The 72089-nt window shown below is 44.4% G+C and overlaps 4 protein-coding genes across 4 annotated transcripts in view; 3 read left to right on the forward strand and 1 right to left on the reverse strand.

Annotated features, from left to right (window-relative positions):
• The first annotated feature begins 8313 nt into the window (after positions 1-8313).
• On the forward strand, positions 8314-21868 carry csf1rb (colony stimulating factor 1 receptor, b). Its single transcript, XM_053332063.1, has 22 exons — positions 8314-8482; positions 8709-8975; positions 9326-9613; positions 9773-9906; positions 13210-13369; positions 13444-13596; positions 13729-13927; positions 14255-14370; positions 14617-14725; positions 14798-14979; positions 15652-15761; positions 15894-16020; positions 16973-17077; positions 17169-17279; positions 17359-17518; positions 17845-17918; positions 18652-18740; positions 18846-18968; positions 19481-19592; positions 19693-19792; positions 19971-20097; positions 21523-21868. The coding sequence occupies exons 1-22, from the start codon at positions 8314-8316 to the stop codon at positions 21613-21615; spliced, it is 3108 nt and encodes a 1035-aa protein (XP_053188038.1). The 3' UTR covers positions 21616-21868.
• A 3995-nt stretch (positions 21869-25863) lies between these two features.
• Positions 25864-38404, forward strand: tmprss15 (transmembrane serine protease 15). The gene is given in 27 exon segments (XM_053332064.1): positions 25864-25972; positions 26052-26176; positions 26747-26814; positions 26912-27048; positions 27154-27207; positions 27280-27399; positions 27603-27711; positions 28624-28733; positions 28855-28995; positions 30268-30417; positions 30653-30758; positions 31817-31970; positions 32047-32200; positions 32506-32595; positions 32752-32877; positions 32965-33108; positions 33195-33305; positions 33561-33681; positions 34625-34720; positions 34805-34854; positions 35002-35120; positions 35163-35302; positions 35575-35756; positions 36033-36128; positions 37061-37200; positions 38129-38183; positions 38274-38404. Coding segments are annotated over 27 exon segments (3138 nt in total).
• A 5980-nt stretch (positions 38405-44384) lies between these two features.
• Positions 44385-49700, reverse strand: LOC128371688 (GTPase IMAP family member 4-like). Its single transcript, XM_053332065.1, has 3 exons — positions 49679-49700; positions 46856-46960; positions 44385-45157 (listed from the first exon to the last, which is right to left on the reverse strand). The coding sequence occupies exons 1-3, from the start codon at positions 49698-49700 to the stop codon at positions 44385-44387; spliced, it is 900 nt and encodes a 299-aa protein (XP_053188040.1).
• Positions 49701-60878: 11178 nt separating this feature from the next.
• LOC128371832 (A disintegrin and metalloproteinase with thrombospondin motifs 2-like) overlaps positions 60879-72089 on the forward strand; it is a 30733-nt gene continuing 19522 nt past the window's right edge. Inside the window, 3 exon segments of the mRNA XM_053332213.1 lie at positions 60879-61045; positions 67713-68122; positions 71083-71254. Coding sequence (XP_053188188.1) covers positions 60961-61045; positions 67713-68122; positions 71083-71254 — 667 coding nt within the window. The 5' untranslated portion in view covers positions 60879-60960.

Below are 72089 nucleotides of genomic sequence, written 5' to 3' on the forward strand. Positions count from 1 at the left end.
CTCAAAGCTTCAACTTTAGGTCGAATTTATAATAATAATTATTTTTATTTATAACGTATAACTTTTACAAGATTTACAAAGCTCAAAGACGCTTACATTTATTATCGGCTTCATGCTCCCACTTCACCGACTCATCAAATCACCAAATCATCCGACAAACACCCGACCCGGTTTGACTTAAGAGGCTCCAGTCCTGTAAATAAAGAAGCTCTCCCAGTCTGAGCTGGACTGGGTTAACCCTGACCCAGTCTGAGTCTGAGCTGGACTGGGTTAACCCTGATCCAGTCTGAGAGTCTTCTCTCTCCACGACGAGTTCGGCCCGGTCCCGTCTTCTCTCTCTACGACGAGTTCGGCCCGGTCCCATCCTCTCTCTCTACAGCGAGTTCGGCCCGGTCCCATCTTCTCTCTCTACAGCGAGTTCGGCCCGGTCCCGTCTTCTCTCTCTACGGCAAGTTCGGCCCGGTCGCGTCTCCTCTACGAGGAGTTCGGCCCGGTCCCGTCTTCTCTACCACGAGTTCGGCCCGGTCCCGACTTCTCTCTCTACGACGAGTTCGGCCCGGTCCCGTCTTCTCTCTTTACGACGAGTTCGACCCGGTCCCGTCTTCTCTACGACGAGTTCGGCCCGGTCCCGTCTTCTGTACCACGAGTTCGGCCCGGTCTCGTCTTCTCTCTCTACGAGGAGTTCGGCCCGGTCCCGTCTTCTCTCTCTACAACGAGTTAGGCCCAGTTCTGTCTTCTCTCGCCATGATGAGTTCGGCCCGGTTCTGGTTTCTCTCTTTACGAGTTCGGCCCGGTTCTGGTTCCTCTCCACCATAGAAGAAGACAGATCTGTGTGATTTAGAGCTGATTCTAAGGTTTTACTGATGGCTTGTAAAGCTGGTTTGGGTCCATATCAGCCGGGTCTGAACCAGAATCACAAACTTCTTTTAAATCATTTCAGCTTCTATGTGATTTAGTTTGTTGTCTTTTTATTCTTTTTATTTTACTTTCATTAGATTTAATTTATATTTCATTGTCTTCTACTTTCTTTCATCGTGTCAGCGTCGGCATCGTTGCTGCTCTCTGTGTTGTGTGTCTTTGCTGTAATCGAACTGTCAGTATTACTATTAAACATCAGTTATAATACTACCACACATAGTACTACTACAAATACTACGACTAGAGTAGTAAACACGTTGCCGTGGTAACCGGTTCCTCTCTACCACTCCCACTCTGCAACAAAGAAGAAGTAAGACGAGGAAGTGGGAGAGACCCTCTGTGTGTGTGTGTGTGTGTGTGTGTGTGTGTGTGTGTGTGAGTATGTGTGTGTGTGTGTGAGTGTGTGTGTGTGTGTGTGTGTGTGAGTATGTGTGTGTGTGTGTGTGTGTGTGTGGTCTCTGGTAGAAAATGTGTTTCCTGACTCGCTGAGGTTTCATCACATCGACCCCCTGAAACCTCCTAACTGCAGGACTTTCTCCTAAAAACACCTCGTATCTGCATGTTTTCACATCAGTTTCAAAATGAAACAGTTTGAGACTGAAGTTAAAAAAAAACACAATGAAACCACAAAATAGATGAAAAAATATAATAAAATACTTTAAAAGGGTTAAACAGATTAAAATATAATAATCTTTATTTATAAAGCGATATATCACATCAGAAGTCGTCTGAAGACTCTTTCCACGCGGATCAGGTCAGACTGAACTCTGCAGTTTAATTTAAACCCAACATTCACACATGAGCAGCAGGAGAACCTTTAACAGGAAGAACCCGCAAAGAGAACCGAGCTCTGAGAGGGAGAACATCAGCTGACCGGCAGAGAGAGAGAGAAGGGGAGAAAAGGGGAGAGAGAAGGAGAAAGGATCAGTAAAGAGCAGAGAGAGAGAGAGAGAAGGGGAAAGGGGAGAGAGAGGGAGAGAAGGAGAGAAGGGGAGAAGGGGAAAGGGAGAGTAAAGAGCAGAGAGAGAAGGAGAGAAGGAGAAAGGGAGATTAAAGAGCAGAGAGAGAGGGAGGAGAGAGAGAGAGAAGGAGAGAGAGAGAGAGAGAGAGAGAGAGAGAGAAGGGGAAAGGGGAAAGGATGAGTAAAGAGCAGAGAGAGAGAAGGAGAGAAGGAGAGAAGGGGAAAGGGAGAGTAAAGAGCAGAAGGAGAGAGAGAAGGAGAGAGAGAAGGAGAGAAGGGGAAAGGGAGAGTAAAGAGCAGAAGGAGAGAAGGAGAGAGGAGAGAAGGGGGAAGGATGAGTAAAGAGCAGAGAGAGAAGGAGAGAAGGAGAGAAGGAGAAAGGAGAAGTAAAGAGCAGAAAGAAACACTGACAGGAATCAGTTGGCTGAGAGAGACTCAGAGTGTAAGTTAGTGAGCGAGGAGAGAAGGAGAAAAGGAGAGAAGGGGGAAGGAGAAGTAAAGAGCAGAAGGAGGCACAGTGACAAACACTGACAGGACTCAGTTGGCTGAGAGAGACTCAGAGTGTTAGAGAGGGAGGAGGAGGAGGAGTCTAAGCCTATAGCAGCATGAAGGAGCTGGAACATTTATTCCTGAGGGTTCAGTTATGTCCTTCACTCCTGAATGCTGCTGTTCCTACTGTATAACATGTTAAAGTATCTATAACATATATCTCTATAACATGTCTTCTCTCTCAGTGAGCTGAAACTCTCTCTGAAGCTCCGTAAAGCCGACGAAGAGCTCTACAGAGCTTCACAGAGCTTCAGAGAGAGTTTCAGCTCAAAAACTCTTTAAAGAGTGGATGTGAATCTGTGGATGTGAATCTGTGGATGTGAATCTGTGAATCTGTAGATGTGAATCTGTGGATGTGAATCTGTGAATCTGTAGATGTGAATCTGTGGATGTGAATCTGTGGATGTGAATCCGTGAATCTGTGGATGTGAATCTGTGGATGTGAATCTGTGAATCTGTAGATGTGAATCTGTGGATGTGAATCTGTGGATGTGAATCCGTGAATCTGTGAATGTGAATCTGTGGATGTGAATCTGTGGATGTGAATCTGTGAATGTGAATCTGTGGATGTGAATCTGTAGATGTGAATCTGTGGATGTGAATCTGTGGATGTGAATCTGTGAATGTGAATCTGTAGATGTGAATCTGTGGATGTGAATCTGTGGATGTGAATCTGTGGATGTGAATCTGTAGATGTGAATCTGTGGATGTGAATCTGTAGATGTGAATCTGTAGATGTGAATCTGTGGATGTGAATCTGTAGATGTGAATCTGTGGATGTGAATCTGTAGATGTGAATCTGTAGATGTGAATCTGTGGATGTGAATCTGTGGATGTGAATCTGTAGATGTGAATCTGTAGATGTGAATCTGTGGATGTGAATCTGTAGATGTGAATCTGTGGATGTGAATCTGTGGATGTGAATCTGTGAATCTGTGGATGTGAATCTGTGGATGTGAATCTGTGAATGTGAATCTGTGAATCTGTAGATGTAAATCTGTGGATGTGAATCTGTGGATGTGAATCTGTGGATGTGAATCTGTGGATGTGAATCTGTGGATCTGTAGATGTGAATCTGTAGATGTGAATCTGTAGATGTGAATCTGTGGATGTGAATCTGTGGATGTGAATCTGTGGATGTGGATCTGTGGATGTGAATCTGTGGATCTGTAGATGTGAATCTGTGGATGTGAATCTGTGAATCTGTAGATGTGAATCTGTGGATGTGAATCTGTGGATGTGAATCTGTGAATCTGTAGATGTGAATCTGTGGATGTGAATCTGTGGATGTGAATCCGTGAATCTGTGAATGTGAATCTGTGGATGTGAATCTGTGGATGTGAATCTGTGAATGTGAATCTGTAGATGTGAATCTGTGGATGTGAATCTGTGGATGTGAATCTGTGGATGTGAATCTGTGAATCTGTGAATGTGAATCTGTGAATGTGAATCTGTAGATGTGAATCTGTAGATGTGAATCTGTAGATGTGAATCTGTAGATGTGAATCTGTGGATGTGAATCTGTGGATGTGAATCTGTGAATCTGTAGATGTGAATCTGTGGATGTGAATCTGTAGATGTGAATCTGTAGATGTGAATCTGTGGATGTGAATCTGTAGATGTGAATCTGTAGATGTGAATCTGTGGATGTGAATCTGTAGATGTGAATCTGTGGATGTGAATCTGTGGATGTGAATCTGTGAATCTGTGGATGTGAATCTGTGGATGTGAATCTATGAATCTGTAGATGTAAATCTGTGGATGTGAATCTGTGGATGTGAATCTGTGGATGTGAATCTGTGGATCTGTAGATGTGAATCTGTAGATGTGAATCTGTAGATGTGAATCTGTAGATGTGAATCTGTGGATGTGAATCTGTGGATGTGAATCTGTGGATGTGGATCTGTGGATGTGAATCTGTGGATCTGTAGATGTGAATCTGTAGATGTGAATCTGTGGATGTGAATCTTAGGAAGAAGCAACGAGCTCTGACTCAGTGACAGACGACAGAAATTCTTGAGTTACACAATCATGATGTTTCCCAGAATGCTTCATTTAGCTCTCCGTGACTCCAGATGTTCTTCTGATGTCTGAACTGAGCTGAGAGACAGGAACCAACCTGCTCACAGTTCATGATTAGAGACGTGTGTTTAGAGTTTCTACGACAAAACACAGCAACACATCTGATACGTCCGTCCATCCATACATCCAGCATTACATCATCACATCATTACATCATTACATTAAAACATTATAATAACATTACATTATAACATCATCACATCATTACATCATCACATCATTAACATCATTACATTATAACATTAACATCATTAACATCCCCAGCTGACACAGGATGTTGTATTAACGTTGGTCCTTGGTTGGATATCGGCTGCAACGTCAGTTTCACATAAAAATATAACGTTGACTTTACGTTGATATTTAGTTGGTTTTAAGTTGTGTTGGTAAGCCAATATCCAACGTCTCGTCAACCTTCTTAGGTTTTAACGTAAACCCAATTTTCAAAACCATATCATAATCCAACGTTGTTCTAATGCCGCATTAACGTCAGGTGTCAGCTAGGATCATTACATCATCACATCATCACATTATAACATTAACATGATCACATTGGGGGGGGGGGGGGGGGGGGGGGGGGGGGGGGGGCGGCTGTGTCTGAGCAGGTAGAGCGGCTGGTTGCTGGTTTGATTCCCGCCTCCTCCGGTCCACAGCTCAAAAACTCTTTAAAGAGTGGATGTGAATCTGTGAATCTGTGAATCTGTGGATGTGAATCTGTAGATGTGAATCTGTAGATGTGAATCTGTGGATGTGAATCTGTGGATGTGAATCTGTGGATGTGAATCTGTAGATGTGAATCTGTGAATCTGTGGATGTGAATCTGTGGATGTGAACCCTGTGAACCTTGAGTTTCTCCTGATGGCTGAACATGAACGTGTGAACATGTGAAATGTAAAACCAAGGCAGTGATATATAAACTCGTCTCTGCTGAACTTTGGTCTTCCTTCTGTCTTTCTGCTCGCAGTCAAACTGCTGATGGAAGTCAAACTCGCTGTTTCACTTCTTGTTTTTTAGAAATGCTCTGATTGTGAAACTCGATGACGTGAATCCTCAAACTGTCACATGAAGCTTCAATTAGAAAAACAACAATAATCAGTCCGTCGCTCATAAATCACAAGTCATGAGTTAGTCTCTAACGTCCAGGGGAGCCAGGGGGGGGGTCCAGCTTCTAACGTCGGGGGGGGGGGGGGCGGTTCAGCTTCTGATGCTGCCGGTGAATCTGACTCCAGGTCTGATTCTAACGTTATCGACCGTTTGATGAATCAGCAGAAACAGACAGTTACGTGCTCGTCTTCACCACCATCAGCTCTGCTACTTCTTTAATTTATAAAATACATCCTGTAACTTCACCGCACCCCCCCCCCCCATCCCCCCCCATCCCCCCTCCATCCCTCCCATCCCACCCCACCCCCCCATGTACATGAAGTACTGCAGCGTCAGTTACTCTCATCCCACAGTTGATGCCACAGAAATGTTTAAATAAATATGAAATAATAATCTGTAGTGACTTCCTGTTATGACTTCCTGTTTATGACTTCCTGTTTGACAGAAACTTTATTTCAGAGTTAATATTAAAATGTTTAAATCTAGTTTCACGTCCATCAGATGTTTGTGTTCTTCTGACTCACTGGGTCACAAACATTTGGGAACATTTGGGAACATTTGGGGACATTTGGAAACATTTGGGAACATTAGGGAACATAGTTTCTGTAGTTTGTGTAGTTTCTGTAGTTTGTGTAGTTTTTGTAGTTTCTGTAGTTTTTGTAGTTTCTGTAGTTTCTGTAGTTTTTGTAGTTTTTGTAGTTTCTGTAGTTTTTGTAGTTTCTGTAGTTTTTGTAGTTTCTGTAGTTTTTGTAGTTTTTGTAGTTTTTGTAGTTTCTGTAGTTTTTGTAGTTTCTGTAGTTTTTGTAGTTTTTGTAGTTTCTGTAGTTTTTGTAGTTTCTGTAGTTTTTGTAGTTTTTGTAGTTTTTGTAGTTCCTGTAGTTTTTGTAGTTTTTGTAGTTCCTGTAGTTTTTGTAGTTTCTGTAGTTTTTGTAGTTTTTGTAGTTTCTGTAGTTTTTGTAGTTTTTGTAGTTTCTGTAGTTTTTGTAGTTTTTGTAGTTTCGAAGCCAACACCAACACAAACAGACCTTTATTTTGACAGTCAGAGGAAGTTGACTGAGCCTGTAAAAGATGGGAAGTTTTCACTTCAGTCATCTTCACTGCAGGTGATCACCATGACAACCCCGCTGCTGCTGCCATGACGATGGGCAGCGCCCCCCACTTAGACCTGACCGGCCCTCAGGGTCCGGATCAGGACCTGTGGAGGAAGCAGGTCCTGGATCTGCTGACTCAGCTGGTCCAGGTCCAGAAGGAGACCGCAGGAGGACAGGCGGAGATCATCAGACTGCTCGGCTCTCTGGACTCTCAGGTGGGGGCAAGTTTAGATTTAGTCTGGTTAGCTTAGTCTGGGTTAGTTTAGTCAGGTTTAGTCTGGTTAGTTTAGTCTGGTTTAGTTTAGTCTGGTTAGTTTAGTCTGGTTTAGTTTAATCTGGTTTAGTTTAGTCTGGTTAGTTTAGTCTGGTTTAGTTTAGTCTGGTTAGTTTAGTCTGGTTTAGTCTAATCTGGTTTAGTTTAGTCAAGTTTAGATTAGTCTTAGTTTAGTCTGGGTTTAGTCTGGTTTGGTTTAGTCTGGTTTGGTTTAGTCTGGGTTAGTTTAGTCTGGTTTGGTTTAGTCTGGTTTGGTTTAGTCTGGGTTAGTTTAGTCTGGGTTTAGTCTGGGTTAGTTTAGTCTGGTTTGGGTTAGTCTGGGTTTAGTCTGGGTTAGTTTAGTCTGGTTTGGTTTAGTCTGGTTTGGTTTAGTCTGGGTTAGTTTAGTCTGGTTTGGTTTAGTCTGGTTTGGTTTAGTCTGGGTTAGTTTAGTCTGGGTTTAGTCTGGGTTAGTTTAGTCTGGGTTTAGGTTAGTCTGGTTTGGGTTAGTCTGGTTTGGTTTAGTCTGGTTTAGTTTAGTCTGGTTTCTGTGCTGATGGTGTCCTGATGTGGTCTCAGGGTTCGCAGCAGATCCTGGATCTGCAGAATGTGGCTCGGCACCAGAGTCTGCTGGTAGAGAACCACCAGGCCTTACTGCTGCAGGCGTCCCGCATCGCCTCGCACCTGATGACACCTGTCCAGCCCGTCAGCCAATGAGAGTCTGGCACCTGCTGACACCTGTCCAGCCCGTCAGCCAATGAGAGCCTCGCACCTGCTGACACCTGTCCAGCCCGTCAGCCAATCAGAGCCTCCCATCCAATCACATGATAATCAAACCTTGTTTAATTTGCTTCATTAATTAAATGTTTTGTAACGGATTAATTTTGCTTCTTCTTCTTCTGTCAAATAAAATCATGTTGAACAATCTACTGAGTACTTTGTTTCTGAGTATTACAGTACTACTATCAGTACTATGTTTGAGTATTACAGTACTACTACTACTAATAATAAGTTTATTCTGTATAGCGCCTTTCATGAAACACAAGGTCGCTTCACAATAACAGAAACAGACAGAAACACATTTAGTAAAAGTCTGCAGGAACAACAGAGACTTAAAAGAGTCCAGAGTTGGTGCTAGGCGGATGTTAGGAGGGAGCTCCATGGTGTAGGAGCTACCACACTGAAGGCTCCCGAAGGTGGGGGGGGGGGGGGGGGGGGGGTTGGACAGGAGGCCCAAGTCGGCGGAGCGCAGGTCCTGTGAAGGTAAACATGGAGAAGGTCCGTTAAGTACTGGGGTGCAACGGCATGAATAATAACAATACAACAATATAACAACCGGCCGGCTGTGTGGAGTCTACATGTTCTCTTCAGGCCTGTGGGTTCTCTCCAGGTTCTCCAGGTTCTCCAGGTTCCTCCCACAGACCAAAAACATGCAGTTCAGGTTGATTGGAAATTCTAAATTGCCCGTAGGTGTGAATGGCTGTTTGTCTCCATGTGAGCCCTGTGATTGGCTGGCCACCTGTCCAGGTGTGCTCCGCCTCTCACCCAGCTGGGATTGGCTGCGGCCATGTTGGATGAACAGTTGGTAAAATGAATGAATGAACTTTATAAGTGACCTCAAGTTATTCTGTACTCTTTAATCTTTTATTTAGCTTCCTTATTCTAATCAGTAGTTGTGGTTAGGGTTAGCAGCAGTAGTCTGAATATACTAGGTAACCCTAACCCTGTGATGTGGTTCCTCTGTGTGTTTCAGAACCCCCTCCTCCGTCCATCCGGCTCAATTCAGACTTCCTGCCAAATCAAACTGAGAGGGTCCTGACTGCCGGCGCTGCCTTCAACCTCAGTTGCCATGGTAACGGTTCAGTCCGCTGGTCGGTCACAGCGCTCCTCTTCCCGTACAAGCTACCCAACACTCTGGAGTTCCCCAGCTCGAAGGCCAAAAACACCGGGACGTACCGCTGTGGGTACACCAACCGCAGCCTGGAGCACCTGGACACCTGGGTCCACCTCTACGTCAAAGGTGAGTAACTCCAGGAGCCTTCCCAAACATTACTCCACACCTCATACTGAGCAGGAACCAGGAACCAGAAGAGTTCTGCCTCACAGCTTCATACAGTCTGACCCATTCACCTGGAGACCAGTGGCTGCTCAGCAGCGAGCCTGTCTGTTAGAGACGGGACAAACACTTATGCTACAGGTTCAAATGGGTTTTATTAACAGGTTAAATGTAATATATATACCTGCTGCTCCTCTACCTGCTCCTCTACCTGCTCCTCTACCTGCTGCTCCTCTACCTGCTCCTCTACCTGTAACATGTAATCTTCTGTATTTTGGTATTTCATACTGCCTTTAACCCCCCCTCTCTGACAGACCCCTCCAACGTGTTCGTGACGCCCAACAGGCAACCCCCCACCTTCAAAGAGGGGGAGGACTTCCTGTTCAGGTGTCTACTGACCGACCCGTCCGTCACTAACCTCAACCTCCAATTAAAGGGCAGCGCCGGGGTCCTGCCCACCGGTATGAACGTGACCTTTGACCCCCGCCAAGGAGCGCAGATCTACCGGCTGCAGACGACGTTTAAAGGGCAGTACGTCTGCTCTGGGATGAAGGACGGGAGATGGGTGGAGTCCAAACCCGTAGACCTGCTGGTGCTGCCCAGTAAGACCTGTCCATCTACCTGTCTGTCTGTCTGTCTGTCTGTCTGTCTACCTGTCTAATAATCACCTGTCTGTCTGTCTACCTGTCTGTCTGTCTGTCTGTCTGTCTGTCTACCTGTCTAACAGTCACCTGTCTGTCTCTCTACCTGTCTGTCTGCAGGGCTTCCTCCTCCCCGGGTGTCAGTCAGCCAACAGGAAGTAGTTCGTCTGACAGGTGAACAGTTTGAGGTCACCTGTTGGGCCAGTAACCCCACCCACTCCTTCAGCGTCAACTGGACAAGCCCCAATACACAGGTGAGGGGTCAGAGGTCACCTGATCCAGGTCAGGTGTCTTGATAATAATAATAATAGTAATAATAATGCATTTTATTTAAAGGCACCTTAAAAGACATAAAACAACAGCAGAACATCAAACAATATAAATCAGGTAACATTGATATAGTGTGAGACAGAGTAGGCCACTCTATAGGTGGGGGTACAGGCGGGATTTAAAGGTGGAGACAGAGTCAGAAGTGTGAATGTTAGGTGGAGGAGAGTTCCTGAGGCGGGGGGATAGGGCATGAGGGATGTAGTCTATAGAGAGAGTTCTGGTTCTGGTCTGGACCAGAAGGATGGATGGTGCAGGTTGGTGTAGGATGGTGTAGGATGGTGCAGGATGGTGTAGGATGGTGTAGGATGGAGTAGGATGGTGTAGGATGGTCCAGGTTGGTGTAGGATGGTCCAGGTTGGTGTAGGATGGTGTAGGATGGTGTAGGTTGGTGTAGGTTGGTGTAGGATGGTGTAGGGTGGTGTAGGTTGGTGTAGGATGGTGCAGGTTGGTGTAGGATGGTGTAGGATGGTGCAGGTTGGTGTAGGATGGTGTAGGTTGGTGTAGGATGGTGCAGGTTGGTGTAGGATGGTGCAGGTTGGTGCAGGTTGGTGTAGGATGGTGTAGGATGGTCCAGGTTGGTGTAGGTTGGTGTAGGTTGGTGTAGGATGGTGCAGGTTGGTGCAGGTTGGTGTAGGATGGTGTAGGATGGTGCAGGTTGGTGTAGGATGGTGTAGGTTGGTGTAGGATGGTGCAGGTTGGTGCAGGTTGGTGTAGGATGGTGTAGGATGGTCCAGGTTGGTGTAGGTTGGTGTAGGATGGTGCAGGTTGGTGCAGGTTGGTGTAGGATGGTGTAGGATGGTGCAGGTTGGTGTAGGATGGTGCAGGTTGGTGTAAGATGGTGCATAATGGTGTAGGATGGTGTAGAATGGTGCAGGTTGGTGTAGGATGGTGCAGGTTGGTGTAGGATGGTGTAGGATGGTGCAGGTTGGTGTAGGATGGTGCAGGTTGGTGTAGGATGGTGTAGGTTGGTGTAGAATGGTGTAGGATGGTGCAGGTTGGTATAGGATGATGTAGGATGGTGTAGGTTGGTGTAGGATGGTGTAGGGTGGTATAGGTTGGTGTAAGATGGTGCAGGTTGGTGTAGGTTGGTGTAGGATGGTGCAGGTTGGTGCAGGTTGGTGTAGGATGGTGTAGGATGGTCCAGGTTGGTGTAGGTTGGTGTAGAATGGTGTAGGTTGGTGTAGGATGGTGTAGGATGGTGCAGGTTGGTGTAGGATGGTGTAGGTTGGTCCAGGTTGGTCCAGGTTGGTGTAGGTTGGTGTAGGATGGTCCAGGTTGGTGTAGGTTGCTGTAGGATGGTTCAGGTTGGTGTAGGATGGTGTAGGATGGTGCAGGTTGGTGTAGGATGGTGCAGGTTGGTGTAGGATGGTGTAGGATGGTGCAGGTTGGTGTAGGTTGGTGTAGGTTGGTGTAGGATGGTCCAGGTTGGTGTAGGTTGGTGTAGGATGGTGTAGGATGGAGTAGGGTGGAGTAGGGTGGTCCAGGTTGGTGTAGGTTGGTGTAGGATGGTGTAGGATGGAGTAGGGTGGAGTAGGGTGGTCCAGGTTGGTGTAGGTTGGTGTAGGATGGTGCAGGTTGGTGTAAGTGAGGGATGGAGTAGATGGAAGGATGCAGACTGAGTATCATTATTGATGTGGGCTTCGGTGGAGTAGTTCCCAGTCATGGAGAAAGCGTTGAGTGTTGCTAAGGTGCTGTCAGGGCGAGGTAGTTGTAATGTCTGTTTGGTAGGTTTTGTGTCTTGTCTACTTCCTGTTTTATTTTGAAGTGTGTATGTTTTCCCTTGTCTAGCTTCTTTCCCTCCTGTTGATTGCCTCTCTTCCCCTCATGTGATACACCTGTGTCTCATTAACTCCCAGTGTTTATATGTGGTGTGCTCTTTCTCTTCTGTGCCGGCTTGTCTGTTTCTCAGAGTTTATTCTGAGTGTTATTGACCAGTTTTGTTTGTTGGATTCCGAATTTTCAGACAGTGTTTTGTACCTCTGCCCTGTGACTTGGACTTCCTTTTTTTTTTTTAATTTTGGACTGATTAAACAGCTTGAGAACTTGTCTTCCTCGTGTCCCTGTCTCTGCATTCTGAGTCCACCTGGTCTGTGCCTGATAGGTGGATCTGGTATCGATGAGGAGGACCTCAGGTTAAGAAAGTTGAGTGAGAACCAGGATTTAATATCCAGTAAGCAGTGGGATAGAGCTGTGGGTGGCTGAGTGGAGGGTTAGGGTTAGTGGACAGATAGAGCTGTGGAGGGTTAGGGTTAGTAGACAGATAGAGCTGTGGGTGGCTGAGTGGAGGGTTAGGGTTAGTGGGTTAGGGTTAGTGGACAGATAGAGCTGTGGGTGGCTGAGTGGAGGGTTAGGGTTAGTGGACAGATAGAGCTGTGGGTGGCTGAGTGGAGGGTTAGGGTTAGTGGACAGATAGAGCTGTGGGTGGCTGAGTGGAGGGTTAGGGTTAGTGGACAGATAGAGCTGTGGGTGGCAGAGTGGAGGGTTAGGGTTAGTGGACAGATAGAGCTGTGGGTGGCTGAGTGGAGGGTTAGGGTTAGTGGACAGATAGAGCTGTGGAGGGTTAGGGTTAGTGGACATAGAGCTGTGGGTGGCAGAGTGGAGGGTTAGGGTTAGTAGACAGATAGAGCTGTGGAGGGTTAGGGTTAGTGGACAGATAGAGCTGTGCATGGTTAGGGTTAGTGGACAGATAGAGCTGTGGGTGGCTGAGTGGAGGGTTAGGGTTAGTGGACAGATAGAGCTGTGGGTGGCTGAGTGGAGGGTTAGGGTTAGTGGACAGATAGAGCTGTGGGTGGCAGAGTGGAGGGTTAGGGTTAGTGGACAGATAGAGCTGTGGGTGGCTGAGTGGAGGGTTAGGGTTAGTGGACAGATAGAGCTGTGGGTGGCAGAGTGGAGGGTTAGGGTTAGTGGACAGATAGAGCTGTGGGTGGCTGAGTGGAGGGTTAGGGTTAGTGGACAGATAGAGCTGTGGAGGGTTAGGGTTAGTGGACAGATAGAGCTGTGGGTGGCAGAGTGGAGGGTTAGGGTTAGTGGACAGATAGAGCTGTGGAGGGTTAGGGTTAGTGGACAGATAGAGCTGTGGAGGGTTAGGGTTAGTGGACAGATAGAGCTGTGGGTGGCTGAGTGGAGGGTTAGGGTTAGTGATCTGATCTGAACCAGACTGCAGGTTAGGGACAGGTCAGAGGTCAGAGGTCAATGAACAGTGATGGTGATTGGTTGTTTGCTTCCAGGTGAGCATCACCTCCAGCAGTCAGTATGTCCGCAACCAGTTTTCCTTCAACAACACGCTGACTGTAGCCTCCGTCAGTCTGACTCACAGCGGAGCCTACACCTGTACTGCTAACAACGGGGAGGCAGTTACCACGGCAACCACACACCTCCGAGTTCTGGGTAAGACGATGACATCACAGACAATGACATCACAGATTAATGGTCCTGTTCTTAACATTATCTTGTTCTCACAGACCGTCCGTACCTGAAGATCTACCTGCAGCAACATGCTAACGCTAACACCAGGACCATGGAGGTCAATGGGGCCTTGGTTGCTAATGCTAGCAGCATGTCAATGGAAGGGGAGCGTGATGCTAACATTAGCAGCATGTCGATGGAAGGGGAGCGTGATGCTAATGTTAGCAGCATGTCGATGGAAGGGGAGCGTGATGCTAATGTTAGCAGCATGTCGATGGAAGGGGAGCGTGATGCTAACTCTAACAGCAGTTCAACAGAACTGCTGCTCGTGGACGTGAAAGGAGAGCTAGTTGCTAACGTTAGCACAAACAGAAATGCTAACATCAGCAGCACCAGCAGGACGGAGGTTTACGAAGCTCAAGATGTGATGCTAACATTTGGGATGGAGGCGTATCCTCCAATCAGAAGCCAGCACTGGGTGACACCAACACATGTCAACAATACAGTTTATCAGGAGAGCTACACCACTAACGGCTGCAGGTTAGCATGCTACTACCAGTTAGCATTACTAACGGCTACAGGTTAGCATGCTGCTACCAGTTAGCATTACTAACGGCTAAAATACACTACCGAGAAATGTACGAAATCTCACTGGTGAGTTTTGGTTTAGTTAAGGTGGTATTGTAACATTAAGCTTAGTTAAGGTGGCATTGTAACATTAAGCGTAGTTAAGGTGGTATTGTAGCATTAAGCTTAGTTAAGGTGGTATTGTAGCATGTTAAGGTGGTATTGGAGCATGTTAAGGTGGTATTGGAGCATGTTAAGGTGGTATTGTAGCATGTTAAGGCGGTATGTCTCATGCTGCAGGTCGGAGGCCATGCTGCTGCTGCGGCGGGTCCGTCAGGTAGACAGAGGTCGCTACTCGTTCCACTTCTCCAACTCGTTCTTCAGCGGCTCCATGAACATCGACCTCCGAATCTACCGTAAGATAATCTTCCTCCTCCTCCTCCTCCTCCTCCTTCTCCTCCTCCTCTTCATCATCCTCCTTCTCCTCCTCCTCCTCTTCATCCTTCTCCTCCTCCTCCTCCTCATCCTTCTCCTCCTCCTCCTCCTCCTCTTCCTCACAGCTGTAACCGGTCCCGTCTTCAGTCGGCCTTTTCATTAAAGCTTCTTCATGTCTTTATTTTTCTGTATTCAGTGAATAAAGACAATAAATTGGGTTCTTTCAGGTTCTCCGAGTGTTCTCATCAGTCTGGAGAACGGCAGTCTGACCTGCAGCAGCTCGGGTTACCCCCCCCCCTCCGTCCTCTGGCTCAGCTGCCCCGGCCTCAGAGACACGTACGTATTAACCAGCCAATCAGCTGCGGGCCAGGGCGGGGCTACAGGACACTAACCTGACCTCCTCTGCAGGTGTGGAGACGTGTCCACCTATCAGGTCTCCCCGACTGATGTGACATCACAGGAGGATGATGATGATGATGAGGAGGTGGTGAGGAAGCACCTGCCTCTCCCTCTGTCACCTGGTGATGATGTCACAGTGGAGTGTGTCGCTGATAACTTCGTGGGTCGTTCACGTAAAGTCTTCGTGCTTCGTAAGAGTCTTCGTAAGTGTTTTCTTAGAGGAACCTGAACGTGTCGCAGAATATAATCAATACTACGGTGGCCGAGAAGGGTCATAACACATGCAAATGCCAAAACACCTGCAAATTCAGAAAACACCTTCATCGATGTTACAAATATTCACAACACGAGTAAATAGGGAAACGAACTGCAAACTAGGTGAAAACGGAAATGTTTCCAGGGGGACCATAATCAGCGACGGACCCACATCCTGTTTCCGAAAACAAAAAAACACAGAATTGTTTCCAACATATTAAGTACTCAGTAATTGTTAAACGTTCAAAACGGTGTGTCATATGACTATATTCGTTTTTAATTTATAGGGGGCGCTGTTGCCCCCGTGTGGGTCCGTCGCTGATTATTGTCCCCCTGGAAACATTTCCGTTTTCACCTAGTTTGCTGTTCGTTTTCATCTAGTTTGCAGTTCGTTTCCCTATTTGCTCGTGTTGTGAATATTTGTAACATCGATGAAGGTGTTTTCTGATTTTGTAGATGTTTTCTTAATTTGCATGTGTTATGACCCTTCTCGGCCACCGTACAATACATTATTATAAATCCAGAATCAGTAAATGAAATATAACCATGTTGTCCTGAGTGTTGTCTCAGAGCTCCAGGCCGGTTCTGATCTATCAGCTGTTGTTCAGCCTCTACAGGGGAACCGCCCACCATCCTCACGCCCGCTCTGATTGGTGCTCTGGGTGCTGCCGCCTTCCTGCTCCTGCTCCTATTGGTCGTCTCCTACAAGTGGAGACAGGTGCGTGTTTCATACGTGAAGAACAGACGTTCAACACGACGTCACCCTGCTGACCCTCTCCTCTTCCTCTCCTCCTCCTCCTCCTCCTCCTCCTCCTCCTTCTTCTTCTTCTTCTTCTTCTTCTTCTCTCAGAAACCTAAATATGAGATCCGCTGGAAGATCATCGAGAGCAGCGACGGGAACAACTACACCTTTGTTGACCCCACCCAGCTGCCGTACAACTATAAGTGGGAGTTTCCCCGAGACAAACTCCGCCTCGGTACGATGAGCTCATACTGCCTTAACCCTGAAGATTGATTGATTGGTTGATTGGTTGGTTAGTTGATTGATTGATTGGTTGGTTGGTTAGTTGATTGATTGGTTGGTTGGTTGGTTGGTTGGTTGACTGGTTGATTGGTTGGTTGGTTGGTTGGTTGGTTAGTTGATTGATTGATTGGTTGGTTGGTTGGTTGATTGGTTGGTTGGTTGGTTGGTTGAGTGGTTGATTGGTTGGTTGGTTGGTTGGGTGGTTGATTGGTTGGTTGATTGGTTGGTTGGTTAGTTGGTTGGTTGATTGATTGGTTGATTGGTTGGATGGTTGGTTGATTGGTTGGTTGGTTGAGTGGTTGATTGGTTGGTTGGTTAGTTGATTGATTGATTGGTTGGTTGGTTGGTTGGTTGGTTGGTTGGTTGATTGGTTGGTTGGTTGGTTGGTTGAGTGGTTGATTGGTTGGTTGGTTGGTTGGGTGGTTGATTGGTTGGTTGATTGGTTGGTTGGTTAGTTGATTGATTGATTGGTTGGTTGATTGATTGGTTGGTTGGTTGGTTGATTGGTTGGTTGGTTAGTTGATTGATTGATTGGTTGGTTGATTGATTGGTTGGTTGGTTGGTTGATTGGTTGGTTGGTTGGTTGGTTGAGTGGTTGATTGGTTGGTTGGTTGGTTGGGTGGTTGATTGGTTGGTTGATTGGTTGGTTGGTTAGTTGGTTGGTTGATTGATTGGTTGATTGGTTGGATGGTTGGTTGATTGGTTGGTTGGTTGGGTGGTTGATTGGTTGGTTGGTTAGTTGATTGATTGATTGGTTGGTTGGTTGGTTGGTTGGTTGGTTGGTTGGTTGAGTGGTTGATTGGTTGGTTGGTTGGTTGGGTGGTTGATTGGTTGGTTGGTTAGTTGGTTGACTGGTTGGTTGGTTGGTTGTTTGTTTTTCTCTGACCCTCCATCTGTTTCTACAGGAGCTGTTTTGGGTTCGGGGGCGTTTGGGAAGGTTGTCGAGGCGACGGCGTACGGGCTGGGAACCGACGACAACGTCACCAGAGTCGCAGTGAAGATGCTGAAACGTCAGTCAATCGTCGTCATGACAACATTACCGTTTAATGTTACCCGTGGTTACCTGAGCTTCACTGTGACTCTCGTCTCATGTGTTAACAGCGAGCGCTCACTCTGAGGAGCGGGAAGCGCTGATGTCAGAGCTGAAGATCCTCAGCCATCTTGGTTACCATGACAACATCGTCAACCTGCTGGGTGCATGCACCCGAGGAGGTAACGACAGCCCCGGTTCTTAATGATCACAGTTAATTAATGCTGGCAGCTCGTTGTTCTGACGCCGTCTCTTCACCAGGTCCCATGCTGATGATCACTGAGTACTGTAGCCATGGCGACCTGCTCAACTTCCTGCGGGGACACGCTCACGACTTCATGGCGTCCATTCTGAGTGTGGATGAAGTGGAGGGAGAAGCTTTCTATAAGAACATGACGGCCCAGCACGCCAGGCTCAGGAGGTCTGACATTATTTAATATGTAACCAGGATGAGACTGTTTATATAAATTAATACATTGAGTTGAGTTTAATCATGTCTAATAAATGGCATTAAACTTTAAATATAAATCAAACAATGATTTTACAGAAAATATCAAAAGTGATTATTGTTAAAGAGACGAGATCCTTGAAATGATCAGGTGTTCATCATTAATCATTAATTCGATATGATTGGCTGATGAGTCCCTCAACTGATTCCTGACAGCCAATCATAATCCTGACAGTGTCACCTGTGATGATGTCACTTGTTATGATGTCACCTGTGATGTCACTGTGTGTGTGTTGCAGTGACAGTGGGATCTCCTGCTGTTCAGAGTATCAGGAGATGCAACCGATACTGAGTCCAGGACAAGAACACCTGGGTAACAACCTGATACACCTGAACACACCTGAACACACCATGAACACACCTGAACACACCATGAACACACCTGAACACACCATGAACACACCTGATGCACCTGAACACACCTGAACACACCATGAACACACCTGAACACACCATGAACACACCTGAACACACCTGAACACACCATGAACACACCTGAACACACCATGAACACACCATGATCACACCTGATGCACTTGAGACACCTGAACACACCAGAACACACCTGAATACACCTGAACACACCATGAACACACCATGAACACACCTGAACACCTGAACACACCTACACACCTGAACACACCATGAACACACCATGAACACACCATGAACACACCTGATGCACCTGAACACACCTGAACACACCTGAACACACCATGAACACACCTGAACACACCATGAACACACCTGAACACACCTGAACACACCATGAACACACCTGAACACACCATGAACACACCATGAACACACCTGATGCACTTGAGACACCTGAACACACCAGAACACACCTGAATACACCTGAACACACCATGAACACACCATGAACACACCTGAACACCTGAACACACCTGATACACCTGAACACACCATGAACACACCTGAACACCTGAACACACCATGAACACACCATGAACACACCATGAACACACCATGAACACACCTGATGCACCTGAACACACCTGAACACACCTGTCTGTGTCTCTCAGGTGTGCAGAAGGACAGTCTGTCTGTCAGTGACCTCATGAGGTTTTCCTACCAGGTGGCTCAGGGTCTGGACTTCCTGTCCACACGAAATGTAAGAAAACACCCACACACACACACACACACACACACACACACACACACACACACACACACACACACTCACTCACCTGTGTACCTGTGTGTGTGTGTGTGTCAGTGTATCCATAGAGACGTTGCAGCGAGGAACGTGCTGCTGACTGATCATCGTGTTGCAAAGATCTGTGACTTCGGTTTAGCGAGAGACATCTGCAACGACGACAGCTACATCGTCCAGGGCAACGTGAGTCACCTGTGTACCTGAGTGTGTACCTGTGTGTACCTGAGTGTGTACCTGTGTGTACCTGAGTATGTACCTGTGTGTGTACCTGAGTGTGTACCTGTGTGTACCTGAGTGTATACCTGAGTATGTACCTGTGTGTGTACCTGAGTGTATACCTGAGTGTGTACCTGTGTGTACCTGTGTGTACCTGAGTGTGTACGTGTGTGTATACGTGTGTATACCTGTGTGTATACGTGTGTATACCTGTGTGTACCTGAGTGTGTACCTGAGTGTATGTACCTGTGTATACGTGTGTGTACCTGTGTGTGTACCTGAGTGTGTACCTGTGTATACCTGTGTGTGTACCTGTGTTTACCTGTGTGTGTATACCTGTGTGTACCTGAGTGTATGTACCTGTGTGTGTACCTGAGTGTATGTACCTGTGTGTACCTGAGTGGGTACCTGTGTGTGTACCTGTGTGTATTACCTGAGTGTGTACCTGAGTGTGTACCTGAGTGTGTACCTGTGTGCAGGCGCGGCTCCCAGTGAAGTGGATGGCTCCTGAGAGCATCTTCCAGTGTGTGTACACCGTGCAGAGCGACGTCTGGTCCTACGGAGTCTTACTGTGGGAGATCTTCTCTCTGGGTAACCATGGCAACAGTATTCACCGAAATATACAAACACAGTCAGAGTGGACCAACATGCATGAATCAATGAGTGTGTGTTACTCTGTGTGTGTTTTCAGGTAAGAGTCCCTACCCAAACGTTGCCGTGGATACCAACTTCTACATGATGATCAAAGATGGCCGCCACATGGCTCAGCCAGACTTCGCTCCGGCAGAGATGTGAGTGTTAATAAAGTTATTTTAAATATAACAGAGTCCTGCGCTGTCCTCGTGTGTTAATAAAGTTATTTTAAATATAACAGAGTCCTGCGCTGTCCTCGTGTGTTAATAAAGTTATTTTAAATATGACAGAGTCCTGCGCTGTCCTCGTGTGTTAATAAAGTTATTTGACGCTCAGGTATCAGCTGATGACGCTCTGCTGGAGTTTGGAGCCGACCGACAGACCCACCTTCAAGATGATTGGTCAGCTGATCGACAGGCTCCTCCCAGCGTCCAATGACACGTCGCCACATCACAGCAAGCAGGTGAGGACCAATCAGAAAGCAAAGATACGGCTCAGAGCCCCCTGGTGGCCGACTGGTTACAGTGCATAGATACGGCTCAGAGCCCCCGGTGGCCGCGTGGTTACACTGCATAGATAAGGCTCAGAGCCCCCTGGTGGCCGACTGGTTACACTGCATAGATACGGCTCAGAGCCCCCTGGTGGCCGACTGGTTACAGTGCATAGATACGGCTCAGAGCCCCCTGGTGGCCGACCGGTTACAGTGCATAGGTACGGCTCAGAGCCCCCTGGTGGCCGACCGGTTACAGTGCATAGATACGGCTCAGAGCCCCCTGGTGGCCGACCGGTTACACTGCATAGATACGGCTCAGAGCCCCCTGGTGGCCGACTGGTTACAGTGCATAAATACGGCTCAGAGCCCCCTGGTGGCCGACTGGTTACAGTGCATAGATACGGCTCAGAGCCCCCTGGTGGCCGACTGGCTACACTGCATAGATACGGCTCAGAGCCCCTGGTGGCCGACTGGTTACAGTGCATAAATACGGCTCAGAGCCCCCTGGTGGCCGACTGGTTACAGTGCATAAATACGGCTCAGAGCCCCCTGGTGGCCGACTGGTTACAGTGCATAGATACGACTCAGAGCCCCCTGGTGGCCGACTGGTTACAGTGCATAGATACGGCTCAGAGCCCCCTGGTGGCCGACTGGTTACAGTGCATAGATACGGCTCAGAGCCCCCTGGTGGCCGACCGGTTACACTGCATGGATACTGCTCAGAGCCCCCTGGTGGCCGACTGGTTACACTGCATAGATACGACTCAGAGCCCCCTGGTGGCCGACTGGTTACAGTGCATAGATACGGCTCAGAGCCCCCTGGTGGCCGACTGGCTACACTGCATAGATACGGCTCAGAGCCCCTGGTGGCCGACTGGTTACAGTGCATAGATACGGCTCAGAGCCCCCTGGTGGCCGACTCGTTACACTGCATAGATACGGCTCAGAGCCCCCTGGTGGCCGACTGGTTACAGTGCATAGATACGGCTCAGAGCCCCCTGGTGGCCGACTGGTTACACTGCATAGATACGGCTCAGAGCCCCCTGGTGGCCGACTGGTTACAGTGCATAGATACGGCTCAGAGCCCCCTGGTGGCCGACCGGTTACACTGCATGGATACTGCTCAGAGCCCCCTGGTGGCCGACTGGCTACAGTGCATAGATACGGCTCAGAGCCCCCTGGTGGCCGACTGGTTACACTGCATAGATACGGCTCAGAGCCCCCTGGTGGCCGACTGGTTACAGTGCATAAATACGGCTCAGAGCCCCCTGGTGGCCGACTGGTTACACTGCATAGATACGGCTCAGAGCCGTTTTAGGAAAAGAATAAAAGACATTCGACCTGAACAGAATGAAGAGTTAACAGATGGTACCTGAACGCATCATTTGTCCTCAGCTGACCTACAGGAACATCGACGAGTGCAGAGAAGAAGAAGAGGAAGAGGAAGAGGAGGAGGCGACGATGAAGAACATCTACCAGCTGTCCTGAAGCTCTCGTCCAATCAGAGCGTTCGTTGGATCGACAGTTCTCAGTTTTTTCTACAGGATTAAATGATTGGTCGTCAGGACTGATGACATCACTTCCTTCGGCTCATCAGATTTCTGACATTTTATATTTTTAATAAAAATATTTGTAACAAACCGAACAAACATGTTAATATTGAAGCGACTACGCTGTTAGATGTTTCTACAGCGAACACGAAGTTAAACAATATGATCCTGTTATTAGACTTTTAAGACTCTTCATAAATATAAGCTTTACTTTCACTTTAAATCATCTGTAATTATCTAAAATGCTTTTTTATTTCCACAGGAAAAAAAACATCTGATAGTTTAAAGTAGTTTTTAGCTCATTTAGATCATAAATGTAATGACTGTAATTGATCACACTTCTACAGTGTAAATGTTTCTCTGTTCATTTTTAGCCTCACCAGCTTCAGTCCAACTTCACTGAACCCAGAACGTCACTACGGAAGCCCGGAGAGGCCAGAAAGAGTCATGAGACATTACCGTCGTCTTTCATTGGATAGAATTTATTTTAATGTACAAATTAAAACTCAACTGAGATAACTATCAACTATAATTAACTAAAGTCAGACTGAATGCTCCTGAACATGTCAAATGGTGTAACCACAAAATGTCAAATGGTGTAACCACAAAAGAATGATAGATATTAAATATGTGATCAGCTACAGTGTGTTTAAGTGGACTTATACTAATAATGACTTCATTTAAAACATGTAAATGTTTCCTGGTCTCCATGGTAACCAGATGAAATGTAATGTTTAGAACAATAGTATTCCATTAGCTTTATTTAATATAAAAGTTATAATGTAAGATCATGCCAAACTAGTTGATATGGTGTTAGGTAGGAAGGAAGGATGGAAGGAAGGAAGGAAGGAAGGATGTAAGATCATGCCACACTAGTTGATATGGTGTTAGGTAGGAAGGAAGGAAGGAAGGAAGGAAGGAAGGAAGGAAGGAAGGAAGATCATGCCAAACTAGTTGATATGGTGTTAGGTAGGAAGGAAGGAAGGAAGGAAGGGAGGAAGGAAGGAAGGAAGGAAGGAAGGAAGGATGTAAGATCATGCCTAACTAGTTGATATGGTGTTAGGTAGGAAGGAAGGAATGAAGGAAGGAAGGAAGGAAGGATGTAAGATCATGCCCAACTAGTTGATATGGTGTTAGGTAGGAAGGAAGGAAGGAAGGAAGGAAGGAAGGATGTAAGATCATGCCAAACTAGTTGATATGGTGTTAGGTAGGAAGGAAGGAAGGAAGGAAGGAAGGAAGGAAGGAAGGAAGGATGTAAGATCATGCCAAACTAGTTGATATGGTGTTAGGTAGGAAGGAAGGAAGGAAGGAAGGAAGGAAGGAAGGAAGGAAGGATGTAAGATCATGCCAAACTAGTTGATATGGTGTTAGGTAGGAAGGAAGGAAGGAAGGAAGGAAGGATGTAAGATCATGCCAAACTAGTTGATATGGTGTTAGGTAGGAAGGAAGGAAGGAAGGAAGGAAGGAAGGTGTTTTATTGACTATTTACTGTTTTTAAGCAAGTTGAATTATTTGGTACAAAGTTTTTATGGTTACACCACTTAGACATTTTTACCATAATCCTCTAATATATTCTCTCTAAATGGATTAAAAGCAGAAATTTGATGCTGGGTCCACAAAAAAAGAATGTGTGAAGTTATTCATACGTTTATTTTTACATTTTAACCCTTTAAATTTAAACTAGACCTCATGGACACTAACAAACATCACTGACCCAGAAATAAACAAACTCCTCCATTACAGCCACAGCCAGGTTGAGTTCAGAGGCAGAGCTGCTTCTCCCTCTGGTGGCTGAAAGCAGAATTACACCAACAGACATTTAAAATGATCCCGACTGTTTCACAGATTAAAGATTATTCTGTTAACAGCTGTTTTCATCACTGGCTCCTCTGGGCTTCCGTACGACACTGAATCAAACAGCCAACCTCTGTTTAACTGTTGTCTCCACATTACACCAGCTGCAGGTTCAGGAGTCGCTTTATTTTGAAAGGACATCATATATAATAAATAACTGCTGTAAAAACCCAACGTGTGTAACGTGATCCTGATCTGCGTCGCTGGTATTCTTCACATGTTGCTGTTAAAGGTTTTAATGAAACATCGATATTTGTTTTAATGATCCTATTATAATCTAATGTTCTCTTCTGTGATTGGTCGGATTTGTTTTTTACTGTTTTTAAAATGAGTGTGAAAATAAATTCAGAGTTTTAAAAAGACTGACGTGCTGAGTGTTGCAGGGTGGAGCCGTTTATCTGCTGCTGAACTTCAGACCTCATAAACCTTTAACCCTTTAACCCTTCATCTACTCCCTGATACACACACGGACACATACCCTCACACAGTACTGCAGTATTATAGTAAAAGTACTGCAGTATTATAGTGATGTAGTATGCAGTATTACAGTAAAACACTACTTTATATACAGTTAGCTAGTTTACACTACTTTATACACAGTTAGCTAGTTTACACTACTTTATATACAGTTAGCTAGTTTATACTACTTTATATACAGTTAGCTAGTTTACACTACTTTATATACAGTTAGCTAGTTTACACTACTTTATATACAGTTAGCTAGTTTATACTACTTTATATACAGTTAGCTAGTTTACACTACTTTATACACAGTTAGCTAGTTTATACTACTTTATATACAGTTAGCTAGTTTATACTACTTTATATACGGTTAGCTAGTTTATACTACTTTATATACAGTTAGCTAGTTTACACTACTTTATACACAGTTAGCTAGTTTACACTACTTTATATACAGTTAGCTAGTTTACACTACTTTATATACAGTTAGCTAGTTTACACTACTTTATATACAGTTAGCTAGTTTACACTACTTTATATACAGTTAGCTAGTTTATACTACTTTATATACAGTTAGCTAGTTTATACTACTTTATATACAGTTAGCTAGTTTATACTACTTTATATACAGTTAGCTAGTTTATGCTACTTTATATACAGTTAGCTAGTTTACGCTACTTTATATACGGTTAGCTAGTTTACACTACTTTATATACGGTTAGCTAGTTTACACTACTTTATATACAGTTAGCTAGTTTACACTACTTTATATACAGTTAGCTAGTTTACACTACTTTATATACGGTTAGCTAGTTTATACTACTTTATATACGGTTAGCTAGTTTATACTACTTTATATACAATTAGCTAGTTTACACTACTTTATATACAGTTAGCTAGTTTAGTCCAGTGGTTCCCAACCTAGGGGTGGGGCCCCTCCAAAGGGTCAGCAGGTAAATGTGAGGGCTGCTGAGATGATTAATGGGAAAGAAGAAAAAACAAAGTTCTGATTTTCAGTGTTTGGACTTTTTCTCTAATCTTTGATTTTTGCTGAAATAAAGGATCAAGTACCTCAAACTGTACTACAGTAAATATACTCAGTTACTTTTAGAGAACCTGCAGTAGCTCTGGGAGGAGGGTTAGGGGTAGGACCGGAGTAAATCATTAATAACAATAATCAGTAGCAGAATTGATTATCAGCTGACGTATTGATAATAAGTCATTAGTCATTTTCAGCTCAATAACAGCTGATCAGAGTTCAGCAGTTAGTGTCTGATCCTCTAACAGTCAACAGGTGGACAGGTGGACAGGTGGACAGGTGGACAAGTGAACAGGTAGACAGGTGTACAGTTTGACAGGTGGACAGGTGGACAGGTAGACAGGAAGACAGGTAGGCAGGTGTAAAGGTAGACATGTAGACAGTTAGACAGGTGGACAGTTAGACAGGTGGACAGGTAGACAGGTGGACAGTTAGACAGGTGTAAAGGTAGACAGGTAGAGACAGGTAGACAGGTGGACAGGTGGACAGTTAGACAGGTGGACAGGTAGACAGGTAGACAGGTGGACAGTTAGACAGGTGGACAGGTAGACAGGTGGACAGGTAGACAGGTGTAAAGGTAGACAGGTGGACAGGTAGACAGGTGTAAAGGTAGACAGGTGGACAGGTAGACAGGTGGACAGGTAGACAGGTGTAAAGGTAGACAGGTGGACAGGTGGACAGGTAGACAGGTAGACAGGTGGACAGGTGGGACCAACAGGAAGCAGCAGAAGAAGAAAAGCACACAGGTAAATATGTTTATTGTTGTTTTATTGTGACGGGATGTGACAGGAAGTAGAACATTTATTCAGTATTGATGTATTGATTGACAGGATGAGGCGGTTCTCGTCTCTGGAGGTTCTCCTGGTCGTGGTCTCCGGGCTGCTCCTGCTCTGTTCTGTGGGACTGGCCGTGTTCTTGTGGGCCAGCGTTCAGTCCGAAGGTAAAAACAGAACCGATGCTTTTAATCAGCTGATCAGAACACGTTATCGATCGACCAATCAGCTGCTGTCTGTGGCCAGGTGGCGCTGAGCCGGAGCGCCTGATTGGACGGATGGTGATCACAGACGGAGCGATGTTCTCCGACGAGCTGAAGAACTCCAGCAGCCCGATGTTCAAATCCCTCGCCTACGATGTCCAGCAGCTGGTGAGATGAACACGGTTCTAAAGAAGGAACACAGAACACAGAGAGCAGAGAACACAGAACGCAGAGAACACAGAGAGCAGAGAGCAGAGAACACAGAACACAGAACACAGAGAACAGAGAGCAGAGAACACAGAACGCAGAGAGCACAGAACGCAGAGAGCAGAGAACACAGAGAGCAGAGAACACAGAACACAGAACACAGAACACAGAGAACAGAGAACACAGAACACAGAGAGCAGAGAACACAGAACACAGAGAGCAGAGAACACAGAACACAGAGAACACAGAACACAGAGAGCAGAGAACACAGAACACAGAGAACACAGAACACAGAGAGCAGAGAACACAGAACACAGAGAGCAGAGAACACAGAAAACAGAGAGTAGAGAACACGGAACAAAGAGAGCAGAGAACACAGAACACAGAGAGCAGAGAACACAGAAAACACAGAGAGCAGAGAACACAGAGAGCAGAGAACACAGAATACGGAACACAGAGAACAGAACACAGAGAACACAGAACACAGAGAGCAGAGAACAGATGTTGAACTAACGTGTGATTGGTCGGCAGGTGTGGGAGGCGTTCAGGCGCAGCGAGCTCAGTCGGGAGTTCCAGACGTGTCAGGTCTCAGACTTCAGGTCAGCTGATCGATGACATCATCACTGATCAGGGATTGGTTGATCAGAAACAGCTGATTCTAACGTACTGATCCATGTGTGTCTGTATTGATCTCAGTCAGGGCAGTGTGGTGGTGACCTTTGACCTCCATTTCAATCAGCTGATCGACAGGAAGGAGGCGGAGCTGCAGCTGAGGGCGGGGCTTCAGGACAGCGGGGGGCTGATGATTGACAGGAACAGCATCCAGGTCACAGGTGATGTCACAGGTGACACTGTGAGGTCAGAGGTCACTGACTGAAGAGTTTAATGAATGTATGTCAGTAATAATGAATAATGATTATTGATCTGTGCAGAGGAAGAGGAAGTGGAGCAGACGACGACGGCGGCGGCGTCGAGCGTCTCTCCGACAGCAGGTCAGTGATCGTCGGTTGGTTGTGTAAACATGAAACATGAAGCTTTGTGTGAATCAGCCGTTCTGCTCGCAGCGGCGTGTCGTCCTCATCACACTTCCTGTGCCGATCAATCGATGTGTGTCCTGATCGATCGGCTCTGTGACGGAGTCCTCGAGTGTCCCGACGGCTCCGACGAAGACTCCGCTCGCTGTGGTCAGTTACGTTTACATCATCACTCTGTCTCCATAGCAACGACAGATGCTCTTACATCATCACTCTGTCTCCATAGCAACGACAGATGCTCTTACATCTTACATCATCACTCTGTCTCCATAGCAACGACAGATGCTCTTACATCATCACTCTGTCTCCATAGCAATGACAGATGCTCTTACATCATCACTCTGTCTCCATAGCAACGGCGTGTGACGGACAGTTCCTGCTGCGAGGGCCGAGCGGTTCGTTCAGTTCATCCGACGACTCTGAAAATTACAACAGCAGCAGCTCCTGCCGCTGGATCATCAGGTACCAGTACTACAGTACTGCATATAGTACTGCATATAGTACTGCATATAGTACTACAGTACTGAATATAGTACTGCATATAGTACTACAGTACTGCATATAGTACTGCATATAGTACTACAGTATATACTACTGCATATAGTACTGCATATAGTACTACACAGTACTGCATATAGTAATCTATATAGTACTACACAGTACTGCATATAGTACTACAGTACTGCATAGAGTACTGCATATAGTACTACAGTATATACTACTGCATATAGTACTGCATATAGTACTACACAGTACTGCATATAGTAATCTATATAGTACTACACAGTACTGCATATAGTACCCTTAGTTGCCCTTTGTACTTCAAAGAAATTATTTTTAGGTTCACACAGAACCCAGCAGCTCTCTGTCTCACGCAAACATAATACATTTAAGACACTCACAACAGTAAGTAGCCACAGTAGACAGGTGCTTTGCAGCCTGCAGCAGTCCAGCTCAAGTCACAATGTGTTTTAGTCTCAGTTGAACCAGGTGGTATTGAGCTGCGTCTGTTTCTTGATGCTAGTGTCCAACTTGAGGACCTCTCGGATCGCCATGGTAGCATAGAGTACTGCATATAGTACTGCATATAGTACTGCATATAGTACTACACAGTACTGCATATAGTACTACATAAAGTACTACAGTACTGCATATAGTACTGCATATAGTACTACAGTACTGCATATAGTACTGCATATAGTACTACAGTACTGCATATAGTACTGCATATAGTACTGCATATAGTACTACAAGTTACACAGTAAAGTACACAGAGTACATTTGAGTTCTTGATGACATCAGAGTTAGTTTTTTAAGCAGGATGTGATGACGTGGATATTAATACTGAATATAATAATAATAAAATGTTTTCAGTGTTCAGAGAGGATTTTCTGTTCGGATCGATTTCCTGCAGTTTGAAACTGAAGAAAGCTTCGATGTGCTGAAAATCTATGAAGGAGTGGGAGCAGAGAAACAGCTGATAGGTAACACACACACACACACACACACACACACACACACACACACACACATACACACACACATACACACACACACACACACACACACACACACATATACACACTAATTCAAACATGTTTCCAGCTGAGCTCTCAGGCTCCGCCCCTCCTGGGACCGTGTGGGTGCTGGCCGACCAATCAACTGTGGAGTTTTTTTCTGATGACATCAACAACCTGTCGGGGTTTAACGCCACCTACAGCGCCGTCAACCTCACACACCTGACCAGTAAGACCTCACACACCTGACCAATAAGACCTCACACACCTGACCAGTATGACCTCACACACCTGACCAGTATGACCTCACACACCTCACCAGTAAGACCTCACACACCTGACCAGTAACACCTGACCAGTAACACCTCACACACCTGACCAGTAAGACCTCACACACCTCACACACCTAACCAGTAAGACCTCACACACCTCACACACCTGACCAGTATGACCTCACACACCTGACCAGTAACACCTCACACACCTGACCAGTATGACCTCACACACCTGACCAGTAAGACCTCACACACCTGACCAGTAAGACCTCACACACCTGACCAGTAACACCTCACACACCTGACCAGTAAGACCTCACACACCTGACCAGTAAGACCTCACACACCTGACCAGTAAGACCTCACACACCTGACCAGTAACACCTCACACACCTGACCAGTAAGACCTCACACACCTGACCAGTAACACCTGACCAGTAAGACCTCCCACACCTGACCAGTAAGACCTCACACACCTGACCAGTAACACCTCAGACACCTGACCAGTAACACCTCACACACCTGACCAGTAACACCTCACACACCTGACCAGTAAGACCTCACACACCTGACCAGTAAGACCTCACACACCTGACCAGTAAGACCTCACACACCTGACCAGTAACACCTCACACACCTGACCAGTATGACCTCACACACCTGACCAGTATGACCTCACACACACCTGACCAGTAAGACCTCACACACCTCACAAGTAACACCTCACACATCTCACCAGTAAGACCTCACACACCTGACCAGTAAGACCTCACACACCTGACCAGTAACACCTCACACACCTGACCAGTAAGACCTCACACACCTGACCAGTAAGACCTCACACACCTGACCAGTAAGACCTCACACACCTGACCAGTAACACCTCACACACCTGACCAGTATGACCTCACACACCTGACCAGTATGACCTCACACACCTGACCAGTAAGACCTCACACACCTGACCAGTAAGACCTCACACACCTGACCAGTAACACCTCACACACCTGACCAGTATGACCTCACACACCTGACCAGTATGACCTCACACACCTGACCAGTAAGACCTCACACACCTGACCAGTAACACCTCACACACCTGACCAGTAAGACCTCACACACCTGACCAGTAATGTGACCCTGTGATCATGTGATCATGTGATCATGTGACCCTGTGATCATGTGACCCTGTGATCATGTGATCATGTGACCCTGTGTGTGTGCAGATGAGCAGAAGCTGACCTGTGCCTTTGAGCAGGGCATGTGTTACTGGAGGCAGCAGCAGGGTGACGATGCCGACTGGATTCGAACCAGCGGCTCCACGTTTCCTCCCCTGACCGGCCCCAGTGCCGACCACACGCTGGGGAACCAATCAGGTTAAAGCAGAGCTGTGATGTCATATCAGTGTAACCCTAACCCCCCCCTCCTCCCAACCCTAACCCTAACCCTGCAGTATCAGTGTAGCCCTAACCCCCCCCCCCAACCCTAACCCTGCAGTATCAGTGTGACCCTAACCCTGCAGTATCAGTGTAGCCCTAACCCTAACCCTGCAGTATCAGTGTTTATTAGCATCAATCAGTAATCTTCATATTCATCATGTTTGTGTTGAAGGTTTCTACATCGTCACTCCTATGAGTCCTGGAAACTGGCCGAAGAGCTTCAAGATCAGCAGCCTCCCTCTGACTCCTAGCACTCAGCCCATGTGTCTGTCCTTCTGGTAAGCAACCAAAACACAACCCAAACACAACCCTGACACAACCATAACACAACCCTAACCCAACCATAACACAATCACCATAACACAACCCTAACACAACAACCATAACACAACCCAAACACAACCCTAACACAACCCTAACCCACCCTAACACAACCCTAACCCACCGTAACCCACCGTAACCCACCCTAACCCACCCTAACACAACCCTAACACAACCAGACTCAGAGTGGGAGAACATCTGCCTGGATCAGTTGGAGTAGAGAGGAGAGAGGAAGGAGAGGAGAGAGAGGACGGAGAGGAGAGAGGAAGGAGAGGAAGGAGAGGAGAGAGAGGAAGGAGAGGAGAGAGAGGAAGGAGAGGAGAGAGAAGCACATTGAAGGTCCAGGACTGGAATCAGTCATCCGGACGTCTCCAGGCCCAGATTACCTGTGAGACCAGAAAGCACAGACAACTCCGGGGAAGAAGTTTAGATTATTGAAGCATTAATAGAACATGAATGTTAATGGATATAGATGGATGGATAGAGAGAGAGAGGGAGGAGGAGAGAGGATAGATGGATGGATAGAGAGAGAGAGGGAGGAGGAGAGAGGATAGATGGATGGATAGAGAGAGAGAGGGAGGAGGAGAGAGGATAGATGGATGGATAGAGAGAGAGAGGGAGGAGGAGAGAGGATAGATGGATGGATAGAGAGAGAGAGGGAGGAGGAGAGAGGATAGATGGATGGATAGAGAGAGAGAGGGAGGAGGAGAGAGGATAGATGGATGGATAGAGAGAGAGAGGGGGAGGAGGAGAGAGGATAGATGGATGGATAGAGAGAGGGAGGAGGAGAGAGGATAGATGGATGGATAGAGAGAGAGAGGGAGGAGGAGAGAGGATAGATGGATGGATAGAGAGAGAGAGGGAGGAGGAGAGAGGAGCCCAGTGCATTATGGGAGTCATAAAACACAATCAGCAGCCAGCTGTGTCTCCGCCCCCTGCTGGAGCTCTGGCAGAATGACGGTGTTATATAATCAACATGTTATTGATCAGTGTGGACGTTCTGATCCATGTGCAGGTATCACATGTTTGGAGGAGACGTCCACCGTCTGATGGTCCAGCTGCTCCAAACGTCTCCGTCAGACCCTGAAACCAACGTTACCGTGGTGTTTCAGAGAGACGGTAACTATGGCGACAACTGGAACTACGGTCAGGTGACGCTCAACCTGACGGTGGAGACCACGGTGAGTGACATCACACGGTCTGATCTCAGTCTGAACTCACTTACTGAGGAAATCAATAACTCAGTCAGCTCTGCAGGTGGTGTTTGAAGCTCTGAAGAAAGGAGGGATGAGGAATGACATCGCTCTGGATGACATCACACTGACCTCTGCTGCCTGTGGCCCCGCCCCCCCCGAACCAACTAATGTACCGCCTCCGACGACCACGCCCCCCATGCCAGGTAAGACACAGACCACACCCCCTACACCAGGTAAGACACTGGCCACGCCCCCTATGCCAGGTAAGACACTGGCCACGCCCCCTATGCCAGGTAAGACACAGACCACGCCCCCTACATCAGGTAAAACACTGACCACGCCCCCATAACAGGTAAGACACTGACCACGCCCCCTTACATCAGGTAAGACACAGGCCACGCCTCCTATAGCAGGTAAGGGTTAGTAAGTATTAAGTATTGTGCTGGTGTCTTTGTGGGATCTGTACCATATAAGGTCTGACTCCGCCCTCTGTGCTCTCATTGGTCAGCTGACTGTGGAGGACCCTTTGAACTCTGGGAGCCAAACTCTACCTTCAGCTCGCCAAACTACCCACAATCCTACGGGAACAAGGCCAAGTGTGAGTCAGCTGTTACTGATGATTATAGAGGATGTTACATCATCATTACATCATCACCTGTGTTACATTAAGATGTCATATTATGTAGTGATCACAAAGGAAATCCTCTGAACCCACCTGAGAGCCGTGATTACCCAGAATCCTCTGCTCCTGCAGGTGTGTGGACGCTCCACGCTGTGTGGGGGCGGAACATCCAGCTCCACTTCCTGGACTTTGACGTTGAATCGACCAAAGACGTGGTGGAGGTCCGGGACGGGGCGGGGCCTAACTCCACCATACTGGGTGAGCCGCTGTTTTACCCATAATGTCTTTCAGCTGTGTGTACCTGCTAGCGTGCGTCAGTCTCAGGTGTGAACACGTTGTTTCCAGCGGTTCTCACCGGCAGCACTGGCCCCGCCCACGACTTCTTCTCAACAACCAATGAGATGACAGTGTGGTTCTGGACGGACAGGTCGGGTTCAGGTCGAGGATTCAGAGCCAACTTCACCAGCGGGGTCAAGCTGGGGTCACCAGGTGAGCGCAGGGTCGGAGGTCATGTGACAGCTGATCAGGTTGATTATTGATGATCTGTACTGACGAGTCATGTGATGCGTGAACAGCTCCGTGTGCAGCCGGGCAGTTCCAGTGTCAGACAGGAAGCTGTATCCATGGTAACGGTCAGTGTGACGGCGTGGTCGACTGTCCCGACGCCTCCGACGAAGCCGACTGTGGTGAGTCATGTGATCAGTACATGTGATCATGTGATCATGTGATCAGTACATGTGATCAGTACATGTGATCAGTGCATGTGATTGTTATTGTTTGTGAGAACTGAAGTGAAGCAGCGTTACATGAAGTCATGTGACATAACAGTGACATCATCATGTTACCATATGCTGTGATGTCACTCATCATCAGGTGAGACAGGAAGTAAACTGACTCATCGTCAGGTGAGACAGGAAGTAAACTGACTCTTTGTGTTTTAGTTGCGTTGCAGAAGAACGATTCCAGTCTCCAGTTTCAGCTCGTTTCCTCTCGGCTCAGCGTCTGTGCCGACACCTGGAACCCTCACCTGTCTGTCTTCACCTGTCAGTACCTGGGATACAGGTAACTCACCTGTCTGTCTTCACCTGTCAGTACCTGGGATACAGGTAACTCACCTGTCTGTTTTTGCCTGTCTGTCTTCACCTGTCTGTACCTGGTATACAGGTAACTCACCTGTCTGTCTTCACCTGTCAGTACCTGGTATACAGGTAACTCACCTGTCTGTCTTCACCTGTCAGTACCTGGGATACAGGTAACTCACCTGTCTGTCTTCACCTGTCTGTACCTGGGATACGGGTAACTCACCTGTCTGTCTTCACCTGTCTGTCTTCACCTGTCTGTACCTGGGATACAGGTAACTCACCTGTCTGTCTTCACCTGTCAGTACCTGGGTTACACGTAACTCACCTGTCTGTCTTCACCTGTCTGTCTTCACTTGTCTGTCTTCACCTGTCTGTCTTCACCTGTCAGTACCTGGGATACAGGTAACTCACCTGTCTGTCTTCACCTGTCAGTACCTGGGTTACACGTAACTCACCTGTCTGTCTTCACTTGTCTGTCTTCACCTGTCTGTCTTCACCTGTCTGTACCCGGTATACAGGTAACTCACCTGTCTGTCTTCACCTGTCTGTCTTCACCTGTCAGTACCTGGGATACAGGTAACTCACCTGTCTGTCTTCACCTGTCAGTACCTGGGATACAGGTAACTCACCTGTCTGTCTTCACCTGTCTGTCTTCACCTGTCAGTACCTGGGATACAGGTAACTCACCTGTCTGTCTTCACCTGTCTGTCTTCACCTGTCAGTACCTGGGATACAGGTAACTCACCTGTCTGTCTTCACCTGTCTGTCTTCACCTGTCTGTACCTGGGATACAGGTAACTCACCTGTCTGTCTTCACCTGTCTGTCTTCACCTGTCAGTACCTGGGTTACAGGTAACTCACCTGTCTGTCTTCACCTGTCAGTACCTGGGTTACAGGTAACTCACCTGTCTGTCTCCCTGCAGGTCGGGGGAGGCCACGGTGCTGCCGGTGCGTCCAGGTGATTCTCCGTTTACGACGTTCAGAGTTAACGATAACGGGACGCTGGTGATGAACGTCAGGTACGAACAATCAGAAACATGTCAGAATATTTTTATTGTCTCATTTTTACAGAAACTGAGTTAAAATAATAAATGTTTTTACAGTGAAACGTGCGACAGTGAGAGAGTAGTTTCTCTGAGCTGCGACAACCAGCGTGAGTTACACACAGTTACACTCATAAACACTGACTGTTAAATCAACACTCATAAACACTGACTGTTAAATCAACAGTAACTCATAAACACTGACTGTTAAATCAACAGGTGATATTGAGATCTTTTTAACAGTGTTTAACTTTCAGCTTGTGGAGTTCGTCAGATCAACGACCCGAGAGAGACGGACCAATCAGAGAAGGACCCAAGAGAGACGGACCAATCAGAGGAGGGGGAAGGTAAGAATGAGACCGGCCATAATGTGTGTGTGTGTGTGTGTGTTTAACGTGTTTCATTGTCACCAGGTGAGGGCAGGGTGGTGGGCGGGGCTAATGCAGTGAAGGGGGCGTGGCCATGGATGGTGTCCCTCCAATGGCAGGGCCGTCATGCCTGTGGAGCCTCGTTGATTGGCTCTGATTGGCTGCTGACCGCAGCTCATTGTGTCTATGGGTGAGTCATGTATGATGTCATGTATGACGTAATGCATGACGTAATGCATGATGTAATGTATGATGTAATGTATGGTATGATGTAATGCATGATGTAATGTATGATGTAATGTATGATGTAATGTATGGTATGATGTAATGTATGATGTAATGTATGATGTAATGTATGATGTAATGTATGGTATGATGTAATGTATGATGTAATGTATGATTTAATGTATGATGTATGATGTAATGTATGATGTAATGTATGATGTAATGGTGTCTCCATAGGAAGAACGTCCACCTGCAGTTCTGGGAGGCGGTGATCGGACTCCACGCTCACAGTAACAGGAGCTCATCTCACACTCAGACCCGACGAGTCGATCGCATCGTCATCCACAGAGAATACTACAAGCAGACCAAGCAAGCCGATATCGCCATGATGCACCTGCAACAGCCAATCAACTTCACCGGTCAGTGACATCACCGTCAGTGACATCACAGTCAGTGACATCACCGGCAGTGACATCACCGCACCAACACATCTCATCAGTTACAGTCCTGTTACCTGACCTTACTGTGTGTGTGTGTGTGTGTGTGTGTGTGTGTGTGTGTGTGTGTGTGTGCGTGTGTGTGTGGGTGGGTGTGTGTGTGTGTGTGTGTGTGTGTGTGTGTGTGCGTGTGTGTGTGTGTGTGTGTGTGTGTGGGTGTGTGTATCTGCGTGTGTGTGTGTGTGTGTGTGTGTGCAGAATGGGTCCAGCCAGTGTGTTTACCTGCAGACGATCAGCTGATCACAACAGGAAGGAAATGTTTCATCGCAGGATGGGGACGAGACGCAGAGGAAGGTGAGACACATGATCCCTCCCACCTGTCTGTCTCTCACCTGTCTCCCTCCCACCTGTCTGTCTCACCTGTCTGTCTCACCTGTCTGTCTCGCCTGTCTGTCTCACCTCTCTGTCGCACCTGTCTCCCTCCCACCTGTCTCCCTCCCACCCGTCTCCCTCCCACCCGTCTCCCTCTCACCCGTCTCTCTCCCACCTGTCTCCCTCCCACTCGTCTCCCTCCCACCCGTCTCCCTCCCACCTGTCTCCCTCCCACCTGTCTCCCTCCCACCCGTCTCCCTCTCACCCGTCTCCCTCCCACCCGTCTCCCTCCCACCCGTCTCCCTCTCACCCGTCTCTCTCTCACCCGTCTCCCTCTCACCCGTGTCTCTCTCACCCGTCTCCCTCCCACCCGTCTCCCTCCCGCCCATCTCCCTCCCACCTGTCTGTCCCACCTGTCTCTCTCTCACCTGTCTCCCTCCCACCTGTCTCCCTCTCACCTGTCTCCCTCCCACCCGTCTCTCTCTCACCCGTCTCCCTCCCACCTGTCTCCCTCTCACCTGTCTCTCTCCCACCTGTCTCACCTGTCTCCCTCCCACCTGTCTCCCTCCCACCCGTCTCCCTCCCACCTGTCTCTCTCTCACCTGTCTCCCCCCCACCTGTCTCACCTGTCTCCCTCCCACCTGTCTGTCTCACCTGTCTCCCTCCCACCTGTCTCCCTCCCACCCGTCTCCCTCCCACCTATCTCTCTCTCACCTGTCTCCCCCCCACCTGTCTCACCTGTCTCCCTCCCACCTGTCTGTCCCACCTGTCTCCCTCTCACCTGTCTCACCTGTCTCCCTCCCACCTGTCTCACCTGTCTCCCTCCCACCTGTCTCTCTCTCACCTGTCTCTCTCCTACCTCCCTCCTGTCCTACCTGTCTCACCTGTCTCCCTCCCACCTGTCTGTCTCTCAGGTTCTCTCCCTGACGTTCTGCAGCAGGCTGAGGTTCCTCTAGTGGACCAGGCTCAGTGTGAGCAGCAGTTACCAGAGTACACCATCACCTCCAGCATGCTGTGTGCCGGCTACCCGGAGGGCGGGGTCGACTCCTGTCAGGTAACAGCTCACCTGGGTCTCACCTGGTTTCACCTGGTTTCACCTGCTCTCACCTGGTGTCACCTGGTGTCACTTGGTCTCACCTGAGAGTCTGTTAGAAACCGCATACTGTTCTGCTACTCTACTAACTCTGACGTCATTTGAAGGATGTAGTGTGTAGTATAGTGTGTAGTATAGTGTGTAGTATAGTGTGTAGTATAGCAATCCTGATAAGCGGTACTACGAAGCTGGTTATCAACTCGGTAATTGAACCCAGGGTTTTCCAATCTGGATCTCTGCTCTCATAAAGGGGAGGAGTTTGCAGCGTCTGACCAATCACAAACATGGAGAAACCCTGCAGAGCAGACTACTTTACCCTTTACCCTTTACCATGGAGGAGCAGACAATTTTTCTTCAAGAATATGAAGAATACTTCAACCATTTGAGTGAATGATGTCAAACCAGCTGTATAACAGACTAATATCCCTCATGTGCCTCAAGGATTGTTTTTTAAATATATATTTTGGTCAATTAGAAAATGACCTGCCTATTCTTAGATCCTGTCAACATTGGTGCAGATCGTGAGAGGAGCGCTTAGGAGAGAAAGACTTTTTAGTGATAGATGCAATTTTCTAAGAGAGCTGATTGGTCAAGAGGTGGTGCTTTTATACTCATTGATCTCTTATCCAGAACATAACCTGCTCCGGAGCAGGTTAGCCGTTACCATGGTGATTTACCCCCGGAGCAGGTTAGCCGTTACCATGGTGATTTACCCCGGAGCAGCCGTTCAGCATCAGTTACCATGGTGATTTACCCGGGAGCAGGTTAGCCGTTCAGCATCAGTTACCATGGTGATTTACCAGCTTCGTAGTACAGGCCTCTGGTCTCACCTTAAACAGCTGGGCAGGGAGCTGCGTGCTGATTGGTTAATAACTACTGCTGTTTCCAGGGCGACTCCGGCGGTCCACTCATGTGCTTGGATGATGGATACTGGACTGTGATTGGTCAGTTTCTCTCACACACACACACTCATACAGGACAGGATATGTAAATGAGGTCTGATGAAATGCTTCCTTCTGATTGGTTCCTGACAGGTGTGACATCATTCGGGTTTGGCTGCGGCCGACCGGGACGACCGGGAGTCTACGCCCGAGTTTCCTCCTTCACTTCCTGGATCGCTCAGACCAGACGCTCCTCCCCCTAGTCCTCCTCCTCTCCCTCCTAGTCCTCCTCTTCCTCTTCTTCCTCCTCCTCTTCCTCCTCCTCTTCCTCTTAGTCCTCCTCCTCCTCCTCCTCCTCTTCCTCCTCCTCTTCCTCCTCTTCTTCCTCCTCCTCCTTCACTTCCTGGATCGCTCAGACCAGACGCTCCTCCCCCTCTTCCTCCTCTTCCTCTTCCTCCTCCTAGTCCTCCTCTTCCTCTTCTTCCTCCTAGTCCTCCTCCTCCTCCTCCTCCTCCTCCTCCTCTTCCTCTCCTCCTCCTCCCAGTCCTCCTCCTCCTAGTCCTCCTCTTCCTCCTCCTCCTCCTCCCCCTAGTCCTCCTCTTCCCCCTCCTCCTCCTCCTCCTCCTCCTCCTTTAAATAAGAAACCTTTCTAATTAGATTTCACACAAAGTGTTTAAACTTATGGGTTAAAATATGATTCAAATAAAACATAAACTGTGTTTCTTCTTCTTTGGTTTCATTTAGAGAATAGATTCATAAAGGGTCCAAGGTCTAAAGTGACAAACAGATTACAAACTTTTCTTAATAAATGAAGTTCCAGTGAAACAGGAAACGAGACAGTGAGCCTTGTTCCTTAAATAGAAAATTATTCAGAATCAGAATTATTCTTCCTGTTTCTGGTTTTGGAAAGAAGAACATTAAATGACATTATCTCTGGATCAGTGATGTTTGTTAGTGTCCATGTGGTTCAGTTTAAATTTAAAGGGTTAAAATGTGAAAATAAACGTATGAATAACTTCACACATTCTTTTTTTGTGGACCCAGCATCAAATTTCTGCTTTTAATCCATTTAGAGAGAATATATTAGAGGATTATGGTGAAAATGTCTGACCATAAAAACTTGATCTTACATTCTAACTTTTATATTAAATAAAGCTAATGGAATACTATTGTTCTAAATATTACATTTCATCTGGTTACCATGGAGACCAGGAAACATTTACATGTTTTAAATGAAGTCATTATTAGTATAAGTCCACTTAAATACACTGTAGCTGATCACATATTTAATATCTATCATTCTTTTGTGGTTACACCATTTGACATTTTGTGGTTACACCATTTGACATGTTGAGGAGCATTCAGTCTTTTGGTATAAAATGGGTCAAATGTCATTTCAAATCTCTCTTATTGATCTTTTTTTAATATATTGATTATATTGAACTGGGCGTAACCTCCATGATGTCTTGCTGCGGAGTTCAGTCTGAATTCAGTCCCTTCCTTCCTTCCTTCCTTCCTTCCTTTTTTTCTTTCCTTCTTTCCTTCCTCCTTTCCTTCCTCTTCCACCCTTCCTTCCTTCCTTCCTTCCTTGACTCTCTTATTGATCTTTTTTTAATATATTGATTATATTGAACTGGGCGTAACCTCCATGATGTCTTGCTGCGGAGTTCAGTCTGAATTCAGTCCTTTCCTCCCTTCCTTCCTTCCTTCTGTCCTTTCTTTCTTTCCTTCTTTCCTTCTTTCCTTCCTTCCTTCTTTCCTCCTTTCCTTCCTCTTCCACCCTTCCTTCCTCCCTTCCTTGACTCTCTTATTGATCTTTTTTTAATATATTGATTATATTGAACTGGGCGTAACCTCCATGATGTCTTGCTGCGGAGTTCAGTCTGAATTCAGTCCCTTCTTTCCTTCCTTCCTTCCTTCTTTCTGTCTTTTCTTTCTTTCCTTCTTTCCTTCCTTCCTCCTTTCCTCCTTTCCTTCCTCTTCCACCCTTCCTTCCTTCCTTGACTCTCTTATTGATCTTTTTTTAATATATTGATTATATTGAACTGGGCGTAACCTCCATGATGTCTTGCTGCGGAGTTCAGTCTGAATTCAGTCCCTTCCTTCCTTCCTTCCTTCCTTCCTTCCTTTTTTTCTTTCCTTCTTTCCTTCCTCCTTTCCTCCTTTCCTTCCTCCTTTCCTTCCTCTTCCACCCTTCCTTCCTTCCTTCCTTCCTTGACTCTCTTATTGATCTTTTTTTAATATATTGATTATATTGAACTGGGCGTAACCTCCATGATGTCTTGCTGCGGAGTTCAGTCTGAATTCAGTCCTTTCCTCCCTTCCTTCCTTCCTTCTGTCCTTTCTTTCTTTCCTTCTTTCCTTCTTTCCTTCTTTCCTTCCTTCCTTCTTTCCTCCTTTCCTTCCTCTTCCACCCTTCCTTCCTCCCTTCCTTGACTCTCTTATTGATCTTTTTTTAATATATTGATTATATTGAACTGGGCGTAACCTCCATGATGTCTTGCTGCGGAGTTCAGTCTGAATTCAGTCCCTTCTTTCCTTCCTTCCTTCCTTCTTTCTGTCCTTTCTTTCTTTCCTTCTTTCCTTCCTTCCTCCTTTCCTCCTTTCCTTCCTCTTCCACCCTTCCTTCCTTCCTTGACTCTCTTATTGATCTTTTTTTAATATATTGATTATATTGAACTGGGCGTAACCTCCATGATGTCTTGCTGCGGAGTTCAAAAATACTAAATGTACATTTTAACAAACCCGATGCTGCTTTTAAATCTAGTTTAATTGATTTATGGATTCATCATATTATTTATCTCTGAGTCATAAAGGTTAGTTTGTTTAATAAAGAGGAATGAAACTAGACCCCCCCCCCCCAGCAGCTCATCGCTCTCAGCTGCTTCTCGTCTGTAATCAAGCCTCCAGGTAAGTTCCTCCTGCTCTCTCTGCCAGCTTGTTCTTCAGCTCTCATCATCAGTTTGTTTCTGTTGTTCAGTGTTTGCAGACAGCAGAGTATTTATCAGCCTCATGTCACATCAGAGCATTGAAGGGAAAGAAAACCCAGCACATATCCAACATGTCTGTGTGTCCCGTAAAGAGAAACTAAAGATGAAATAAATAAATAATAGAGTAGATAGAAGTGTCTGAGCATCATAATGAGTGACAGTAATATTACTGCTACTAAAGGCCAGCAGGAGGCTCCAGGTTTAATGAGCGATGAACCTGAACTTCTCTAACTGCAGACATCGTGTCAGCCGTAAAGATTCAGGAGAGAAACGTGAAGGCAGAGAGACTGAGTAGTAACCAGCAGATGTTCAGTCAGACGCTTCGCTTCTAAGGCCCCGTTTATACGACCCGGTTATATTCATAAACAGAGACATTAACCATCGTTTGCTCCGTTTAGACGCAAACGGAGAATTGGCCCCTGAAAACGATGCTTTGTAAAAACTCCGGCCAGAGTGGAGATTTTGGAAAACTCAGTTTGCACATTTGCATGTAAACAGAGAAAAACGGAGATTTGTGGAGCCGGAAACTGCTCCTGGGTTGATTCATGATGATCATCAATTCCACCTTCATCATTAACTACAGCTGCGCCCTCATTCAACTCATCCTCACCGCTATCACCATCCTCTTCCTCTCTCTCCTCATTACCTTTCTCCTCGGAGCTAGCTGTGCTTTCCTTGCTAACTTGGTGAGAGCTATCAGCAACAAGACACTGGCTGGATGTGGAGGGTTGAGTTGGTCAGAAGAAGTTTGTGAGAGGAACACAAGAGGCCACAACATTCTTCCTCTGCTCTTACTCTTTCCGCTATCTATAGCGCACCTGCTGCGCCAGAGTCCGACATTGGACTTTACTTTTTTTTTTTTGGGTCCGTCATCAGTCTGGCGGTGGGCCCCTTTGCAATCGTGGGCCCGGGGGGCGGCCGCACCCTCTGCCCCCCCACCGGCTCCGCCATTGGTTAAATACGACATAGTTTATAATCTACAGTCTATGTTTATAATCTATGTGATCATAGATGCAGAGTAGCAGTCACATGTATGCTGGTCTCTTTGTATTAGTGCTGTACTATGTGGAGGAATGAAGTGATTCTGATTGGCTAACGTGGGCTTGAGCTGCTCCTGACGGCATATATACGGGTTAGTGTAAACGGAAACCTTTCTTAAAACAGACTGGTGTGGAGAGGATGAATGTCCGTTTATGAATATATCCGGGCACGTGTAAACGTAGGGGCCATCATCCACACGGAGACGCTTTTTGGTTTGAACGCAGATGTTTCGCATCGTTTTGGCCGATCGTCCAAATGAAGCTTTCTGAAACCTGGTCCCCGGGTGGAAACGAACCTGAATTTCGATGTCATCGCCACACCCCTCAAGCTTAGCCTTAGCCGATTTGTAAACAGCGCTCAAGCTTTATGCGCATGCTCCGCCTCTTCCTCTCTGTTTTTGGTGAATTTCTGAAACTGAAACAGCGCCGCCTATAGGCTGGAATATGAAGTAGCGTGTTGAGTCATGTTGAGATGGATATGTTTTGCGGGGGGGGGGGCTCCTACCTGTCTGTAGATGGGGTTAGGGTTAGGGTTGGGGTTGGGGGCGGGGGGGCTCCTACCTAGCGTGTTGAGATGGATCCGTTGAAACAATGCCGGGGAAAACGGAGGGGGAAAAGATCGTTTTGGTACGTGTGGACTTGGCTGTAGTCTCAGTTTGAATCCAGAGTCTGTTTGAGAGTTTGGAAGATATGAGACCAAAGGTTGGGCGGTCATCTCTATGTTCCCTCAGCATTAGGCTCAGGAACACAGGTTTGGTCATTCGCTAGTGCACATAACATATTTCATGTTTCATGTTTCATGTTGGACGTTGGCACCAAATCTGAAGCATTTCTGTCGAGGTGTTTCTCAGACATCACTAATGAGGATGGACGGGACATACTGTAGAAACCACCTGAAACATCTCTGGTCACAGAATTCACTGGGACAGGATCATCTATGAAAATGCTCGAACTACAGGTGAAATTCTTAATCTCATGATTAAACTGAGGGAACATAGACACACTCCCAAAGTTGGTCATGTCCAGAACATGTGTGGATGATCAGCTGGAGACTAGTTGCCATGGTTACTGCTTTTACTCAGTAATCTAGCTGTGGTGTGTGTGCTGCAGCTGGTTCCTTCCTCCATGTTACTAAATGTACATTTTAAACATGATGCTGCTTTTAAAACTACTTTTTAAACATATTTTATATTATATTTCTTCTTACTTACACTTCTTACTTCTTCTTACTTTGTATTATTAATTTTTATTTAATCATATGAACATGTTTCTGTTCTGCACCACAAACCTGATTCTGGTTAGTGACACGTTGGATCCAGCAGGTGGCGCCACTGCTACTGAGAATCATACATCTGTGTGTGTGTGTGTGTGTGTGTGTGTGTGTTTGTGTGTGTGTGTGTGTGTGTGTGTCCATCCAGCTCAGCTCCTCTTACTGTGTTTTATAAATACAGGAACGAGCTAAAATTAAGAGGCAACGATAATGTAATTCATTTTATAATGAAATTTATTATTTATGACTTGAGCGTGATAGTCTGAAAGTTTTAATGATTTAATAAGAAGACGAAAATGAAACACTGAGACAGCAGAAGTACACACACACACATATATACACTGCATGCTGAACTATTGTTACAAATGAACAAAGTTACTGTACATTGAGTTAAACCTCACTGTCAAATTAATTTTCCATTAATGACCCAGTTTGACTCTAAATGTTAAATAATCTCTCCTGGCTGCCGTCAGTCACATGATGACCTTTGACCTGAGGCCATCTGCTCCATTAAACTGCTGTGAGTTTAATCTGATTGTAACATTAAGTCTGATTTAACTGAACACACCCGATACAGAGAGACAGTCATCGTCCTGTTCCTCCAGCAGGGGGCGATGGTGTATTGGTTGTTATAGTTCAACAGATTATACTCTAATTTATCTCAGTGTATGGTGTCTCTTCTTGTTCCACGTGCCTTTCAGCTTTGAGCGGCTGCTTCAGTAAAGCTTCAGTACAGGAGGAAAAAGATCATGTGTTCTTGTTTCCAAAGTTTTTGTCTGCTGTATTACTGAACACACATTTCAGATAATTTTTTTTTTTTTTTAAGATTTTTTCTGGCATAGATAAAATGACAGGAGAGAGAGCCGGGGATGACATGCAGAAAGGTCCGCCGGCCAGGACTTGAACCGCTGTGTACATGGTTGGTGCTCTTAACCACTCGACCAGCTCTGTGCAGACTTTGAGTTTATGTGGTAACTTTCAGTTTGAAGGTCATGTGAAACTTCTGAATGTCTTCTTTGGTGTCTGTTTCCACCGTCTGCTCCACAACATGACGGACGTCTCTCTTTAGACCAACGTAGAACCGCTCCACCTCCTTCAGCTCAGCCTGACGTCGCCTTTTCACATCTGGACCTTCCTGCTGAGCCTCTGTCAGCATCTTCTGGTACTTTGACTCCACAGCTTTTATTTTAACCTGCATTTCCTTCTCATAGAAGTCTCTGAGCTCTGCCTCCCTCTTATCCAACATCTCCACCACCTGCAGGTAGGTGAGGTTGGAGTAAAACTCTTCTCTGTTGTCTTCAACCATCTTCTCCACCTTCTCCAGCAGATCCAGGACTTGACTTCGATCATTTGCTTTGTCATTGTTGAGGACGTGATATCTGTTCTCCACCTTCCTCAGGATGGACTGCAGCTCTCCTCCCGCCTCCTCCAGCTGTTTCTCCACATCTGGTCCGGTTCTGTCATCCTTGGTGAAGAGGATGATGGTGTACTTCCAGGCATCCTCCCCAAAGATCTGCTCCACCTGCCTCACTGCGTCTCGCTCCTCATTGGTAAAGGGCCCCACCTTGATGACCAGCAGGATGGCGTGGGGCCCCGGGGCCGACATGTTGATGCATTTAGAGATCTCTCTCTTAACGAGGTGCTCAGGTAACGAGGTGTCGAAGAGACCAGGAGTGTCTACGATGGTCAGCTGCCTGTCAAACACCTCACCGCTCTGCTTACAGCACTGTCTGGTCACTGAGGAGAGAAAACATGAAGCAACAGTTAATCAGTGTTTTTACAGTCTAGATAGATAGAACGGGATGTTGTGGATCGGTGGAAGGAATACTTCGAAGACCTCCTCAATCCCACCGACACGCCTTCCGGTAAGGAAGCAGGGCCGGGGCACTCGGGTGTGGGCTCTCCTATCTCTGGGGCTGAGGTTGCCGAGGTGGTTAAAAAGCTCCTCGGTGGCAGGGCCCCGGGGGTGGATGAGATCCGGCCCGAGTTCCTCAAGGCCCTGGATGTTGTGGGGCTGTCATGGTTGACACGACTCTGCAGCATCGCGTGGACATCGGGGGCAGTGCCCCTGGATTGGCAGACTGGGGTGGTGGTCCCTCTTTTTAAGAAGGGGGACCGGAGGGTGAGTTCCAACTACAGGGGATCATAGTCCTCAGCCTCCCTGGTAAGGTCTATTCGGGGGTGCTGGAGAGGAGGGTCCGTCGGATAGTCGAACCTCGGATTCAGGAGGAGCAGTGTGGTTTTCGTCCGGGCCGTGGAACAGTGGACCAGCTCTACACCCTCTGCAGGATCCTTGAGGGTGCATGGGAGTTTGCCCAACCAGTCCACATGTGTTTTGTGGACTTGGAGAAGGCATTCGACCGTGTCCCTCGGGGAGTCCTGTGGGGGTTGTCCGGGAGTACGGGGTATCGGACCCCCTGATACGGGCCGTCCGTTCCCTGTATGACCGGTGTCAGAGCTTGGTCCACATCGCCGGTAATAAGTCGGACTTGTTTCCGGTGAGGGTTGGACTCCGCCAGGGCTGCCCTTTGTCACCGATCCTGTTCATAATCTTTATGGACAGGATTTCTAGGCGCAGCCAGGGTGTGGAGGGGGTCCGGTTTGGTGACCTCAGGATCGGGTCACTGCTTTTTGCAGATGATGTGGTCCTGTTGGCTTCATCAGACCGTGACCTCCAACTCTCACTGGATCGGTTCGCTGCTGAGTGTGAAGCGGCCGGGATGAGAATCAGCACCTCCAAATCCAAGGCCATGGTTCTCAACCGGAAAAGGGTGGAGTGCACTCTCCGGGTCGGGGATGAGATCCTGCCCCAAGTGGAGGAGTTCAAGTACCTCGGGGTCTTGTTCACGAGTGAGGGAAGGATGGAGCGTGAGATCGACAGGCGGATCGGTGCGGCGTCTGCAGTAATGCGGACTCTCTTCCGTCGTGGTGAAGAGAGAGCTGAGCCGAAAGGCAAAGCTCTGGATTTACCAGTCGATCTTGGTTCCTACCCTCACCTCTGGTCATGAGCTTTGGGTCGTGACCCAAAGAACAAGATGGCGGGTACAAGCGGCTGAAATGAGCTTCCTCCGTAGGCTGGCTGGGCTCTCCCTTAGAGATAGGGTGAGAAGCTCAGTTATCCGGGAGGAGCTCGGAGTAGACCCGCTGCTCCTCCGCGTTGAGAGGAGCCAGATGAGGAGGCTCGGGCATCTAGTCAGGATGTCTCCCGGACGCCTCCCTGGTGAGGCGTTCAGGGCCCGTCCCACCGGTAGGAGACCCAGGACACGCTGGAGAGACTATGTCTCTCGCTTGACGAAGTGGCTGGGGAGAGGGAAGTCTGGGCTTCCTGCTTAGGCTGCTGCCCCCTGAGACCCGACCAGGATAAGAGGAAGAAGACGGTACGGCTAGATAGATAATACGGATATATATCAGTCAAAGCTTGTGAGGGTTTGTTACCTGAGGACTGACTGACTGCAGCACTGAAGGCATCTCTTCCCAGTACGGTGTTCCCACTGGAGCTCTTTCCTGCTCCAGTCTTCCCAACAAGAACCAGCCTGAATACTGCAACACAGAAACACAAAAACACCCTGAAACACTGAAGCTGCACTGATGATCACCCCCTACAGGAAACTGTGATAACAGTAATTAACAAATTCAACAAATCTCCACAATGCTATTGAGAGCTTCAATTATTTTGCTCCTGAAATGTGTGTGTGAGCAGCTGCTTGTTGTGCATTTGGTGTGTTGTAACTGATGTCATAACATGTTCAGCAAGGATTCAAGTGCATTCATTTTGATTTGATTTGATTTTGAAAATATAGTTTTTGTCATATGCAGGAAGTCAGTACAGATTAAATTAATTAATCCAAATTAATCACATTATTTTACTTTGATTGAGATTTTACCCATATCCTACAATTTTACTGCAAAAAGAGAACAAATATTGCAAATCGAATTTCAATTTTTTTTGAAAAGTTGTGGCAGAATCAAACATTTTTGATATCCGTCATCACAAAAAACCCTCCTGTAATGTACATTGTATATAGTAATTCTGTTGCTAAGTGGAGATGTTCTATCTTTCTGATCAGATCTGTTCAACAGAAACAGAGACACAAGAAACAATAAATAAATAAAGATAAAAATAAATGTGACTGACAGTTTCTTTGAAGGTTTGAATAGTGAAGATGATGTCTGTCATCAAACAAACAAGCTGCTCTATGTGAAATGTCCTTCTTTGTGTTTCCTGTTTTCATTGTTGTTGAGTGTGTTGCAGCTGTTCTTTACATACTGAATACACAAACAATACAAATCCATCATGAAATATTAGGGTTAGGGTCAGTGAGGGTCATATTCTGACAGATGTTGGTGATGTTATGTAAAACAAATGTGTTTCAGACCTGAAGCAGGTGCATCCATGCTGTCTCTTCTCTGTCTCAGTGGAGCTGTGCAGAAACAGAACAAATGAAGTCATTATTCACATCAATCATGAATTTAAACAGAATCATAAAAAATATGATCCAATCAATCAATGCAGCCAGTATATCAACACACACTGTGTTAAAAGCTTACTTTAATTACAAAAGGAACATTTAGAGCCCACAGATCTTCATCAGGCATCATTCAATCATCATCACAAAGCAAGACATGTACAGACAGACAGACGCAGGTTCATTCATTACACAGAATCAAGCTGCTCTAAAATCAGACCAATCAGAGGCAGAGCTGGACAACACTATCTGATACTACCAGCATACCTCTGTGAGAACGGCAATGAATCACATGAAAAGACGAGCTGAATATACAAAGACAATCCAGAAAAGATCATAAAAACTACAAAAAAAGGTTTAAGATCAAAATCAAAGTTTAGGCCCTTAGTCTAAAGGCCTGATATTGAATTGTATCTGACTTCTTTAATAATGTTTTTGATTCAGTTGCCCTTATTAGTCTGGTAAAGTCTTCAAATAAATCATTCTCTGCCCCTCAAACATTTTATAATATATTATTTATTTATTCATTTATTCCGTTAAACAATTTTCCCAAGATTCTTTTATCCAGATTCCTAAATATTTAAAATATTATTATCTTTCTATTTTTCCTCCATAATGTTTTCCTGTACTTTAATTTTAAATCCTTGAAAATCTAAAACACCACTGTCCATGTTATATAGCTTAACTATAAAATCTATATTTCTTCCCCATTTTTCACAAAATCCCATCATGTGCAGATAATGCAACACAATAAATCTCTCAACACAACTAAATACTGAACTGGACTTGAATGAATTCATCACACCAAATATTTGGATTATTTTCTTTCCTCTTACTGACATCACTTTATCCTTTAATATGTTTTTGACCCATGTATTTATTCTCTCTCTCATTCCCATAATTTGATCATGACATGGCAGATTAAGTTTAGATTCTTGTAATTTAATCAGTGGTGTTTACTCAGAGGAGCCGACATTTTGTTCCTGTCTCTCTGCCTTTGCATGTTGTGTTCTCTTCTTATCCGACATGTTGAATTGTTACTTCCTGTTTTGTGACTGTGAACCGCCATAATCTACTGTGTGGTTTCCGTTAGGCCCACGTTTGACTTCCTCTGCAGTTACTGCGCTTAACTGTAACATTACTTCTCTACATACAGACTTACCTCCACACTTTCCACATCTCTGTTTGCCTTTACACACATTAACAATATGTCCATACTTCTGACATTTATAACATCTGACTAGAGCAGGAATATATTCTCTAACATTAAAACTCAGTTACCACTACTTCTCCTTTCTGCGTGTTTCTGAAGGCCTGCAAACTTTCAGCTTCCTCCTTTTTTCTATTGCTTTAATGCACACTGATTGAAGACTCATCACTTTACCTATCATCTGGTTATTATCCCTCCTCCGTTCTCTTCCTTTCCCACTACTCACATTCTGTGTCTGATCAACCCTTTACCCTACTTAACCTATTTATTTTCAATACAAGTTTAATATATTAATACATCATATTAATTAACACTGGACAAAATAACCTTAAGGATTTTCTCTTCTCATCACCACTTTTTACAGAAACGATTTAAGAGACTTCTGAAATGATTGAAATGCAGGATAACTGAAAGTAAAAATAACAGAACAAAGAAAGGAAGAAATGAAAACTTGCCTCTATAAACTTATATGAGGTCTCAGTAACTCATTGAGTATTAATGAATCAGAATGTGTAACTATAGTAATAATATAATCACACTTTCAGTCAGTCTGCAGTAAAATCATAAATAAACTGAACTTACTGTCTGTCTGAGTCGCTGCCATCGTTGCTGTTGTCTGACAAGATCTGTCAACAGGTCTGTTTTTCCTAGGATGGTGAAGTCATGACTGCCCTACTCTGCCTCTGATTGGCTACCATACAGGCTCTAGGAGATGAGATTGGTCAGTTAGGATAGGAATGTCAGGGTAAGCCAATCAGAGGCAGAGGAGATGGATCATAACTTTACCATCCTAGGAATAAAACCCTAACCCCCAGGTATCCTCGGCACACTGACAGTTTTCTCTTTACAGGTTAGTCTGATTTATTTCTGTCTTTAGTGACGTTTAACATGTTTAATATTTACATCTTGTTAACATGTTTCAGCAGCTGCTGTTATTTATTCTTTTTATTCAGAATTAAATGGGATTAGTCTGATGAACATTTTCTAACTTCCTCATATAAAAGTTTGATGATTCTATTCTATTATATGATAATTGATCATATTTCTATAGTTTTTACTGTAATGTCTGACCATGTTCACTTTTTATCAGTGTGTCAGATTTAAAGTTGTTTTAGTTTCCTGTAATTGAATCAGTAACGTTCGCTCAGAGGAGCCGACATGTTGTTCCTGTCAGGTTAGGGTTAGGGTTACGCCGTCTTTAACATGCTGACAGCCGCCATTTAATATCTGATAAGTTACTTTAGTGTTTGGTTCAGTAAAGTGGAAATAATGAATATAATCATTCTGTTCTCAATTTAAATTTTATTTAACTGAATATTTTCACAATTAACAAAAATAAAGAGAAACAACAAAAAGTTAAACATTAAAGCCAACAGGTACAAATATACCAAAGTTTAACATTTAAAAACAGGAAGTTCAACATGAGGAAGTTACTGTAAGTGCCTGTGAAAGCAGGCCGAAGTCAGCAAACACAATACTGCAAGGCTTCCTCCATTCAGATGTTATAGTCTAAGAATTTGAATTTGAAAAATATTATTTGAATAATATTCAATAATATATTATGTTACTTTTTTGAGAAGTTAATGTTTTATTTTGAATTTCAATACTGAAAAATTAAAGTGAATCATTTTAATTCAATGGCTTTAAATTTCAAAATCTGGTGAGACATTTGCTTCCATAAGTTTTATGCTTTCTGTCATTTTATTTCAGGCATTTCTCAGAAACACCACTGAGTCTTTCTAACGTCTCTGTTGTCTCTGCAGGTTCTTTAAACGTGGATCCAGGTCTCACCATGGATCCAGGTCTCACCATGGATCCAGGTCTCAACATGGAACTAGGTCTCACCGTGGATCCAGATCTCATCATGGATCCAGGTCTCACCATCGTCCTGCTGGGACACTCCGGAGTGGGTAAAAGTGCTTCAGGAAACACCATCTTAGGACGTCCAGCGTTTGAATCTAGAAAGGCTTTCATATCAGTGACAAAACAGATCTCTGAGCAGACAGGAAGAGTGTTTGGGAAACACATCTCAGTGATTGACACTCCAGGAATATTAACCTCAGAGCAGGAGATCAGGACCAAATGTGAGGAGGTCATGTGCTCCTTCAGACGTAAACTGTTCCTGGTTGTGATGAAGATCGATCGGTTTACCAAAGAGCTGCAGGATGCTGTGGAGGCAGCGATCAGAACTGTGGAAGACAATGGGATGAAAAACAGTTTCATGCTTTTCACAAATGGTGACACATTAAACAGCATGTCAATGTCTCTGGATGATTTCCTCAAAGAGGATCCAGACAGTCCACTTCCAGGACTGGTTCAACAGTTTGCAGGAACTCATGTGTTCAACAATGAAAATGGAGGAAAGGAACAAGTCAAAGAGCTGCTGGAGAAGAGTGGTCTTCTTCTAAACGGTGAGTAACGATTAGTAAAGACTCATCAGCAGCTGTTAGAGGGTTTAATCAGTCCATCAGTTCATAAACTATCTCTCAGTTCTGCTGGGTAGATAGTAAAGTACAGAGAAACAGCAGAGTAGATGTTTGTCCCAATCTGTGAACAGCACATTAACAGAGACATAAAACACACTTTAATATAATTAATCAAGAGTAAGTCTTTAATGGTTCAAACTGACAACAACCTCAAGTGTTACTCTAGAAAACTGCATGAAATCAGTGTTTTTAGGTTTTTTTTGTGTAAGGAGTCAAAACATATAACAAAACATCCACTTTGTTTTCTAAATGTTCTCATCAGGACATCCATGTTTTTCTGTTCTTTCCTTCAGTTGTTCGTCCTGCAGGGGGCAGAAGGATCGTGCTGCTCGGTCTGCCTGGAGTTGGGAAGAGTTCATCAGGAAACACCATCCTGGGGTCAGATCAGTTTAAATCAGACTGTGGCTTTAATTCAGTCACTACAGAGTGTGTCTCTAAGTCAGCCACAGTGGAGAGTCGACCAGTCACTGTAGTCGACACTCCTGGGTTCACTGCAAAAGGTGTGTCTCCTGGAAAGCTGTACAATGAGATCGAGAAGGCGATAGTCGAGGCCAGGCTAGAACCACACGCCTTTGTTATTGTGGTCAGAATAGGCAGAATCTCTGAAGCAGAAAACAAAGTGTTTAAGATACTTGAGGAACTGTTCTGCAGTGATGCTGCTAAACAAACCGTGGTGTTGTTCACTCATGGAGACGAGTTAAAAGGTCGGTCCATTAAGGATTTTATTCAGGGCAACACAGATGTGTCTAAACTAATCAACATGTGTGGTGATAGATTCTGTGTGTTTGACAACACAAAGATATTAAACAGACAGCAGGTTAAAGACCTGCTGAATAAAATAGATGAGATGATAACAACTAATGCAAGAGCTCCCTACACCCCTGAGAAGTTCTACAGGGGTCAGACCATACCAGTGAAAATGTCCATAAACTGGGTATGGTTTAAACAGATGCTCTGGGGAATTGCTGAAAGTCGCAGTGGAAACAATCAATACACATATACTAAGCTGGATTAAACTGTTTGACTGGCAGTGATGGAGAAGCTGCAGAGCTCCTGCTTCCTATAAAAAGTACATATAATAACCTGGATACAACCCTGAAATCCTCCAGCCCATCTCTGACCTCCCCTTTCTGTTGGGGAACTAGTTACTTTATACATTATAAAGTAACTAGTTCCATTATAAAGTCATTAGTTACACTATAAAGTAACTAGCTCCATTATAAAGTAACTAGTTACACTATAAAGTAACTAGTTACTTTATAGTGTAACTAGTTACTTTATAATGGAACTAGTTACTTTATACATTATAAAGTAACTAGCCTCATTATAAAGTAACTAGTTCCATTATAAAGTAACTAGTTACCTTGTGAGAACAGTAATAGATTACTTAACTGTTACTTTGTGATTCCTCATGTAGTTTTAGTCCAGACCTCCTTTAAATATAATGACTGTAGCATCATCACACAGTCTGTCTGTAGTCAGCTACAGGAATAGTTGGTTCAAATAATAACAGATTACCTTTTAGAAAACTGTAGTGTAAAAAATGTTGTATCTGCTTAAAGGGTACTTGGTTGTTGACTTTTGTTTGCTAAAGATAATCTCAAAACTGGCTATTTTTGTAATGTTCTTTTGATTGTATCTTGTGTGTTTTTTGTGTTTTTTCATTTTTTTCATTTTTATAAATAAACCCTTTTGGATAAACATGCTGTCTGTTTAATGTTACACATGAAAGAGTTTTACCAACCTCAAGAACTCCAAAATCCTTTAATGTTAAGTAGTTATTAATATTGATATGATCATGTTTATACTTACTACACTACTATACTACAAAAAATTAAATTAATAGCTCAGTAAATTTAACAGGACTGGATCAATTGGCTATCTGTTCCCTGTTATCCAGGGTGGTATTGTTTATCCAAATTAATAATGTTTATTGATATTTAATAATTATCTTTGAAAAATCATAATTCTTGCTGATAGCCAAAACCTGGATGTTTATGTTGTTTTTTTTTTAGTTCAAGGCAGGTTTATTAATTTTTAGATTATACAAAATGCATTTTGAGATACAGTTGAATGTAGTCCAACAGACTCCAACACACAACCCCATGCACCATACCAAATGTACAACAATATACATCATATTAAGTGTGTTAACAACAATTTGTAGAAGACATGAAAAGAACCACAAGTTAGATTAAATAGAAAAATGAAAGAATTTAGGAAAAACAGACAAAACACCACCAACAAAAGGGGGAGTTACATATACATTTAACATGTCTGAGGCGTCCATCTTTTCTACCTGATCCATGACTGGTTGCCAGATGGTGTCAAATTTAAGAGCACAGCCACTTGTAGCATACTGAACCTCCTCTAGGGTCAGATGATACATAAGATCTCTGATCCATATATGAAGGGTTGGAGGGTTTCTTTCTTTCCATTTGAGCAATACAAGTCTCCCGGTCAGGAGCGTGGCAAAGGCTATTTTTTACAGGAGAGACCAGAGAATGAAGTAGGTAGGTATTGTCTTTGGCGCTTGGACTCTGCAGGGAGAATTTTTGAATTGAAAGACTTCAGTCCTGAGCAGCAGCATTATAGATCCTCTCTTAGAGTCCAGACACTGGTGGTGGCTGATGACTGTGATCAATCAATCTCGGGCCAAATCACAACAAAGTCATCTTGAGGCTGAGACTGATCAGCTGATGAGTTTGAAGTGTTGCATTGAGGAATCTGAGGACTGGGAGGTGATGGGGAGGAACAGTATCAAGAAAGCACCTGAGCAGAGAAGGAGAACATTTATAAAGACAGCTGCAATATGATAGGCTGACAATGAAGGTGTGTCACTGTGCTATTGGTTAGAATTAAATATTCCCTCTGTGTGTTAATATGTGTTCTGATCACAACGAGATAATTCATCATCCTTCTTATTTTAAAGTCTGTTCCCAAAATGTTGAAGACAGGAAGTGAAGGATGTGAATGTTTCAGCAGCTGTAATGAAGCCTTTTATCCAGCAGGTGGAGCTGCTGCATCACCACAGAGATGAACCAGAGCTGCTGGTATGGGGTAACTGTGATGGTATGGGGTATCTGTGATGGTATGGGGTAACTGTGACGGTATGGGGTAACTGTGATGGTATGGGGTAACTGTGATGGTATGGGGTAATGAAGCCTTTTATCCAGCAGGTGGAGCTGCTGCATCATCACAGAGATGAACTGGAGCTGCTGGTGTGGGGTAACTGTGACGGTATGGGGTAACTGTGACGGTATGGGGTAATTGTGATGGTATGGGGTAACTGTGACGGTATGGGCAACTGTGATGGTATGGGGTAACTGTGACGGTATGGGGTAACTGTGACGGTATGGGTAACTGTGACGGTATGGGGTAACTGTGATGGTATGGGGTAACTGTGACGGTATGGGTAACTGTGACGGTATGGTATGGGGTATCTGTGATGGTATGGGGTAACTGTGATGGTATGGGGTAACTGTGATGGCATGGGGTATCTGTGACGGTATGGGGTAACTGTGATGGTATGGGGTATCTGTGATGGTATGGGGTAACTGTGACGGTATGGGGTAACTGTGATGGTATGGGGTAACTGTGATGGTACGGGGTAACTGTGATGGTATGGGGTAACTGTGATGGTATGGGGTAATGAAGCGTTTTGTCCAGCAGGTGGAGCTGCTGCAGCATCACAGAGATGAACTGGAGCTGCACTGAAGATGCTTTTATTCACATGCTTCATTTTCTTTACTGGATAAATTATATTTATAGAGTAGAGTTTAAATAGAGTTCACAGATCCTCCAGACAGGATGTGAGATCTGTATAAACACTCTGACACTAACATCACTATTATCACTACTTTAAATGTGTGTCTACTTTATTTTTCTGGTTATAGATATTATATATATTATATTATATATTGAATATTTTCTCCTTCATTATAAATAATCTGTGTTAGTCTCTAAACTTTCACTGTTGGAGATTTAAAGCTGAATACTGGACTGTGATTGGCTCCTGACTGGCTGTGATGTCATAACTCCTTAAAATCAGGTTTCAGTCTCACAAAGTTTCACCAGATGACTCAAACACGCTGCCGTCCAATAGAAACACGCCGGAGGTCGTTTACTGGTGACATCACAACCTGAGAGACTGGCGCTATCTAGTGGCTGAAGTCATTATGAGCTGGAGCAGAGCTGCAGAGCTGGAGGTCACAGCTGCATGAACTCACACAGGTTTGAGATGAGATACTCTGATGGTCTTATCTTCACCAATAACCAACCGAACCAGCAGAGAACGAGCCAATCAGAGTTGAGGGAAGGCGCTTAGAGGGTCACGTCTCCATCTGCAGGTCGAGACTCTTCTTTAAAAACAGTAACTATGATTGTTGTGGTGTTTACTGTTGCCATGACGACAAACCTTAACCCTAAGTAGAAGCTCCACGTTTCAAACCAGGATCCCTGAAACTAAACTTTCCACATGTTGAAACCACATATCTGCAGTTTGAATCAGAGTAACAACATCCAGCTGCAGGAAGAAAAGAGGAAAATACATTTCTGGGTGGAGACACACTTTAATCTTATTTCCATTCTGGAACGACTGGCAGCTTCCTAAATATCACACGTTACAACCATTAAGAAAAGAAGAATACAATGACGTCCAGTATGAGCAGCTGAGCAGAGGAACAGTCTGAGCTCCGTCTGTTTGAACCACTAACAGGATGAATGTAGGAGGTTTATATGCTGACGACTCTCTGCTTTACATCTGGAACCCTAACCCTATCCCAGCTCTTCTTTATATTATAACTAGGGCTGTCAGCGTTAATCACGATTAGATTAATGCAATCCATAACGTGTTAATGTTTTTTAATCTCATTTTAATGTAGCAAGCCTTTTTGTCCCTTCTACTCCCCCGTAGACGGCTCCTCTAGCTGTAGCGCTATGCTTTGAAGTGGCCTCCTGCAGTAAACCTACCGCGGCCCAGTTTCATTCTTCCTCTTTTCCTTCCTTTCGGTCCTTCCTTCCTTCCTTCCTTCCTTCCTTCCTTTCTCCCTTCCTCCTTGTCTTCTTTTCCTTCCTTTCTTTCTTCCTTCCTTCCTTTCTTCCTTCCTTCCTTCCCTCCGGTCTTCTCTTCTTTCCAGCTGTCTTCTCTTCCCTTCCTTCCTTCCTGTCTTCCTTCCTTCCTTCCCTCCGGTCTTCTCTTCTTTCTTATCCCTCTTTTCCTTCCTTCTGTCTGTCCTTCCTACCTTTCTTTCTTCCTTCCTCCTTGTCTTCTTTTCCTTCCTTCTTTCCTTCCTTCCGGTCTTCTCTTCCTTCCATCTGTCTTCTCTTCCCTTCCTTCCTTCCTTCCTCCCTCCTTTCCTTCCCCCCCCGTAGACGGCTCCTCTAGCTGTAGCGCTATGCTTTGAAGTGGCCTCCTGCAGTAAACCTACCGCGCTGATGGAAAGTAAGAGAGCTACTGGACTTTTGAACGGCTTGTTTAACTTTAAAACACTTCCAGACGGTTCAGTTGACAAGTCAAAAGTAAAATGCAACCTGTGTCAAACGGAGTTTAACTACCACCGGAGTACGTGGAGTTTGAGTTAGCACCTCCACGCTAAACACCCAGGTGCAGCCAAGCCAGCCTCAGCTCCACCAAAGGACCATTTTGGAGTGTGGGAGTCGCAGCAGAGCCGTGATTGATTCCCAGTTAAGACACTCTGGTAAGAAATGCTTTACATTATGGGCTTAAAACTGCCTTCAAATGGAAAATAACAGGATTTTAAACATGCAATTCAAAATGCGATTAATCATGATTAACTATGGAAATACTGCGATTAATCTCTATTTTAAAAATTAATCGTTTGACAGCCCTAATTGTTCTATTTTAAAGGTGAGTCATTCCTCTGACTTCCTCCAGAGGGCGCCGTCTCCCACCTGTAACAGTCGGACCATCATGTGATAAACGGACTTATTGCCATCCTGGTGAGAAACAGCGAGGCTCTGAACATGAACTGCATTCCTAAACTTCTCCTCATACTGAACATATTCCTGTGAAACTAAAAGCAGTTCGACCACATGTGAAACAAATGTCTCGGTAATGAGAAACAGCCAGCAGCTCTGAGCGAACACACCAAACCTGCTGCAGCAACCTTTACTGCAGATATATATTTACCTTTCTGTTTTTGTCCTACTTGTTATTTACTCTATTTAAACACTGCTTGTAATGTGTTTAATGCAGCAGTTTGTTAATAAAGTAGGTGTATACTATAACTGCTGCTGGAGCTTTGGGTCGTTGGGACTGTTTCTCTTTCTCCATGCTCTGTGAAAGAAGGTGAAGTTGTGCCAGAAACTTCCTCTTTGTTTCTAATTCAAGCTGCTCTCTGATATGATCAGAATATTTGGAGCGGGTCATTTAGCTTCTCGGGCTGCGTTTCTCTCAGCATGAAGGACCATCTGTTCAAAGAAAGAGACAAAAGGACTGATTCAGTGTAAAAGCTTCATTTATATCTATATAACATCAGTCTGTTACTCTGCCAGTGAATCAGCCTCAAATTATATTTGCTGTTAGCTGTGACAGATGGAGGAGATGCAGCAGTGATCAAGAGCTCCATCCTGCATGGAGATTCATGGAGACACTTGGCGATGCATGGAGGCGCATGGAGACATAAACACACGTGGAGTCGCTGCTGGAGTCCTGAGAGTCTGTGATGAGAAACAGGAAGGAGACGAAGGCAGAAACAGCAGTGATCCTTTATATCACAGAGTGTCTTTATTCACAGGGTTAGGGTTAGGGTTTGGGTTAGGGTCAGGCAGGGTCAGGGTTAGGCAGCAGGCTGACAGTCATGATGCTAAACGTCACATATCAGTTATAACACACACAGGAAATATATAAATATAATTATAAATGAATCCATTGACGTTAACTTGAGGTTAATGTGCATTAAAAGAAAATTTAAAAAATAAATGTTGAAAGAGAATAAAAGGAACGACGTCTAACAGTTTCTGAGCTGAAACACTTTGTGCTGTGATACGTGTACACACTTACACACTTACACACTTACTGCCTCCTGCTGGACAGGATTTATATAGCAGCTCATTTATAACGATGGCCAAGTCCTTAACGAGCTTCAGCTGCTTGATAAGGAGCTCATAGTTAGAATCAGGTGAGTTAGAAAGGAGAAGCTGGAAACTGGAACATGCAGGACAGGAACTCTGAGTTAGTATGAGTTATTGAACCAGACTGATGGAGAGAAGATCTGAATATTCACAGCAGCAGTTTGTGTTGATTCAGTTCTTTGTCTTTGTTAGTTTTCTGTTTGATGGGTTGGAGAGAGACGAGTCCAGATCCTTTATGAGCCGGTCTGGTTGTCCTTCCTTCTCTTTCTTCAGTGTTAGTTAGAAATAGTTGATTTCTGTCTTTGTTATATTGATCCTGTTTCAGTCACAACAATGACGAGCTTTAATATCTGATGAAGTGTGTTAGGTGAGTAGTTTCTAATGTTTGATGCATTATTTTCTCCACGTACATCTTTTTTATTTATTATCATCATCAGTAGTTACTTTCATTTTGATGATCAGATTTTGTTCCTCAGGGCTGTTGTGTGAAAAAACAAACCTGAAATCATAAAGCAGACAGTGTTGGAGCTCAGATGTTCCAGCAGCATGAAACCAGTTCACCAGGAGACCCAGTTCCAGAGCTGCAGGTCAAACTGGTCCATCTGGTCAGAGAGACACTGTGGAGTCAGACATGAATCATTTCTGTGGTTTTCCTGAGCAGCAGCTCTCAGAGACATGGACCCATCTTTAAAGCTCCTTCTCTGATCTGATCCAGCAGTAACGACGCTGCGTGTAAACGTCACCGTGCTTCAGTCACTCTGGTTAAATAATAAATCCAGCACATTGTAGTGAGGTTTGTCACATGTTTGTGAAACTGCAGTTTGCTCTAAACAACATTTCAGTTCTATAATTAGAAGCTAAACACAGGTTTCCATCTGCTGCCTGTTTACAGAGTTAGAGCCGAACCACACAGCTGAACCCTCAGACATGATCACACTGCTCATAGTCTGATGCTCTCGATGATCTCTTCACATCTAAGTTAATGTCTCACTTCCTGCTCAGCAGCACCTACAGCAGTCAGCTCAGATCGGACTGGGGTGGACTCAGATGTTCTTCAGATGAAATACGTAAACAGCTGCTGGCTCCTTTCAGGGCTTCTGCTCAGAGACACTATGGATAGAAGGATGGATGGATGGATGGATGGATGGATGGATAGATAGATAGATGGATGGGGTTAGAGGTAGAGGAAGGACAGGAACACATGGAGATATGCTGAAACCATCTCTGAAACTCACAAAGTAATACAATACATCTGGTATAGTGTAGTAGTACTGCTGAGAGACAGACAGGCAGGTGAGACACAGGCAGGTGAGACACAGGCAGGTGAGACACAGACAGGTGAGACACAGGCAGGTGAGACACAGACAGGTGAGACACAGGCAGGTGAGACACAGACAGGTGACGGACAGACAGGTGAGAGACAGACAGGTGAGTCACAGACAGGTGAGGAAGAAGAGAGAGTATCTGTTAACTCTTTGACTCTTTGACTCCATCTAGTGGATATAAACGGTCACTGAGAGAGAACTGAAACCACAAAGAGAAAATACAGCAGAGCAGAGTACTACTGGTAATAGTATTGCAGTGTTAGTACTACTGTTAGTACTAACACTGCAGTAGTTCTACTGCAGTATTATTAACAGTAATACTGCAGTACTACTGTTAGTACTACTATTAGTACTACTGCAGTATTATTAACAGTAATACTGCAGTACTACTGTCAGTACTGTCAGTACTGCACTACTACTAACAGTCAGTAGTACTAACAGTACTACTGACTGTTAGTAGTAGTACTGACTGTTAGTAGTAGTGGTGGCTGAGGCAGAGGTGGGAGGAGAGACAGACAGACAGACTGAGGGAGGAGATAATGAGAGAGTGGAGGAGTGTCTGTTAGAGAGTTCAGTCTGCACACAGCTCTCAGTCTGACCGTCTGTCTCTGTGGCTGTCTGTCTCTCTATTCACCAGTCTGTCTCTCTCTCAGTCTGTCTCTCTCTTCATCAGTCTGTCTCTCTCTTCATCAGTCTGTCTCTCTCTTCATCAGTCTGTCTCTCTATTCACCAGTCTGTCTCTATTCACCAGTCTGTCTCTCTATTCACCAGTCTGTCTCTCTATTCACCAGTCTGTCTCTGTGGCTGTCTGTCTCTCTCTCAGTCTGTCTCTCTCTCAGTCTGTCTCTCTCAGTCTGTCTCTCTATTCACCAGTCTGTCTCTCTCAGTCTGTCTCTCTCTCAGTCTGTCTCTCTATTTATCAGTCTGTCTCTCTCTATTTATCTCAGTCTTTTTTAGGATGGACGAGTTTCATTGTGGATTATTGATTATGTTTCTGCTGCAGATCGACTGTTTACACTCAGTTTACATGACTGACAGCACAGGTGAGACACTGCTGGAAATATACTACTGATACTACTACTACTACTACTACTACTACTACTGATACTACTACTACTGCTACTACTACTACTACTACTACTACTACTGATACTACTACTACTGATACTATTACTACTACTTCTACTGATGCTACTGTGACTTCTGCTTGATACAGTTAGAAGTACTGTTGATGTTATAGTGAGTATAACAGGTGAGACACTCTGGTGCTGGAACACTGATACTACAGTTACCACTGGACTTATTACTACACTGCTCTAATCATCCCTAACGTTTGCACAACAGTGTTTCATACAAACAGCAGAACCTAACATCACCTGCAGGAGCTGAAACTGACTCAGAATCCTGTCAGAGCATCAGAATGACAAGTACTACTCATAGATTATACTATGAAGTATACTCTATCAGTAAACAGTATACTCTATTAGTAAACAGTATACTCTATCAGTAAACAGTATACTCTATCAGTAAACAGTATACTCTATCAGTAAACAGTCAGTAAACAGTATACTCTATCAGTAAACAGTCAGTAAACAGTGTACTCTATCAGTAAACAGTATACTCTATCAGTAAACAGTATACTCTATCAGTAAACAGTATACTCTATCAGTAAACAGTCAGTAAACAGTATACTCTATCAGTAAACAGTCAGTAAACAGTATACTCTATTAGTAAACAGTATACTCTATCAGTAAACAGTCAGTAAACAGTATACTCTATCAGTAAACAGTGTCAGTAAACAGTATACTCTATCAGTAAACAGTATACTCTATCAGTAAACAGTGTACTCTATCAGTAAACAGTATACTCTATCAGTAAACAGTATACTCTATCAGTAAACAGTGTACTCTATCAGTAAACAGTGTACTCTATCAGTAAACAGTATACTCTATCAGTAAACAGTCAGTAAACAGTATACTCTATCAGTAAACAGTATACTCTATCAGTAAACAGTATACTCTATCAGTAAACAGTATACTCTATCCGTAAACAGTGTACTCTATCAGTAAACAGTGTACTCGATCAGTAAACAGTCAGTAAACAGTATACTCTATCAGTAAACAGTATACTCTATCAGTAAACAGTATACTCTATCAGTAAACAGTATACTCTATCAGTAAACAGTATACTCTATCAGTAAACAGTATACTCTATCAGTAAACAGTCAGTAAACAGTATCAGTAAACAGTATACTCTATCAGTAAACAGTGTACTCTATCAGTAAACAGTCAGTAAACAGTGTACTCTATCAGTAAACAGTATACTCTATCAGTAAACAGTATACTCTATCAGTAAACAGTGTACTCTATCAGTAAACAGTCAGTAAACAGTGTACTCTATCAGTAAACAGTATACTCTATCAGTAAACAGTCAGTAAACAGTGTACTCTATCAGTAAACAGTATACTCTATCAGTAAACAGTATACTCTATCAGTAAACAGTGTACTCTATCAGTAAACAGTATACTCTATCAGTAAACAGTATACTCTATCAGTAAACAGTGTCAGTAAACAGTATACTCTATCAGTAAACAGTATACTCTATCAGTAAACAGTGTACTCTATCAGTAAACAGTCAGTAAACAGTATACTCTATCAGTAAACAGTATACTCTATCAGTAAACAGTATACTCTATCAGTAAACAGTCAGTAAACAGTGTACTCTATCAGTAAACAGTGTACTCTATCAGTAAACAGTATACTCTATCAGTAAACAGTGTACTCTATCAGTAAACAGTATACTCTATCAGTAAACAGTATACTCTATCAGTAAACAGTGTACTCTATCAGTAAACAGTGTACTCTATCAGTAAACAGTATACTCTATCAGTAAACAGTATACTCTATCAGTAAACAGTATACTCTATCAGTAAACAGTGTACTCTATCAGTAAACAGTGTACTCTATCAGTAAACAGTGTACTCTATCAGTAAACAGTGTACTCTATCAGTAAACAGTATACTCTATCAGTAAACAGTGTACTCTATCAGTAAACAGTATACTCTATCAGTAAACAGTATACTCTATCAGTAAACAGTGTCAGTAAACAGTATACTCTATCAGTAAACAGTATACTCTATCAGTAAACAGTGTCAGTAAACAGTATACTCTATCAGTAAACAGTGTACTCTATCAGTAAACAGCCAGTAAACAGTGTACTCTATCAGTAAACAGTATACTCTATCAGTAAACAGTCAGTAAACAGTGTACTCTATCAGTAAACAGTATACTCTATCAGTAAACAGTATACTCTATCAGTAAACAGTGTACTCTATCAGTAAACAGTATACTCTATCAGTAAACAGTATACTCTATCAGTAAACAGTGTCAGTAAACAGTATACTCTATCAGTAAACAGTATACTCTATCAGTAAACAGTGTACTCTATCAGTAAACAGTATACTCTATCAGTAAACAGTATACTCTATCAGTAAACAGTGTACTCTATCAGTAAACAGTATACTCTATCAGTAAACAGTATACTCTGTCAGTAAACAGTATACTCTATCAGTAAACAGTATACTCTATCAGTAAACAATATACTCTATCAGTAAACAGTATACTCTATCAGTAAACAGTGTACTCTATCAGTAAACAGTATACTCTATCAGTAAACAGTATACTCTATCAGTAAACAGTATACTCTATCAGTAAACAGTATACTCTATCAGTAAACAGTGTACTCTATCAGTAAACAGTGTACTCTATCAGTAAACAGTATACTCTATCAGTAAACAGTATACTCTATCAGTAAACAGTGTACTCTATCAGTAAACAGTGTCAGTAAACAGTATACTCTATCAGTAAACAGTATACTCTATCAGTAAACAGTATACTCTATCAGTAAACAGTATACTCTATCAGTAAACAGTGTACTCTATCAGTAAACAGTGTACTCTATCAGTAAACAGTATACTCTATCAGTAAACAGTATACTCTATCAGTAAACAGTCAGTAAACAGTATACTCTATCAGTAAACAGTATACTCTATCAGTAAACAGTATACTCTATCAGTAAACAGTGTCAGTAAACAGTATACTCTATCAGTAAACAGTATACTCTATCAGTAAACAGTATACTCTATCAGTAAACAGTATACTCTATCAGTAAACAGTGTACTCTATCAGTAAACAGTGTACTCTATCAGTAAACAGTATACTCTATCAGTAAACAGTATACTCTATCAGTAAACAGTCAGTAAACAGTATACTCTATCAGTAAACAGTGTACTCTATCAGTAAACAGTATACTCTATCAGTAAACAGTATACTCTATCAGTAAACAGTGTCAGTAAACAGTATACTCTATCAGTAAACAGTATACTCTATCAGTAAACAGTATACTCTATCAGTAAACAGTATACTCTATCAGTAAACAGTGTCAGTAAACAGTATACTCTATCAGTAAACAGCATACTCTATCAGTAAACAGTCAGTAAACAGTATACTCTATCAGTAAACAGTATACTCTATCAGTAAACAGTGTCAGTAAACAGTATACTCTATCAGTAAACAGTATACTCTATCAGTAAACAGTGTACTCTATCAGTAAACAGTATACTCTATCAGTAAACAGTATACTCTATCAGTAAACAGTATACTCTATCAGTAAACAGTATACTCTATCAGTAAACAGTGTACTCTATCAGTAAACAGTATACTCTATCAGTAAACAGTCAGTAAACAGTATACTCTATCAGTAAACAGTGTCAGTAAACAGTATACTCTATCAGTAAACAGTATACTCTATCAGTATCACAGACTGTATAAAGAAAACAGATGTAACATCCATGACGTCACCCATCGGTTTGTGGACTGCTGCTTGGAAGCCAATAGTTTCGGATCTGGGCAGCGCCATCTTGAAAATTTCAGGTGCATGCTGGGAAAAATAACTAATGGATTCTACTTATATGGGCATGAGGCAGTACCCTGCTTTATCGTCACATATAAAATCAGGGAGGCCAAAATGTCCCAAATGAACATCATACTGCATTGAAGAAGGCTTTAAACTAGCGATTGAGACCATAAACACATTTTGAAAACGTTTACTGAGGTTAGAAATCAAGTGAGAAGTTGGTGAATTCTCCATTGACTTGTATAGAGACGATCGCCCCCTGGTGGCCTTTTGATAGAGTGCAGCTCTAAGTTACTTCTCCATTGACTTGTATAGAGACGGTCGCCCCCTGGTGGCCTTTTGATAGAATGCAGCTCTAAGTTACTTCTCCATTGACTTGTATAGAGACGGTCGCCCCCTGGTGGCCTTTTGATAGAATGCAGCTCTAAGTTACTTCTCCATTGACTTGTATAGAGACGGTCGCCCCCTGGTGGCCTTTTGATAGAATGCAGCTCTAAGTTACTTCTCCATTGACTTGTATAGAGACGGTCGCCCCCTGGTGGCCATTTGATAGAATGCAGCTCTAAGTTACTTCTCCATTGACTTGTATAGAGACGGTCGCCCCCTGGTGGCCGTTTGATAGAATGCAGCTCTAAGTTACTTCTCCATTGACTTGTATAGAGACGGTATGTATGAGTACAAAGTGTATTTACTGTAACATGCAAGTGAAATACTATAATATGAAGTATTACAGTACAGTACTAATGATACTACTAATACTATACTATACTGTAGTATTGTAGTAGTGTAGTACTGTAGTATTGTAGTATTGTAGTACTGTAATACTGTAGTATTGTAGTACTGTAATACTGTAGTATTGTAGTACTATAATACTGTAGTATTTTAGTATTGTAGTACTGTAATATTGTAGTACTATAATACTGTAGTATTGTAATACTGTAGTATTGTAGTACTGTAATACTGTAGTATTGTAGTACTTTAATATTGTAGTACTGTAGTACTGTAGTATTGTGGTACTGTAGTACTGTAGTATTGTGGTACTGTAATACTGTAGTATTGTAGTAGTGTAGTACTGTAGTATTGTAGTACTGTAATACTGTAGTATTGTAGTACTATAATACTGTAGTATTGTAGTATTGTAGTATTGTAGTACTGTAGTACTGTAGTATTGTAGCGCTGTAATACTGTTGTATTGTAGTACTGTAATGTTGTAGTATTGTAGTACTGTAATGTTGTAGTACTGTGACACTGTAGTATTGTAATATTGTAGTGCTGCAGTATTGCAGTGTTCCCAGTGTTCCCAGTGTCTCCAGTGTTCCCAATGTTCCCAGTGTCTCCAGTGTTCCCATTGTGCCCAGTGTCTCCAGTGTTCCCAGTGTCTCCAGTGTCTCCAGTGTCCCCAGTGTCTCCAGTGTCTCCAGTGTCCCCAGTGTCCCCAGTGCTCCCAGCGTTCCCAGTGTTCCCAGTGTCTCCAGTGTCTCCAGTGTCCCCAGTGTTCCCAGTGCTCCCAGTGCTCCCAGTGTCTCCAGTGCTCCCAGTGTTCCCAGTGTCTCCAGTGTTCCCAGTGTCTCCAGTGTCTCCAGTGTCCCCAGTGTTCCCAGTGCTCCCAGTGCTCCCAGTGTCTCCAGTGCTCCCAGTGTTCCCAGTGTTCTCATTGTCTCCAGTGCTCCCAGTGTTCCCAGTGTCTCCAGTGTTCCCAGTGTCTCCAGTGTCTCCAGTGTCCCCAGTGTTCCCAGTGCTCCCAGTGCTCCCAGTGTCTCCAGTGCTCCCAGTGTTCCCAGTGTTCTCATTGTCTCCAGTGTCTCCAGTGTTCCCAGTGTCCCCAGTGTTCCCAGTGTCTCCAGTGTCTCCAGTGTTCCCAGTATTCCCAGTGTCTCCAGTGTTCCCAACGTTCCCAGTGTTCTCATTGTTCCCAGTGCTCCCAGTGTTCCCAGTGTCCCCAGTGTCTCCAGTGTTCCCAGTGTCTCCAGTGTCCCCAGTGTCTCCAGTGTTCCCAGTGTCTCCAGTGTCTCCAGTGTCTCTAGTGTTCCCAGTGTCTCCAGTGTCTCCAGTGTTCCCAGTGTCTCCAGTGTCTCCAGTGTCTCCACTGTCCCCAGTGTTCCCAGTGTTCCCAGTGTCTCCAGTGTCTCCACTGTCCCCAGTGTTCCCAGTGTCTCCAGTGTCTCTAGTGTTCCCAGTGTCTCCAGTGTTCCCAGTGTCTCCAGTGTCTCCACTGTCCCCAGTGTTCCCAGTGTTCCCAGTGTCTCCAGTGTCTCCACTGTCCCCAGTGTTCCCAGTGTCTCCAGTGTCTCCAGTGTTCCCAGCGTTCCCAGTGTCTCCAGTGTTCTGTGCTGTTCTAATGGACTCACTAACAGATGGAAACACTACTGGATGACAAACGTTCTCCTCCACATTTTTCCTATAAATCTTTGTGTTTATGCGTCTCTGGTGGTTGAGGAATGTGAGGATTCAGATCATATTTCATCATATCCTCTGTGTGTGTGTAAGTGTGTGTGTGTGTGTGTGTGTAAGTGTGTGTGTGTGTGACCTTTGACCCAGAGCATGACCTCAGATAGGCATGCTGCTGCCTTCCTTCCTCAGAGATACTGTTAAGTCTGCTCTAACGTGTGTGTGTGTGTGTGTGTGTTTTTATCAGTCAGGTTGAGTCATCAGGCTCTCAGCTCTGTCTCCCACTGTTGCTGATCCTTTAACTCTTTCTGTTACTGCTCCTAATGCTACTATACTACTACATTAATATACTAATATAATAGTGTACTATTATATCACATCAGAAACTGATTCAACTTCCTGTCTCAGATTCTCTCCATCAGGTTCTCTCAGAGTTCGGAGTCGTTCGTCCAATCAGGACGGACTCAGAGGGGCGTTTCCTGTCAGCGTCAGTCTCCGCCCCCCATCGCGTCAGAAGACACGCCCCCTACCAAGAGGACACGCCCCCTGTCACTCCGCCGTCCCCGGGGCCCGGCTGGAGAGGGGGGGGCCGTGGCGCTGGGGAGGAACTCTTCTATAACGTGACGGTGTTGGGTCAGCAGCTGCACCTGAGGCTGAGGCCCAACACGCGGCTCGTGGCCCCCACAGCGACCATGGAGTGGTGGGAGGAGTCCGGCCAGAAACACTCACAGCCAATAGGAGACGCCGGCTGCTTCTACACAGGAGAGGTGTCCAACATGGAGGACACGTCCGTCGCCATTAGCAACTGTGATGGACTGGTAGGTGTCACACGATGAGTCACATGATGAGTCACGCTGAGTCACATGACCAAAATCTGGCTCTAAAATCAAATTTACAGGCCGACTGAGATCAGAGACTAATGTCACAAATTTGTTAAATATGGTTCAGTAATAATAAATGTTAAGATTATGAATCCATAAATCAGTTAAACTAGTTTTAAAAGCAGCATCAGGTTTATTAAAATGTACATTTAGTATTTTTGTTCCGACATGCGTTCATCGCTGCTTGCAGCTTTAATGTTGGTTTTGTTTTTATGGTTACACCACTTAGACATTTTTACCATAATCCTCTAATATATTCTCTCTAAATGGATTAAAAGCAGAAATTTGATGCTGGGTCCACAAAAAAAGAATGTGTGAAGTTATTCATACGTTTATTTTCATATTTTAACCCTTTAAATTTAAACTAAACCACATGGACACTAACCTCGTGTGCACTGCCTTCATAATAATCAATATTTCAGAAGTCACAAACTAATCAAAGACAACAGTGTGATGAAGATGATGAAGGTGTGAATACGTTATAATATCCTCATCATCCTCAGTGAGGAAGCTGCAGCTCCTCCGCTGCTGATGCAGCAGATGTTTGGACAGCTGTTAGCGCTTTTTGAGCTTTCTGGCTTTCCGTACATGCAGCAGTGAGAGCAGCAGAGACCACAGAGTGAGTTTAACACTGAGGTCAGACAGTGTGCAGCATGAGGAGAATATATTACTGAGCTCACTGACACGCAGGAAACTTATTAAAATATCATTATAACAGTTTCACTGCTGCAGGTTTCATCTGCCGTCCACTCAGCGAGGCAAAGACTACAGATGATCGTCAATAACAGTCATAAAATGTTCCTTTATGACACTTTTCCAACTCACAAAGATAATAGAAATCAAATGTTTTAAAGATGTCCGTTAAAGCGTCAGAAAGCAGAGAAGCACTGAACACAACGTCGTAAATGAAAGTGAGAGCAGGAATGATTTCAGGCCTGCAGAGACAGAAAGAAGCCGCTGTAAAACACGACGGACTGAAGCGACTTTAACTCCGCTGGCCGAGAGCAGCTCGGTCTGAGTTTACCGTCACTTCTTACAGCGCGAGCACGGCCGGCTGATGGAAGCCAGATGTGGAGGAAAGATGAGAGGCGTTTAAAGTGGATGAGGAGAGTTGGAAAAGACATAAACTGACGAGAGGAAAAGAAAAGAGAAATATTTTCCTGCTGCTGATGTAACTGCAGTTAAACCGCAGCCGGAGAGCAGAAACAGATATCAGTGTGAATATGCAGACGGACAAAATAATATGAACACCTGAAACAAACAGAACGTACAACAGATCCATGTTTGTAATTAAATCAGTTTAACTCTGTGGTCACCAGTGAGTCTGTAATAACGTTAATAACGCTGACTCAGACTGTAATAACGTTAATAACGCTGACTCAGGCTGTAATAACGTTAATAACGTTAATAACGCTGACTCAGGCTGTAATAACGTTAATAACGTTAATAACGCTGACTCAGGCTGTAATAACGTTAATAACGTTAATAACGCTGACTCAGACTGTAATAACGTTAATAACGCTGACTCAGACTGTAATAACGTTAATAACGTTAATAACGCTGACTCAGACTGTAATAACGTTAATAACGCTGACTCAGGCTGTAATAACGTTAATAACGCTGACTCAGGCTGTAATAACGTTAATAACGTTAATAACGCTGACTCAGGCTGTAATAACGTTAATAACGTTAATAACGCTGACTCAGGCTGTAATAACGTTAATAACGCTGACTCAGGCTGTAATAACGTTAATAACGCTGACTCAGGCTGTAATAACGTTAATAACGTTAATAACGCTGACTCAGGCTGTAATAACGTTAATAACGCTGACTCAGGCTGTAATAACGTTAATAACGCTGACTCAGGCTGTAATAACGTTAATAACGTTAATAACGCTGACTCAGACTGTAATAACGTTAATAACGCTGACTCAGGCTGTAATAACGTTAATAACGTTAATAACGCTGACTCAGGCTGTAATAACGTTAATAACGCTGACTCAGACTGTAATAACGTTAATAATGTTAATAACGCTGACTCAGACTGTAATAACGTTAATAACGCTGACTCGGGCTGTAATAACATTAATAACGTTAATAACGCTGACTCAGACTGTAATAACGTTAATAACGTTAATAACGCTGACTCAGGCTGTAATATCGTTAATAACGCTGACTCAGGCTGTAATAACGTTAATAACGTTAATAACGCTGACTCAGGCTGTAATATCGTTAATAACGCTGACTCAGGCTGTAATAACGTTAATAACGTTAATAACGCTGACTCGGGCTGTAATATCGTTAATAACGCTGGCTCAGACTGTAATATCGTTAATAACGCTGACTGAGGCTGTAATAACATGAAATCTTAAAGTGGATTACAGTAGATTAAAGTGGATTAAAGTGGTTACAGTAGATTAAAGTGGATTAGAGTAGATTAAAGTGGTTACAGTAGATTACAGTAGATTAAAGTGGATTAGAGTAGATTAAAGTAGATCAAAGTGGTTACAGTAGATTACAGTAGATTAAAGTAGATTAAAGTGGATTACAGTAGATTAAAGTAGAATAAACTAGATTAAACTAGATTAAAGTGGATTACAGTAGATTAAACTAGATTACAGTAGATTAAACTAGATTAAAGTGGATTACAGTAGATTAAACTAGATTAAAGTAGATTAAAGTGGATTACAATAGATTAAACTAGATTAAAGTGGATTACAGTAGATTACAGTAGATTAAAGTAGATTAAAGTGGATTACAGTAGATTAAACTAGATTAAAGTAGATTAAAGTGGATTACAATAGATTAAACTAGATTAAAGTGGATTACAGTAGATTACAGTAGATTAAAGTGGATTACAGTAGATTAAACTAGATTACAGCTGTCTGTGGTCCCAGGCAGGGTTGATCCGGACGGGGGAGGAGGAGTTCTTCATCGAGCCGTGGGATCGATGGAAGGCCGGACGAGAGGAAGACGAGGAGGAGGAAGGACAGCGACACATCGTTTATCGTTCTTCAGCCGTCAGGAAACAACAAGCTGTCAATCAAACTGCTGACGACTTCCTGCGAGGTGAGACGCTAGCAAACACTGAACACATCACGTTATCTCGCGTTATCTTACGTTATCTTACGTTACATCACGTTATCTCACGTTACATCACGTTATCTTACGTTACATCACGTTACATCACGTTACATCACGTTACATCACGTTATCTCACGTTACATCACGTTATCTTACGTTATCTCACGTTACATCACGTTATCTTACGTTACATCACGTTACATCACGTTATCTTACGTTATCTCACATTACATCACGTTATCTCACGTTATCTCACGTTACATCACGTTACATCACGTTATCTTACGTTATCTTACGTTACATCACGCTACATCACGCTATCTCACGTTACATCACGTTATCTCACGTTACATCACGTTACATCACGTTACATCACGTTATCTCACGTTACATCACGTTATCTCACGTTACATCACGTTACATCACGTTATCTCACGTTATCTCACGTTACATCACGTTATCTCACGTTATCTCACGTTACATCACGTTATCTCACGTTATCTCACGTTATCTCACGTTACATCATGTTACATCACATTATCTCACGTTACATCACATTATCTCACGTTACATCACGTTATCTCACGTTACATCACGTTACATCACGTTATCTCACGTTACATCACGTTATCTCACGTTACATCACGTTATCTTACGTTACATCACGTTATCTTACGTTATCTCACGTTACATCACGTTATCTTACGTTACATCACGTTATCTTACATTATCTCACGTTACATCACGTTATCTTACGTTATCTCACGTTACATCACGTTATCTTACGTTACATCACGTTATCTCACGTTGTCTTACGTTA

The sequence above is a fragment of the Scomber japonicus genome, chromosome 13 (assembly GCF_027409825.1).
Source record: "Scomber japonicus isolate fScoJap1 chromosome 13, fScoJap1.pri, whole genome shotgun sequence".
Taxonomy (NCBI): Eukaryota; Metazoa; Chordata; class Actinopteri; order Scombriformes; family Scombridae; genus Scomber; species Scomber japonicus.

Coding starts and splice junctions, on each gene's coding strand:
- csf1rb (XM_053332063.1), top strand. CDS start 8,314: ATGTTCTCTTCAGGCCTGTGGGTTCTCTCCAGGTTCTCCAGGTTCTCC. Junction 14,726..14,797: donor TGCCCCGGCCTCAGAGACAC/GTACGTATTAAC, acceptor CCTCCTCTGCAG/GTGTGGAGACGTGTCCACCT. Junction 16,021..16,972: donor CCGAGACAAACTCCGCCTCG/GTACGATGAGCT, acceptor CTGTTTCTACAG/GAGCTGTTTTGGGTTCGGGG.
- LOC128371688 (XM_053332065.1), bottom strand. CDS start 49,700: ATGGCAGCGACTCAGACAGACA. Junction 46,961..49,678: donor GGCAGCGACTCAGACAGACA/GTAAGTTCAGTT, acceptor TCTGTGTTGCAG/TATTCAGGCTGGTTCTTGTT. Junction 45,158..46,855: donor TGCAGTCAGTCAGTCCTCAG/GTAACAAACCCT, acceptor TTCTCTCCTCAG/TGACCAGACAGTGCTGTAAG.